The sequence below is a fragment of the Lipophrys pholis genome (genome assembly GCF_963383615.2).
Source record: "Lipophrys pholis genome assembly, chromosome: 22".
Classification (NCBI taxonomy): domain Eukaryota; kingdom Metazoa; phylum Chordata; class Actinopteri; order Blenniiformes; family Blenniidae; genus Lipophrys; species Lipophrys pholis.
This window is the reverse complement of record NC_137644.1, coordinates 10,830,919-10,898,711: the sequence shown is the minus strand read 5'-3', so window position 1 is coordinate 10,898,711 and position 67,793 is coordinate 10,830,919. Positions and strand designations below refer to the sequence as shown.

The 67,793-nt window shown below is 42.0% G+C and overlaps 1 protein-coding gene across 1 annotated transcript; it reads left to right on the top strand.

The window, feature by feature from the left end:
* The first annotated feature begins 14,493 nt into the window (after positions 1–14,493).
* LOC308127237 (monocarboxylate transporter 2) lies at positions 14,494–43,410 on the top strand. Its single transcript, XM_080492136.1, has 5 exons — positions 14,494–14,701; positions 27,944–28,189; positions 37,922–38,065; positions 38,879–39,676; positions 40,095–43,410. Exons 2-5 carry the CDS (start codon positions 27,973–27,975, stop codon positions 40,361–40,363), a joined length of 1,428 nt encoding a protein of 475 aa, XP_080348262.1. The 5' UTR covers positions 14,494–14,701; positions 27,944–27,972; the 3' UTR covers positions 40,364–43,410.
* The last annotated feature ends 24,383 nt before the right edge of the window (positions 43,411–67,793 follow it).

The window sequence follows — 67,793 nt, the reverse complement described above, 5'->3', positions numbered from 1 at the left end:
GAACCCGATGAGACAATTCTACCTCTACTTAAAATAAGTGCCGGTAATTTCAAGCAATTTCACTTTTCTCCTGATGTTTGCGACCCCCCCCCCCCCACCCTCCATTTTTCATTCAATCTCAAAGGGCAGAGCAGGGGATGCCAACTGAGACCCTCGGGCCTTTTCGCTTTGAGCCCTCACCAGCTGCAGCCCCTTCGAATCATCCCCGTCTTTTCCCATCATGCCTTGGTTTTTCCCCTCGGCTCACACCAGCCTTGAAGCAGTGCCTCGGCTCTCGCATTCCTCTCCTGGTGAAATCATATTTTCTAGCCGCCGCTGATTTGTTTGGTCACAGCGGCGCCTGCATGATAGATGTTTTTCTGGCTGTGAAACACCTCCTGTACCCCCCCACCCCCACCCCCACCCCCCACCCCCCCACCACCCTCACCCTTCAGACCCTGCGGAGGTATGCGGACCCGTAAAGAAGTCTGTCCATCAGTGGAGGGACTGTGCCAAGAGCCTCTGCGGGGTGAAGCACGTACAGATGTTGGCAGCGGGGCTCGCCGGGCCGCTAATGCCGCGCGTGGCCGGCAGCCAGACATTATACTCAGAATAGTAACGGCGCTGAAAAAAATGCCTACCCCAGCATGCTCAGCTCCAGGTACCGCTCTCTGCCAGCAACAACATACAGCTGAAGGGTGGAGTGGCTGCAAAAGGTACGACTGTGTGCGTGTATGTTTTGCAAGGGAATTGCTCAAATAAATTAGCAGAATAATGCAAAAAAAAAAAAAAAAAAACTTGTGGGATATTTATTTAAGGTTGAGATGAACAGTGGAATCTCTGCTGGACTTTTTCTTTTTATTAATCCAACAAATATAATGGGAGTTTTTTTTGTTTGTTTGTTTTTACTCTGCAGCTGTTTCTGTTACTTCAAAGTAAAGTGTTCTAGTTATCTTTGCTATTTTAAGTGTTTGGTGTTGATTCACAATATTTAAAGATGTCAATCAGTAAAGCTTTAAGTACCATTTTTAAGTATGAATGATAAAGTAGCACCTTGTGTGATCGATAAGAAATCCAGTATCTGCATCCACTCACTGAAATGGTCAGAAAAAACCCAACAGCGTATAAGTGCTATAAAAACAGAAGTGCTTATAATTGCGTGTAACATTTCTTGCATCCGCAATGATTCTTCGGTGGAGTACGCAAGTTCTAACCCACAGTTAACAGGTTGCTTATTTGTTCCATCGCCTAAATCTATGAAGCCAAAAGTTATTTCCTAAACCAGAATATGTTGATTTGTTGATTCTAACAACAGTATTTTTATATAAAAGGCTGATATTTAACATTAGGATCACTATTACAGTCACAACTCAGTGATTAATGCTGATTTGACAGAACAATGTATCAAGATGGTTAATTTGATTGACCTCAAGGGAAACGTCACAGTGACTTTTAGTCTATTGTTTTGTTGGACATGAAGAAAACATTAGATTTAGTTCTGTCTCACTTTAGATATTCGCAATTAATGGCTGCTAAAAACAGCAAATATTCTCTCAAGATGTATTGCAGATAGTTACAAGCTTTTGAAAAGTCACATACTTCTATCAACTATATCATCGGGCAAAGTTTTTCCAATTTATTTGCCTTTATTTCAAACTAGACACGTGTAAATAGTTAATTTTGGTGATGAATGTGTTGTTTTTCCAGTGGCGGCGTGTGGCCGCTACTTAACGGTTAACCACAAATATCAAACTCTGTTGTGTGCGGAGAGAAAAAACAAGACGTCAGTGAGGGCTTCTGGAGGACTCGGGGATGTCAACGCGCTGACAGCGATGAGTCATTTAACCTGCGGTATTACTCCGAGCTCATGATCACCGCGTGCGTGGCCCCGAGGATCTTTGCGCCGCGCCGCGCTAAGCCTCGCTCCAGGTGTCGGCCTGTATTCACGCTCCCCTGTCCAAACACAGGGGCATTGAGACGTCAGAACAGAGCATGTGCTGTCAGGGCGCCGGCCCCGTGTGAGGTTGATGTTGACGGGTGGCTGAGAGGCTCCAAAGTGGCCCGTGTTAAGGTCTGCGTTGTGTGGCCGCCGCCAATTACAAGTCTCGCGGCCCCAAAACAAAATGTCTGCTGTGCGAGCTGGTCGGCGGGGATAAATGAGGCAGTGTGCAGAAACTCGGTCGGGATGCCTGCCTCTTATAATTAATGGGACGACCGACTTCGGCTCGGAGCGTGGTGGCCCAGACTGATGGCCGTGTGATTTGTCAACATGCGTCCGTTCACCCCATAATTCCTGCTCCCCTGGAAACACACACCGCCTGAAAACCCAAGCAACAGCTTTGCCTTTAAGCGGACCGTTAGTCCTAAACTAAACTACCCTGCTCTTGACACTGGTGTGACGGGAAATCTCTCTCTTAATAAGGGAATCATTACTGATATCAATACCAGTTATCAAAATGCAACCGAATAGCAGAATAGATGCGTTCACCTTGGTGCAAGGTCAGAGCTTATAGGACTTCAGCCTGAGGTTAGTATTGATTGTAATTATCTTTCACCCTGAGGTAGAATTGTTGCTCATCTGCTCGCCAATTGTCGTGTATTTGTTCGCGCTTTTAGCCCGGCGCACTTTTTATCCAATAATCCAGCGCACAGACACACTGGCTGAAACGCAGGCGAGCCAGTTCAATATCTAATTTAACTTCCCAATCAACCTTTTGCACTCTTCCTCCGCTGACATTTATTTTGCAACATACTCTTGTGCTCAACTTAATTAGCGGGAAGGCGTGTTTCAAATGTTGAATAACACGCTCGAACACTGCGAAGCGCGGCGCCAGTGGACAGAGAATGCTCCCGACTCGGTTGTCCGGTAAATAAGACAAATCACTTTGTATTTTTACAAATTCAGCAGTGGGAATAGCTTTCTTTCTTTCTTTCTTTCTTTCTTTCTTTCTTTCTTTCTTTCTTTCTTTCTTTCTTCTCTTTGAGCGGCAAAAATAGTGTGGAATAGCTGGAACCAGCAGATGGCGGACGCAAACGGCCTTTCAACCCAAGTGAAGAAGAAGAAGGGAAAGAGTCATCAGGGACAAAAAAAGTGGCTGATAAGACAGATAGGGAAACAGTCATCAGGGATAAAAACAGCGGTGGAAAACCATGTAGATAGACAGAACCAGCAAATGGCGGTTATACGACTTTATGGATGCAAACTGCCGTTAAATACAAAAGAAGAAGAAGAAAGCTACTCAAGGACACTTTTTGCTCGTGAACAGGGCAAATTGAGGGATCGGACCTTTGGTCATGGATGACAACCCACTCCACCAAACAGCTATTGTCTTCTTCTTTGTAACCATCCATCTAGAGTTTCTGCCACTTTGTGGAAGGTGCATGACAGGACAAACACTGAGAGACAGACACACATTCACACGTGTAAACGGGCATCGTTTTCAAAACGTGGCCGTCTGAATGCGAAACTTTTCTGAAACAAAAGACGCAAAAGCAATGAGCTTCCCCAACATGAAAACCACATTGCTTTCAGCGTTTCTAGAGTTTCCGTGTAAACAGACGTTGTTTTCGAAGAAAAAAAATGCCTTCAAGTCAATGCGAAGCTTTTCTGGAAAGAAAACTGTAAAAACGATGCGTTTTCACTTTGTGTGTCGTGTAAATTGGGCCTGAAAGTGTGATCTGTCAGCCTGAGGTGGTTGCCTTCTCTCCCTCAGTTCCCTGGGACCTTGTTAAGAGTGAAGGGAATGGAGCAAAGTTGAAGAACCCCAGGTAACCTTTTAATTCATCACCAAAAGACTCTTCAAACGTCTCACAATCCTTTTTGACGCGGTTCCTCTTGAGGCATGGTTTTTATATATGCTAATCTCTATTGTCTGACCTGCAACAGTCCACTTCATGAGTTGTGTCAAATCACTTGCAACGGCTCTTGCAGGATTTCTTTCCTCTCTTTTCGCCGAGGCCTTGATCTGTTTCCCACTCGACTCTTCGTTTTGTTCGAGGACGATCTCCTCGGAGGGTTTTGATTGGCTGAAATGCTTTTAGAAGCTGCAACGGTATTCAGCCTCTACCTTTTTTGATCTGTTCCATTAGGATTTGATTCTCAAACTGAAGACGTGGCTCTTCTGTAATCAAGGCAAATTTCTTGGCCACGTCCCTCCTCCTCTCTCTCTCTCTCTCTCTCTCTCTCTCTCTCCTCTCTCTCTCTCTCTCTCTCTCTCTCTCTCTCTCTCTCTCTCTCTCTCTCTCTCTCTCTCTCTCTCTCTCTCTCGGTTCCAGCTGTGCTTTGCCAAACAGGGCGCCATAGGCGCAGACCTCCATCCTGCTGAGTGTGGACCCCCCACCTTCAGACACTCACCTCATTTACCCCTCCCACCAGGAGGAATCAGCGGTGGGTCCACAGCGATGATAAAGAAAGGCCAGCTGTTCAAACAGTTGGAAGGGAGTGCGGCGGGGGAGGACGGAGGGACACATCAGCCAGTCCTGTCCAGAGAAAAGAAACTCCATCACGTATCAGAAGACGCCAGAGGATCGGGAGATTCAGTTGTTGTTGTTGATTTTCTTTTATATTTGTTTGAACATGAAACACTTTTTGTTTTCTCTTGATCACGTATGTGCGCGAGGAATATCTCATTTTCAAAATAAGGCTAAAAAATGCAGAAAAACTTGTAAAAAGCCAGAAAAAAAAATAAAAACTTCTATCATGTGAATCACAGTCTTCTTGCCAGGAAGTTTACTTTGGTGCAATGGAGCATAAAAAAGTAATACAAATACAGAGAATACATCCATCCAAATGAAAATCTAGCTTCAGTGTGATGTTATCTGTTTTTCTTCCATTCATGCAGCTTTGTGTGACTGAAAAAAAAACTAAATTTATAACACGTCATAAGGTTATTGACTCAGGCTTTTTATATTTGTTTTATTTCATTCTTCTGTTTTGCAAAGAAATCCACAAGAAGAAAGTCTCATTTACAAATTCTAATCAAACCAAAGACATGAAAAGACCTTCTTTTATTAAACAACCAATTAAATGAAGTCGTGGGACCTATGGGCGGGTAGATTGACTTTATATAATTATAAAAAACAAACTTATTTTCAATGCAAATGCTTGAATCACATTTGGAACCCCGTTCAATGTTCACAGTACATGTTTTATCTCACGCCAAGTTGTAATTTATCGGTAAATACTTAATACAAAATTAACAAATGATTATTCGTTTTTTGTCTGAATTGCTTCACAAACAAACTGAAAGGAAAGAAATTTGCAAGGAAAAGTCATCGCTGCACCAGAGATTTAGGGGAACTAATTAATTGAATAATCCTCCTTTGTCTGAAGGAGTAAATCACTGCTTTTAAAAGGGCACAAAAACAGCCTGATTGGAGAAAACAAGTGAATTATTAATGCAGGTTTTGAAACCATGGAAATGAGTTGTGGTCTTTATAGCGCGTTTGGGCCTCGGGGCAAAACGGTGAATTCAAAATTGTTGGTTAGATATAGAAGGTGATGGTCAGAGTTTGTAACTTGAAGATGATTGTCTTAATGGGTTAAAAGGTGCATGTCAGAAAAAACAATGCACTGTTAATGGCTGACTCATTTGGAATACAATGCAGGAGGCAAACATATCTGATGGGAGATAACGGAGCCGGAGCCTGGAGGGGACTTGCGTTTTCAGCCGGGCGGATTGGACCCAACACCATCAGGTTGCTTATTATCCTCGGAGGCCCTGAGAGGAGCGGTAATATCTGAAATTTGGCAACAATCCCGGCAGATTATCACTTCTGATTGGATAACACCCCCTATAATTGCCATGTCAGCATAACTGTGAGCAGTGTATTCTCAGCCCTGTGGAGATAAGGAGAGAGTGGGGGGGGGGGGGGGGAGGGTTCCCGCTCCCAAAACAACAGGGACCCCGATGTCTCAATCCACCTCCCCCGACAATCAACATCCCCCCACTCCTCAGCAATCTCCCGCTGCTCTCCCTGTGAATGCGTGACCTCCTCCTCTCACCTCCTCTGTTTTCTCCATCCTGACCTATTGTGTGCTGACCGATGATGCAAAGCATTCAAGCTCTGTTTGAGCTTTTTGTTTCCTGAACAGCAGGAGAACCCCCCCCCCCCCCCCCCCCCCCCCCCCCCCGATCACCAAACCACTTTTTATATTAAAACTTCCAGGAGACAGAAGATGACTCTCATTAACAGAACAAAGTATAAACTCCTGACAAAGAACTAAATCAATATATTTCTGACACGTGTAGTTGTAGCATGGCCACACGGTGGTGTAGCGGTTGGTGCTCTGGCCCCGACTGGTTGAAGTCATGACAACGGTGCACAGAGGAACCGAAAACACAACTTTCCCAAAACGCTCCTCCTGCACATGCACACCATGGCCGTAGTAAATAGTTCTTCTGCCCACATACAAGTAGATGGACAATACCAACAAGTGTCGCCACTCCCAGCTCATACTCTCCCGGGACTTGGTAGTTTTATTGCTGAGAGGTCACTTTCTGTCCACACAAACGTCGGCGTGCTCGCCGTTGTTTACTGCGTATCGTTCTCTCCGTGCACATGTGTGTAGTTTCGCGACAAAAACAGGAGCCTTGCACGTTAACTGACCACGGAGCTTTTAGAGTTTCTGTTTGTTTCCGTGTAAACAGGCGTCATTTTCAAAACGTCGCCTTGCGAACGTGAAACTTTTCTGAAAAAATCTAAACCAAACACAAAACCGATGCATTTTCACTTGAAGTGTCGTGCCTCAGAGATCCAAAAAAAAAAGGATCTTGTACGGGTGACAATGATAATAAAGTTTCTATTCTATTCTATTCTTTTTTTTAATCTTAAAATCTGACAAAAATAGCCTTTAATAACACCCAAGGGAGGTAACCTTCAAATTAAAAGTATTTTAATTTCTATTCATTTGCCTTGAAAACTCGTCCTGACCTTTCCCGGCTGTACAGAGGAGAACATGAAGGACCTGCAGCTGGTGGTGAGGGTCGGCTGTACGATGAAGAACCTCGACAAAAGCTTGGTACTTTAACAATGAAGTGAACGAGCCGCGAGCCGGAAGGCTGCGATGGCGTATAGATGTGAGCGGCGTCATGAGACAGGTGGGGAGTGTTTGTGGCTACAGCTGTTTGGGTGTCTCCTTGCTCACTCCACCCCACCCCGGAGGGAGGTGTCGAGGTGAGAATGCAACCCTCCCTCCCTCCCTCCAGCTGCATCAACTCTGACCCAAACGGCCTCGGCCCTCGCCTGCCTTTTGTGGAAACAAGCTGACAGCAAAAGGTAAACATCAAGGTGTGGAAAGAGTCTCTTTCTTCGGTGGTCTCATCACTCACAAAGCCCCCACCCACACCATCACCGCCAGCACCACCCAGCCCAGAGGAGAGACGATGATGATGAGGGAGCGCAAGGCTGCTCTCGCGAGCAGAGCAGTCTGGTGTATGGCGACCTCTAGAGGTGGAGATGACAATGAGGGGAAAATAGCCTGACCGGTCAGTATCTTTATAAACTCCTGCATTCGGGACAAAGCTATGAGTTGCATGAGTCCATCAACAGAAAGGTGGCTCTAAATTATATAGTAGTTAATTTTTATTTATTTATTATAGTTTATCTTGAAGGGCGACAATGTGGTGCAGTGGTTTGCACTTTCGCCTCAGTAATCTCCATTTTATCATTTTAACAGTTGCATACTGTCAAATCTGTTTTTAATGTGATGATGTGACATGTGCTGCGGACCTCTTGTTCCGGTCACCCTCATAAAAGAGATCTCAACCTCAATGAGTCCTGGTTAAATAAAGCTGAAATAAAAAATAAATAACTACAACAAACACAATGAAAATCCACCTGTGACAATTGAGTAAAAGGTAGAAATAAAATTAAAATCAATCAAACGAAAAATAGCACATGTTTTGTTTTGATTTAATTTCATCTAGAAAGGAACACATTTATGGCCAAGTCCACATATAAAGTAGCATACATTTGAATATTTATAGTTTCTGCTCCAGCACAGGCACAGGGAAATCAATCAATCAACCAATCCAGCTCGCCAAACCAACAAGCGAATCATCCAATAAAATTCTAAGATAATCTAGATTAAAGAAAACCACATTTCTTATGAATAGCAGGCAGCAAACAACGCTGAGATCTGAGCTGAGATGTTGGCGATGCTGCCAAAATGGCTTCAGAGGGGTTTTGTGATTTTTGTCATTTCACTGTATTTTGCATTAAAAGGTATAATTAAAATAGGCTTTACGTTGAGAGTGTAGTCATTTAGGTATTGTTTGGCTTTTGTGAAAACTATATACGTGTTCATCCCGTCTGAGTATATAAAGAAAATGTAAAGGTTATTATGGCACTATTTTCCAGTCCAGCCCACACAAGATGAAATGTGGCTGAATACTTAATATTAATTAATTTAGACAACTGTGAACCAACATTTAGCAAGCATGTCTTTGGATTATGAGTGGAAACTCTTCCAGCCTCAATGAAAACATGCAAACCACACAGAAACTCCCCCAGTTCCCAATCCAACCTTTTATTTTTCTTTGTCAACCACCGTGAACCCTCAGCAGCCATCCAAGAACATTTACTCCTTTTGTTCAATCACAATCGTGACACTACAACAAGTTACCACGGCGCCCTCTGCTGGCAGGATGTATAACGTCCACACTTTGTTGAGAAGTGAATCATATTACGTGTCCTGTGTTGCGTTTGTAACATTCAAACACGTTTCTCATTGATAAAAAAATCACTTGAATCATTAGAAAAGTAGTAATTGTACTGACCGTCCCTCTTATAGGTATATTTCTTGCATGAAAAACACAAAAATATTTGTTATTGACACATTATTCAAGATGAAATTACAAATGTAGTTTAATATTTAATGAAATCTGTATTTATTCCTAAAGATGTGATCAATTCAATCATTCATAAGTCTGTTACTGTACATACTGTTTATTTGGATTTATCATGATATTGTCAGATTCTTTAAAAATAAACAATTATTACCAAGAATGAAAAAAAATATTTTTCCATGTATAGTTTGCATGTTTTACCTATTCAGGGTGATTTGTTGTGTTATTTTTTCCCAGGGGTGCACCGGCTTCTGCCTAGGTTAGGTGAGTGTCTCCTAGGATGTACCACAACAAAGTGTCAATGTCACAATAACTTGTCATGTGTCCTTGGGCATCAATTACAGAGTGACAACGTCGTCTCATGCTGCTCACAAGTCGACTTATTGTCCGTTGAGTCATGGCATCCATGAAGATGAGGTGAGTCTGGTGTTGTTCACGCAGGCTCACAATGACTGGATTAGTGATGTTCTTCAGATGTTATTGGCTTGTCACCGTACCATTCCCACTGGTCCCTCGTCCAGTGTAAACGCTCCCTGCTCCATCAAATCCATTCATGCATCAAAACACCTGATATAAATCTTTCCATTAGATTCTGTAGTAGATTGAGCAACCGAAGCTTGACCGTTGGATCCGAAAACACGATCCAGCTTTGGTTAAGTTCATTTGTTTTCCTTCACTTCTGATAGAAACTGACTGTGGACATCCCACAAGGGCTGAGTTTCACACATGCGCCGACTCAATAATCACAATCAGACCCTGGTCAAATCCTTATGCTTTCCTGTTTTTCCTGTTTGTCAGACATGAGTACGTGGAATAAATGTTCACCTGCTGCCTGCTCTGTCGCCCACACACTATCGAGTGGTTTAAAGATGAACAGAGTTATTGTTGTGGCAGGTTTCCACTTCTTCTTTGATAGATTTCTTGAATTATTTCACAAGAATCTCAGGAGATCCGGGTGAGAAAGGCAACACGGAGACTGTTTACCTTGGCCAACCCTCCTGGCCGCACCTTTGGCCCCACAGCGAGAGCTTGTTTTAGGTTTCTGTTTGGCTTCAAGGAGAGCCAAGCTCTGAGAATATGAGCTCCCATGTTTGTGTTTTTTACCCCCAAACCTGAAAGGTCATTGTTTACCGTCTCAAGCTGCGAGGATCATGTGAAGTTGCACAGAGCGTCGCGCACGGCTTTGTCGGGATGAAAGCTGCAAGAGGAATGTGGATTTCTCTTTTAATTTCTTGGTGCAATGGCCCCCCCCCCCGCCCCCCTCCCCCTCCCCTCCCCTCCCGCCTCATCCCGGGGGACCCGCTCCATCACACGTTTCACATGTTTCCCTGCTCCAGCACACTTGATTCAGATGAATGGCCTCCGCAGAGAATAGATTTCAGTTAGATATAGGACAAACACTTTAAAAATACATCTTTTTTTAAAGAGAACATAGATGATAGTATAATCAAATCCAACCGAAACATCAAAACCAACTCATACATCATTAAAAACATAACGTGTAATTATTATTCCGATCAAAAGTACAAAGATCCCACTGTGAACACCGCAAATAGCAATAAAAGTAGATGCGTGTTCACACAGTCATATTGTCTCGTGGCCACGGTGTGTCAAAGCTCTGCAGGAATCGGTTCTCATTTGAGGAGACAGTCCACAGCTTCTGGCTTCAAGCTCCGACAAAGAATTCCGGTCTGAGTCATAAACAGGACTTTAAACCTGAGCGGCACCGACACACAAATACAAGCAGGCACATGAATTCAAACACACTGAATTTGTCTTTTGCATGTGTTGCACGAGTTTTGCATAAACTTGGGCCGCAACCAGGCTGACATTTGCATATCTCATGGCATTCACTTGGAATTTGCAACATTTGACAGATAAGAATACACACTGATGCCAGTTCCACTGTGTTGCAGCAGATGTATGAAAGTTGTGCAGCCGTCGGCGTTGGTTTGTAGACCACAGATTAAAAACATATAAACATAATACCAAGAAGCTTTTACACTGGTAATTCAACCAATAAACCACTGTAACACGTGATGAAATGTTAAAGACGGGTACTCCTGTCTTAATGCACAAAAACATTGCCATGCACAATCTAAGTGTTATTGTGAATGTGGTGTTGCGAAGTACAAAATCTGATATCATCCCCCGATATCATGTTAACCACGACATGACAGTGTCGTCCCACAGACTCAGGTTAGATTTAAAAAACGCTCTGATAAAGCTAATTCTGAGTTCTTTATTCTTAGTTTCGAAGACATGTGCTAACCAGATGAATCCTTTTCAAAGCTATATGTTTGAAACAGGATTAATCTCATGGAATTATTAATCCATTGTGCCTATCGAACACTGTGAACATCCTGCACATAAACACAATGTTAAGGGACACCCACCAAATTAGTTTGGGAATTAAATGATCATCTTATATCATATGAGCTCATTTGATATGATTTTTTATTTTTTTTAACTTTAGTTTGTTTATTTTCCGTTTAAAAGTCGCAACATTTATAGACGGGCTCTCAATTACCAAAATATTATTGGCGAAGCTACAAAACGTGTTTGAAAAAGGTAAAACGGCCCAGAGGAGGAGGCTGGAAAAGCGTGTGCTCAAGCTTCAACAATCAGACAAGACCGATCACGTCAGCGTTGGTTCGATGTTGATACATGATTATGTGGGACGACTGAAAATTGGAAATCACTCAAACCGCGAAGCAATAAGACGAGTTCGCCATCCAAGTTGCCCTTACGACGAGAAGCAAACACGGTTAGAAGCATGTGACGGCCATCAGAGCGGACGTTTCGCCGCTCTGCAAACGGGAGTGTCAGTCAATGGCAAAAGTAAAGACGCACACGAGCCACAATCAATAATTTCACGTGTAATCTCGTTTCATTTCCACTGCTGCCAATGGAAATCCAAAACACAAAGAGCCCTTCTGTTTTCGCCACGTCAGTTCCTCACAGTTGGTGCTTCTTCACACTTTGTAAGTCAGTGTCAACGCGTGCAGAAGCTTCGCCGCGACACCTTCAAATATAATCCGGAGGGTCAAGCTCAGATGACCCAGATTGGGTCAGCCGTCGATGATGCCAGCGGATTTGGACACGCAAAGAGCATGAAGCAGAAACAACCGAACCGCACACAACTCTAAAGATGTAAAAGTTAATCTGACACACAGAGAAAATGTAATCTGTGGCTTTTTTTTGGGGGGGGGGTAAAACTTCAACTACTTTTCGTTAATCTCAAAGAAACAAATCTTTAACTCCCTCATTGGAGTTGTTGTTGTTTCTCTTTCAATGTGCCTTCAGAGGACTGCGTTGTATTTGGCGGTATAGGAATAATATTGATATGAACGGAATTGCTTTACATGTCCACTCGCGCACGCCAGCGTGAACAGATGCCAGGGCGCCACTGAGAGCAACTTGTGGGGTTCAGCGTCGTACCGGAGAAATCAGAGAAACATATAGACCTTGAGATCAGAAGACAAGCTCCATTTAAAAAAAATAAATAAATAAAGCATCATAACTTTCTGAAAGGACTTGGCAGAGGTGACCTGAGCAGTGCAATCTGTGCCGATGTGGAGGCATTCGTGAGCAAGGTTTTCAAAAATGGCTCATGCAGCGTCGTCAAACAACTGAAGCCTTGTAAGAGGGCACGGTATCCAGCAGCTGTGTGGCTCCGAACAAATCAACAATCGTCGGCGCATCGCCTGCACCGGAAACTCTCATTTGCCTTTTTTCACTTCCCTTCTCTCTGTTCCTCAAACTGTCATCGATTCAGTTACACGTGTCTGCGTCTCACTGTGTCAAAAGAAGAACTGCAAGTGCAGGAAGCAGCGTACTGCCGCATGTCGTCACCAACGCTTCCGGTGACGTCTGGAGAAACGGAGCCAAAGAAATACGTGGTGTACATCAACGTCCGAGTGTGGTGGGTTGAATTCTCAGGTGTTCCAGCACACCTATATTGACTAAATAAGACCGGTTGAACACTTTGTCCCTTTGTGCCTTTGTTTCCATTACGTTTGACGTAACTTTCTGGAGTATTTGGGTCAACATGAGCGCTGTTTCTAATTTGCCCGCAGTGGGTTTTCACTGTTTTAGTGACATCATTGAACAAGTTCGCTGAAAGCGGCAGCCTGAGAATCAACAGGCTATTTGCAACATAAGTCTGAAGAGAAATTTCAATATGGGTCATACATGAATCCTTTTGTTTCGGCTTTTAAAATTTTTTATTGTGTGTTCTTATGATGAATTTGAAGAATCTTAGAAAACAATTGTAGATAATATTCATCTGAAGTGAGTCGCTGAGGCAAAAAGGGAGTTTTGTTTTCCAAGATTACTGTTTCCACTTGACTTTTCCAGTCTAAATAATACATTTTTTTTTTTTTGCATTATTAGACTTCTCACATGCAGAAGCATCCGGGCAATTGGCCATAATGCAACCCCCTACTACTAGAGATATTAGGTTTTGTAGTGTCCCTCTTAATTTACAGACCGTATTTTAAAGCCTTTGTAGTTAAAGCTGAAGTTTAAATTTAGATTTTTTTCTTGCTATGGGTCAAGAGTGCCAACCACTACTCCACTGCAAAGTTTTCCTTCTGGCTTCAGTGCGTGTCGGTATTGATTTGTTTCCCCCCAGTAAAAGACTGCGGTGTTGCAGAATTGCACCCACATGTGGCTCTTTAATTGCAGAGTACAGCTTGACTTACTATTATCTATTGAACTGTGTTCACAGACAGTGATCTCAAGAGCTCCATGCAGAGTAATGTGTTGTTTTTTGTTTTTTTTTAATGTAGTGCCGCCGGAGGGCTTACACTCGTGGGTCATGCCTCGTCTAAAAGTTTTTCCAATTTCCTACTCGTTTCCCTCGTGTTTCGCTTACGCGTTATCTCCTCGTTGAGGCTCGTGTTCCTGCTCACATCGCCCTGCCTTACCGATGATACTCCTGAATTTATGTGTGGCCAGTGTTTTGTGAAGCCTTTGTTTGCTCACTTGTGGAGGAATGCGTCATGTCGCGTGCACTCGTGTTATCTGGGTTAATCCCAGAATAGAGTTATAGAGTGATGAATGTCACACCGTCGTCTGTCAATAAGAATCTCAGTGTACTCTAAAATTACATCGTTTTCAGCATTTCTGCAATTTTCCATGTCAGCGCACATCGTTTTCAAAACGCTGCAGTGCAAAGACAAAACTTTTTTGGAGATGAAAAGACAGAAACAATGCGATTTCACTTGAGACGTTGTAAGCGGGGCCTCAAATTCTCGCCTTTAACCTCTGGATCAGCGGGTCTCCAAACCTGATCCGGGAAATGATTTGTCCTGCATGCTTTAGTTATCTACCTGCTTCAGTGCGTCTGAATCAAACCATTACATCATCAACAAGCGTCTAAGAAACACCCAATAAAAGGCTTCTCATTTCAACAGGACGCAGGTTAAACCATCATCACCACCTATATGTCTTATTTAAGGTCAACAGGTGCCCCAATCTCCCAGAGGGGGGGCACGTCCCACACTTTGAAAAGCCATTGTGTGCACAACTTCTTGAATTTGTCAGTTGAGATAAGAAATAGTAGATCATTTCCCACAATAACTAAGTGATTAAAGATCTTTTTTTTTTATGTTCTTATCCCTCCTTCTCTGCTTGATGCTACCAGAGAGGCGGATGATTGAGAGCTGAATCGGAGCCGGAGGCAGGCGGCGCCGCCCTCCGCAGCGCGTCAGGCAGGCGGCTTCATTCGGGACATTTCAAACACACGACCGACCGCGGCGCGGACGCACACACGCATCTCCCCGCTCCAAGGTCACACCAGCCGGGCCGCCCGCGCGCAGGACGCACACGCACACATACACCCCGCCGTCCGTCCGCCTCCATCCAAGGTAAAGAAACCATGTTTACGGTCTTGTTTATCCGCGTTGAGACGAGCCGCGGCCGCCGGTGCTGATCCGGACGGTTTGACCGAGCTTCCGCCGCCGTGCTCAGGGATGAATGAGAGGGAGCCGCGCGTTCGTGATGCGTAACGGCAGCGAAATGATCGTGCCTATCGCTGCCTCGCAGGTCAGTTCCTGGAGCAATGAGTGGCTCGGATGAGCTTGTGAATTTCTTTACCATTTTTGGATGTACTTTGAGTGGCCGGTTTAGCTCGTGCAGGCCCTGGGTATTAAGACTGGCTTCATCCGGTCCCTGTCCTTACATCAGCAGCATCATATGATTAGGCTGCAGGACTCACTCTGCTGTTGCATCACATTCCTGCTCTCCTCTTTCTTTCTTTTTTTTAAAGGTTTCCCCCCCCTGAAAGATGCATTCTTTGGAGTTTATTACTCTCCAGTGATGTCTTTCAAATTGTGGATGTTACACTGTAAAAATAACTTAACATGCTTAACCATGAGACTCATACTGGCACTGAAATTATTCATCTAACAGAGGTCTGATTAACATACAATTACAAAATAGTAGATAATATTCAATAAATACACCCGCATCTCCTTCTTTAGCAGTTTATTGAAACAGAGTACAATCATTTTTAAATGCCTTGTCAATGTGTTTATACTGAATAGTGACCCCTGTGGCCAAAAGTAGTACTGCATACAAGCCAAAATAATTTCTAATTAAATATTTAAGTTATATCACACTGTTCAATGATGCATAAGCAGCAATGTACAACTTAAAGAAGATTTCATATGCAGAAGAAACCAAGCTGAAGTAGGGGTGGATGGTATTTTTGTACAGTTTGGGGCTACAAACTGCAGGGGGTCAGTGAGATGTAATACACTGAATGGAGATTAATTTATGTGATGCATGCAATACAATTCCTCCAAGTTATTGTTTTTGTACTTGTGGGCTATTTGGCCAACAAAAATTCTTACTTCACAAACATTTGGTTCACAGTGAAGGAAGGGAATGAAAGACACGATAGAAGATGTTTACTAAACGTTCTTGACGTCATAATAAGTTTTGAACAAGTTCATGGCGACGCTTTGAAAATGATGTCCATTTTCATGGAACCGGCAGAAATGCTGAAAACACACAGGCAGACAACACTACGGTGTAAACAATAACATTTGTAAGGACAAATGACGTTGGACCGTTATTATGGTGACTGTGAACAAATCCCAGGAGAATATAGACTTGGAGTCATGCCACTCTGGAGGCCGCCATTGTTATCATTGTCCATCAATTCGTGCATGGATGGAGTCTGAGCGTTTTCCAAAAGTTGTGTTTTCAGTGTCTCCGAGCAACGTTGTCATATAAACGGACACCTGAAATGTGACGAAAGTTTTCCATTTTCACTTTGAAAATGTATGCGGGGCTTTAATCTGCCCTGAATTTAAGACACTGATTTAAATCTATGGGGATGTTTTTTATTTAAACATAACCTTGTTGACATGTTTCGACCGGATTTTGATATTTATTCATCGAAAATGTCAAAAAGGCATATTGAACCTATTGAAGTGTGTGGGAATTGTTTTGCAATGATCCCTAGTTGTCAAAAAACCTCAGCAAAAAATTAAATATCAAAGGTGAAAAAAAAAAAAAAGTCAAATGTTAAAAAGCTGACGAATGGATGCATGTAAAGCTATTTTATTCTGGGTTCCCACATTTAAACTTAACTCACCTTTAAGAATAAATAGTTATTAGGATTTATAAATACTGACCCTCAATTTCTAAGTTTTCACTCAAACAGGAGGTGAACTGGTATTTTTTAAAGACACGTGAAAGCCTAAAAATAAAGACTTTTACCGGCGTGTTTTATCTCCGTTGTTCACAACTAATCAACAGCTGTACAGTCTTTCTCTTCTTTCAGAAGCAGTCCAGTTACTACACAGTTTCTCCTTCATTCATAGTGTAAATACAGTAAAGTGTAAAACCAACACGGTGCAGCTTTATCAGGGCTCGTGCCGGACTTTTCCAGGCCAGGTGCAGTTACTTCCCTGAGCTGAGCGAACTGGCTACAGACTTACCCTTCAGTCTTTAGAGTCAGAACAATCTTATATGCAGGCTGAGAAAAGGTTCTGTTTTTTTTTAAAAGGACGGTGCTGTTTAGAAGAATTACATGGCTTTTGTATCACAGCAGGATTGATAAATTCCCTTTCAGAAAAAAACCCCCACATTTTCCCCAGTGTCTCTTCGAATAAACATGCTTTTTATGCTTCTTTTGCTACTCGTGACCTCTGGTGTTTTGGAGGCCGGAGATTCCTTTGATATTTTGGTGGTCGTGCATGTCGGGTCACTCTGCAGGTTGAATAAACAACGTTTGGTTGACAATGTCCACACTGTTTGTTTGTCGGAAAAGCGGCCGAAACATGGGGGCTGTCACCTTACTCGGGTGACTGACATTGAACGCTTGTACCCGCTAATATGCAGCACCAATGACGCTTCAATATAATAAAGGTGAGTGGTAATCTATCCTCAGCGGGGGCTCGTCACCGCTCTAATCCCTGAATACGTCTCCTCACGCGTTTCCTCTGTCCCGGGCTCATTATCCAGCTGACTGATTAACTATTAGCAGAAGGAATATAAACGTCAGAGAGTGCTGAGCACCTGTGTGTGTTGAGTTGGATCAGGTTTCGAGATCAGGACCTCTTTCTGTGCGGGTGGACGGCGGGCTTGTTGTGAGCCAACACGGCCCGGCACGGGGGCAGGGCTTTGTGTTCACAGTGGCAACATGTGTTACTTACTATTAAACACACAGACACACCTTTTTACAGTACAACTACACTATTAACTCTGCTGGCTTGGTAAGAACCTTCCCTTCAAATCTGAGTCTTTAGCTAAGATGACAAACCTTTACCTCCATGTAACCATTAAGATTCCATCATTGGGATTTTTTTATTTTTTTTTACTTTCAGTCTCTGTACAAATACAGAATGAGAAATACTTTATTACTTCCTGGGTGAAATTCTTGTAACATAGCTCCACACAGAATGAATAGCATAGAAGTGGAAGTACCAATATATTAGTGTATAGTATATATACAGGGCTGAACTCAGTGGTGACTATGGTATAAGCATAGCAGAGTGAGATTAACAGGAAAATACAGCAAACCCTGTTTACATGGAGGACTTATAGAGTCTTATAGCCACAGGAATGCACACAAACATCCCTGTATGGTCTGACCTCTTTTCTCGTCGCAGCGTTTCAGAAAAGTTGCGTTTTCCCCAGTCGACACCGAGATAGAATTGGAGAGTTTTTAAAGTTCTATCTTGGAATTCAGAAGCTGCATTTGAGTGATACGTTTGCGGGATTTCTAGAATTTAAGAAAGTAATGAATAGTGTTCCAAAATTACTGAAAAAATGCTACGCTTCACCATTTTGTGAAAATGAGACTCGTGCCAAAATATCAGTTTTTATCATGTCGAATTCATCTAATCAATCACACACAGATCATGTTGTAGGACAGTGGAACTCAAAGCGGTTTCAGAAAGTCATTGAGAAATATAATGATGTTTACTGCTACTGTCTTACATACAGAAAGTTTTCAGACTTTTTTATTTTTGTCAGCAGAAGAGAAAAGTAACGGATACATTATATGTATCCGAGCAAATCCTGGAGAGTTAATGTCGGTACGATTGTGTCCAAGTAGCTCATTGATGTTATGCCTGCAATGGGAATCTCCAGCTCAAACCTATTTCTGGAATACGTGTACTGACTTTACAATTTGGAACGGTCGTGAGCTGACTTGCTGTTTGACCTTCATGACGTCGTCTGAGGTGTGAAGCGGAGAGCGAGCCTCTGGATTGGCTGATGAATATGGGCGCTGGCAGCCTGTATGGAAAAGTAAGGTGGTCTTCAAAGCTCGCTGTTGTGTCCAGACAGGTCTACTTACATGGATTGATTCATGCCCTCACTTCATGCCCTAACAAACAGAAGGCAGCGGTGCAGGCTGGGAGATTTAGTCCGTTTGGAGTTGGTTTTTTGCCGTCCAGCTTTCAGGGACGAGGTGTATTTGAAAATTTACTGGCGCGTGTAAAAGTTTTTCAATCCGAGTTAACCCCCTCGGGAATGAGCTCAAGGACTTCAAAGATTAGAGGCTGACAATTGGGTGGGGAGGGTATTATAGTTTAAGTATGTTTTATGGGAAGACCTCCTGCCTGGTGGCCTTTTTGAAAAGCAGCTTTCAGGGGTCGCCATTGTTTTTGTGGTATTTCTCCCGTTCGCAAGGCCACGGGCAACTGTGTTTACTGGATCTCTGCGTGAGATTAAGCCGCCGTGGTGTTGACAAAAGGATGAAACGTGTGCTTCGGTCTACCGTTCCAGAGCTGGCGATTGGGTTAATAATGAACTGCGTCTAAAACAAGGTGAGAGGTGTTACGTGGAGGTTACCTTAGTGCTAAGCTTGCGTTGCCATAATGTTTAAGTCCCGTGAGACTCCGAGGCAAGAGGGAGGGGGGGGGGGGGGTGAAGGTCACGCTGGTAGCAGCTGACTGTAGAGGTCAACTTTTCCTTTGTGGAGCTTTACGGCGCTTGTTTATCAGAATGAGAATGGCATTTACCTGAAGCGGTTGAATATTTCCGTCCTTCAAGGTCTCGTAGGTAGAACCTCCGTGTGCAGTTTATCTTTCACAGGTTAAACAGGAATGTCTCCGAGCCACTTAATTCGGATTTAGCTAACCTTCTGTTGTCCTTCATTACAATTCAAGTCTCACAGGGATCCACGTTCAAAAAACCCATTATTCAGTAACCACCGTCTGACCTTTCGGTATCAGTGAAAGACGAAAAAAAAAAAATGGAGCCACTTGGCAAATTTAAAGTCAAAGAAACTTTGATTTGTGGGGAACAGAGAAAGACGTCCTTCTTCTTGGCGTGTATTTCATAATTTGCATCTAACATGAATAACCCCAGTAGAAACTTATCTAAAATATTCAAAGTTGTGTCTTGGTGGTGTTTTTATTAAAAGATTTCAGGTTAAAAGTTGGTTTGTTAAACGTGGAATTCAATGATCGGGGTTGGATTTCCTGCAGTTCTGAGGAGCAATTAATTGTGTGAGAAAGTGTTGCAACAGGAAGGACATCTGGAGTAAAACCTTTTTGCAAAATCAAACATGTACAGTACATGTCATGAAACGCAGTTCCAACACCGGGAGGCAGAAATCGAAACACGCCCGTGGCTGAATTTTCCACGTTGACTATTTTCCCAAAAAAGTCCATAGTTAGAATCTGATCTCTGCACTTCGTGGCTCGGTTGTAGGAGTTGGTCGTCTCTCAACCGAAAGTTTGCGGGTTCGATTCCCCTTCTACCCCTGTCCACATGTCGAAGTGTCCCTGCGAAAGACGCGGAAAGTTGCGTCTTTCCCCGTTTCCATAGAGACGTAGTCTGAGCCTGTTTGGAAAGTTCCAATTTGGGAGCCGTTTTTTTAAAAAAAGTTGCATTTTTAGTGGCTCCGAGCCACGTCTGGTGAACGGACACCCAAAACAAAACAATTGTTTTTTTTCCCGTTTTCACTCTAAATAGTAAACTGGAGGTGGCAACCGACACTACAATATTAACAATATGACATGTCTGGATATGTGCCGCCATTGGATTCATCGTTAAGCTCACCGAGTGTTGAGTCATTGTCATGGAACGGAGAACATGGAAGGCGTCCAGCATGTTACCTCAATAGAGCTCAGGTTTGAAACAGGTTCTTCTTGCAGTAATATGAGAGTACAAACCATTGCACAATCATGCAGCGTTTGTTAATAATTACAGGATGGAAATGACTGTTTGTTTCTCATGTCACAATCGTATAGAAACGATTGAGGAATGCATCAGAGCTTAATACTCTGCACCCGCGATGTGTTTGATCGTTGACTCAACTTGTCCGAGACGGACTTCGTTGCAACATTTGCAATGCACACAGAAAACCGGGTATATCTTCTCATCCCAAGATTGGAGGTTCAATTCCCCCATCTTGCTTCTTCCATGTATGCTGAATGACTGGTATAATATAGTAAAAAAAAAAAATTTAATACATACTTCTTACTGTTCAGACTCTTTTTCAGCAAATGTGAATTTTGTGGCTTTTAGAAAAACACCAAGCTTTTTGGGTCCAAATTTCATAAACTTCTTTTTTTTCCACACTTTTACCAGCAAGATTTGAGCTTTGCTCTTGCCTCTCACCAGAGTAACTTGGCCACAGCCGTCTGTTTCTCCTGGATTGAACTGACCTGAAATACAACACCGGGGTCTCAGCCGTTCCCTTGTTGTAAATTAAACCTGAGATTGTCCGTCTGTCCATGCAACAAAGAATACAGTCTCAGGCTGTCTGCCAAGTTACTAAGTGGTATCCTTGGAGGACACACACACAGTTGGACTCTTATAGTATAGCACAATGTAACCCAACCTGATGAGCTTTTGCCAGTTGGATGATTTAATTACTGGAAAACTATTTTGGTTTGTGGCCTCCTGCCTTCTCTTCGCTCCTCGTGAGCTGAGCTCTGCTGTATGTCTAGATTCCTGTAAGTGAGCTCGGGCAGTCACCTCGAGAGCATTCAGGGGACACTGGATCAAATCAAACCGTACGCCTGATCTGAGAAAACTTGTGTCTGTCTTTTTTTTTTTTTCCCCCTGCTTCAGATGTTTGTAACTGTGTCCCTTTTGTTCCCAAAGAGTTTCCAGTTTCCAAGGATTTTCTCATGGTGTCTGTTTAGATAACAACCAAACAATCCAAGGAGTAATAAAGACGGTTACCATTGAAATATTTGTTCCTGTGAAACCTCAATCATTATACAAAATACATACATGATAAAAAGCAGATATACCATATGTGTGCAGATGTTTTCCAGAATTTCTATTGCGTCATAAGGCTCCTTTCTCAGGGCAGAGGGGAGTCATTTTATCTTGTTATTGCGGTGGGCAGGAATGGTTTCCTGTAGTGGTGCTTATTGCAGGGGCCTCAGACTGAAAACATTCTGCGGTCTAACCAGCTGGTCATGAAAGAGATGTTGAGGTGTTGTTCAATATGTTGAGGTGCTCCTTCTCAACAACCAGCTGTGAGGAGAACTGACTGCCTTCTTTACTGGCTTATTCTGTTTCCAGAACCCTATGTTATGCCCCTGGTCACGCTCTATGTTCACACTCTCTGTTGCATGGTTCAGAGACAACGGGAAGCTGCCAACATCCAACAACACGTGCTCGAGAAGAGTCTTGAAAATATCCTGGACAGACAGAGTAACAAATGAAGATTTTTGGAAACAAGCAGCCCAGGAACCCATTCAAATACAAATCAGATGATGCAAATGGGGATGGCTTGGCCACACCTTAAGGAAACATCAAGACAAGCTCTAAAATGGAATCCTCAGGGCAAATGGAAAAGAGGACGCCACAAGAACACCTGGAGGTGTGATATTGAGGCGTAGAAATAGTTGATGGCCTACGCTCTAGGACAGGGGTGTCCAGGGGGTGTCCAGTCCTGATCCTCAAGGGCCCCTGTCCTGCTTGTTTTAGCTCTCTCCCATTTGCAACACACCTGATTTCAATGAAGAGCTCATTACTGGGCTTTTTCACAACCTTGGCAATGACATCATTAGATTCAGGTACGCTGAAGCAGGGAGAGAACTAAAACATGCTGGACAGGGGCTCTCGAGGACTGGGATTGGACACCCCTGCTCTAGGAGGAGCGAAAGGCTTAAATAAGTAAGTAATTAAGTCACGTTCTATCTGGTTACGGTTCACCTCCAGATTTTCACCTGATATTGACATACTCCATTTGTGTTTCTTCGTGAGATGTGGGTAAGAACTTTGTTCACCTCAAAATTGCCATCCGTAAAACAGCAATACTGTATTATACTCTTTGTTGAGAAACCAAAAAGAAACACAAACAAGAATGCAGACGTATAAAGCTATGATCTGAGTCTTTTGTCTGGAATACTATATAGACATGGGAACACTGCTGAGACCCACGGGAGACGACTGTAATGTGAATACATATACAAAGGAAGTTGGGTACAAAAGCAGAAAACCTTTGGTTTTTTGGGGCGAGGCGATGGGGGGAGTTGTTCCTTTAACAAATGTCTTGAGAACTTTCTGGTCTAAGAATACTTGGTGTGCTGCGTTCCTTCTTACAGACATCCTCTGTGAAATAGGTTTTGCTTATATAGTGCTCTCCTTTAGAAGCCCCGAAGAACATTACATTGTTAGTCAAATTCACCCATTGATACACACCAATGGTGGCGGGTTCCTTGCAAGGTGCTCAATCCATCCATTGGACATTGGGAGATGATTTATCGAATATCTTGCTCTACCAACTGAACCACAGCCTATAATGATGTCTGGACTGGGTGGAAGTTATTCCTGAAGCCCCGTTGACACGACGGTATTTCAAGTTCAAATGCATCACTGTTGCATTTTTTCATTGTTGCATTGCAATGTTTTGAAAACGATGTTTGTTTACATGGAAAAAGCTGAAATGCTGAAAACAATGTCATTTTCATGTTGGGCCACCTCTGGGCGCAGTTGCTTGTTTTTTGGTTGTTTTTTTTTAAAGCGCATTCGCTTCAGAAAAGTAGCGTTTCCCTCCATTTCCATGGAGACAGTCGGAGCATTTTTGAAAAGTTCCACCTCGGGAGTCACTTTCAAAAAGCTGCATTTTCAGTGGCTCTGAGTACTGTTGTTATGTGAACCGACCAATAACACAGACACAGAGAGCAAGGCGGCTGAAAACGTGCGCCGGTGTGGAGTGCAGTGTGCTTTATAAGTGTTATTGCACGCTCTTTCCACTCAGGTGTTGCCACCTTCCCATTCCTCCCTGTGTTTTTGCTGCCTTTTTTTTTTTTTTTTCTCGGAGGAGCATTGCTGGTTGAAGGAGTACAATCCGAGTCATTGTCATACTCGAGTGTGAGTATGTGGTCAGCTCATTGCCTGATACGTGCTAATGGCTATCATGCTAGGGATGCAAACTCGATTCCGCTAACAATTGTGGCGTTGGCGAAGGGTATGCGCTCTACCGAGTGCTCATTCTAGTTTTATTTTGAAATCAGGTAACTAAAGTTGACGGGATAAACTTGTTACAAGTTATTCCAGCTGCTCATCTTACTAAAGTTTAAATCAATGTATCGTTGAGGGAAACACAGTGGTTGGTTGGATAAAGTTATGATTGTGAATTGACACTAATAAAGTTTGATTAGAAGCCACTTGACAATTGCGTACTACTGATTAGAGCTGTGGAATGTAATCTATATAAACTGGTGGAAAACAAAAAGGTTTTCTTGCTGGCCATACAGGAGTGTTTCTGACTTTCCGCGGACGGTACTGGACTGTGTAGCAGCTCTAAATGTCGCCTGCCAGTCACGCCCCTTTGTCAGCTGCTCCGCTCGTCATCGGTGTGACGTGAAGGGCACGAACAGAGGCGGCACACGATGAGGATATGAGTTTAGAAAGCAAGGAGGAAGTGTTGACATTGCAGTGACTGAACAGTGACTTTGCCTTTGTGTGACTTCTTGTGCACTTCTGCGGTTGATCATAAACCAGATCCGTCAGGCTTGTCATCGAGTCGTTTTCTCTTTCTGTTTTTTCGTTTTTCCACCCAAAGGCTGCTTCTTTTTTTTTTTTTATGGTCAGTCCATTTGACGCTTCATACTGGAACCCATCAGTTTAAGCTGCTTAAGGGTTGTGAGGAGGCTCGGTGCATTGTTGCCGCGTTCGATCAATCAAAACCAGTATCTCTAGGGAGAGCTGCAGCGGACAGCCTGTAATCTGATTAGCATGGATTAGACCCACTCTATGGAACTATGGGAAAAAAAAAAAAGCCATAATCTCTTACTTTGATTAAAGAGGCAACACACAGGATATATAGTCAGAGGATTATATTTCCATTCAGGCAGGCTGGGTTTAGTACAAGGTGGTTTGTTCACATGAAGTACAATCAGGTGTAATTTCCTAGCTAATGCAGTTAATTTCCGAGTGATGACCAGAATGAAATAAACAAAACAAAATAGTTGTTCTAGTCACGCTATTTTTTCCATGTTTTGGCTCATTTGCAAGCTATTTTTTATGCATAATCTCTTCAAATATTCTCCTTAGATTTTTGCTAATTAGGAGTTTAAAAGATTAGTAGAATATTTAACACGACTCAGCATGTGGAACATGCGATGCCTGTTTGAAAATGACTTGAGACAGTACGTCTGTTTTGGATCACATCATAATCCCAGATGTTTGTTTGTTTGTTTTTAGCAACCAGCTCATGAAAAGTCTTGTGTTTTTAATGAAATACTTTGCACAGATGGTTGGTGCGGTCGAAGAAGTGCCATGTGTTGTTTTTTTTTTTGATTGAATCAAACTTTAAAGTGAAGTTGAGGTCCGGTTTACATGGCAATGTTTGAGGTGTGGATAGGTAAGACTCACATTTGCGGGAAGAACTTCTTGTGAGGTTTTGCATGCACTTTGTCTTCCTCACCATTTTGGATGCATTTCTGTGGCAGTTACAGCACCATCTAAAGGCCTGGCATATGTACTACATCGTTTTGAGCCATGCTCATAGTGACTTGTGAACGGACATTTTGTTAAGAACAACAGTGAGAAGAAAGATTATTTTGGCTCGTGTGGACAGCGCTTTAGTGATTTAACTCTTAGCAGTGCATTAAAAAGAATGAATGTGAGTCTATGGCACAAAAACTGCAGAACACAGACTACTCTATTTACTTTATAATGAAGGTTAATATGTAATGTAAGAATGGATTTAAAAAAATTACTCTGAAATACAGAACTTGGGCAAATTTGATGTTATTTGCATAGAAATACCCAAGGTTATGCTGAAATCTCATATAAATAGTTGAAAACTGTTATATAAAGAAGTGAGCAATGTTCATTCAAACATGCATATCAGTATAGTATGAGAAGATATTGTATATGCTGTTACCCATATCAGCCGCAGCTTTTGTCAATTCAGTTATTATTTGTGGTGGAATTATTATTTACACAATATGATGATCGATACCATTATGTGGGTTTCTTTGATATCTCTCTGGAGCCTTCAGACAGCCCAGTGGATTTTCATTTTGAACACCTTCGTCACTGTTTCCTAAAATGTTCCAAAGGACAGTACAGAAATCAAATCATCCAGCTAATGGCTTCCTGTTGACAAGCGCAGTCGGGGACGTTCTCAGTAGGCATCCGAGTCTCCACAACACTGCAACCTGATCCTGTGAGAGCGACATCATTAATTGATGGTGATTTTTTTTTTTTTTAATGAGTTATTTACGCACTGGGAAGGATGAGGCATCCACTTCCTCGGTGCCACTTTTAGATAACGCTCGTTTTAAAAGCAGGGTTCGTATCGGCTGGTGCTGTAACGTTGCGGCTCTGCGAGAGGAACAGATGAGGTTTGCATGCTGCAGATAATGGCGCACAGAAGATAAGTCTGGAGAGGCCGGTTAACTGCCATGTGGGGGATTTTATCTGTAGGATTACTCAGTGCTCATTCTACACTCAGTGAAAACTTTTCTATGTGCCAAAAAATCAAACATTACACGGTAACGGCAAAATATGTGAAATTAATCAATGCATCAAAACATCTATGTTTAGAATGGATTTATTTTCAATGAATTATTTAAATGTATTTAGTACAAAGTCCACAGTTGCAAAGGTTTTGTGTACCAACCAAATATTTAAACGTTCCCGTATAGAGAAGGAAATAGTTGTAAGATAGTCAATGTGGGAGGACAGCAGTTGGCTTTAGAAACTTCAACATTGGAGCTTCACTCCCACGCGATAAACAGTTTTACGAAAGTGACTCTGCAAATCTGAATCTTTCTTGACCATATGCATATTTCGGGCTAGTGGCCATAGTATGGCTGCCCTGCATCCTAGAAATAGGATGTGTTGATGCAGAAAAAGGAATTTCCCCAAGTGGATTACTAAAGAATGATTAGTTTTAGTTTTTAGCTTAATCATTGATAACTGATATTTTTTTCATTCAAAAGAGCCAAACTTGAGAACTATTTACGATAAGGCATTTGACATTTGAACTAATTATTCATGAAAGCTTCAGCATTCAGGCATAATTAGAACTTAATTTTTCAGTCATCGCAACAGAAAACTTGTATTTCATGGTAAACTCAGTCTTGATCAGTGTGCATGTGTAGTCATAAGAGTTTTAGTGAAGAACATGAGGACAGAAACAGTTTTCCTAAACAAAAAGACAACCTCAGATGACCTTTGAACTCGCGCCGTGTATCAATGACAGGTGCTTCTTAGGTGTCAGGCTGTAACCGTGTCGCGTTAACTTGCCTCCGTTCGCCTCGCTGTCGCAACCCCTCGTCGCAATTACTTCACAGCCCGACCCCGTAAACCCCGTCTGGTTATGTTAATCTCCGGTAATTGCTCACCTGTCATCCCACTAAACAAACACGTGCAAACATGTCAAATCTTCCGCTGGCTGCTCATTAATGCGAAGCCAAACTGGCTGCCGTCACCTCGCCGCGCGCTGCGAGCTCATTATTCGGCTGTAAATAACTCCTGGCTGATTAGAAAAGGTGAAGCTGATGAGACTGGGCAGCTGGAAACAAAACTTGCGATGGTAGCCGCTGCAAACAGCTGTTTCTTTTCTTTTCTCTTCTTCTTTTTTTTTTTTACATGTAATCAGGGCGTGTTTGCTTTGCACACATCACCTGGTTTCAAACCGGCCCCGCGGCTCCCGCCGCCCTGTTTCCACCGAGCCCGAAGGCTCAAGGTGGACGCAGGGCGGGGAAGGTCTGAGCTCTCCGACGGGGTCAGTCTCTGGAATGGACAGTATCATGTGTGTGAGCGCATGTTTGCACACGTCCTCTCCAGGATATGGTCCTGTGGTATGTCCTTCTCTCTCATGTTTCCCATTACTGCCGGTGATTGTTCGTCTGGATGGGAATAAAGGACAATGCTTTTCTCCTCCTTTATAACCCCACAGCTGTGTGTTTATTGTCAATATAAGGCTTCGGGTTGATTTGCCTATCAGTGTCTTGTTACATTTTCCTATAAACAGCTTGTCTTTGTCGTTAATTTCTGTCCTTAAAGGCTTAAAGGACTTTAAAAAAGAAAAAAAAAAGCGCTGGAACTGATCAATAGTCAATGAAAGAACAAAATGGAGTCATATATTATGTAAGTTTTCTTCTCTGCAAGTTTTAATTTTCGATCCCATCTTCTCTCTCTCCCTTCTTCTGTCATGACAGCGAGTAGCCAGCAGTGAAGCGGGCCCGCGATGCCGCCCCCAGCCGCGAGTTCCCCCGCCGTGCCCCCACCAGATGGCGGGTGGGGGTGGGCTGTGGTGCTCGCATCTTTCATCTCCATCGGCTTCTCCTACGCCTTCCCCAAGGCCATCACGGTCTTCTTCAAAGACATCCAGATCATCTTCAACGCCTCCTACAGCCAGATCGCGTGGATCTCCTCCATCATGCTGGCCGTCATGTACGCTGCAGGTGAGTCATGGCGGTTCATCTCGTTTTAAAAGTCAAAAGTTAAATCTCATGACTAATGTAAAGTCACAGATGGGACTAAACATTTGCTTGGTAACAAACCCTGAGTTTTCTGTGGGTGCACTTGTGTGATACTCGACTACATTAAGATGCGTTTGATACATAGAATTTAGTAACTGATCAGCCAGTATGAAACAAACTCTAACTCATCTTTCTCACTCAACTTAAAAAGAACATTATGACATATACTGTTTTAGACCTTGAGTTGCATAGTGATTAGTATTCTCGCATCTCAGCAACTTCAGATCAGGTTTGTGGAGTTTTCTCTGGGTATTCAGGTTGATTAGCGACTTTAAATTGCGACATTTGTCTTTCTGGGTTGACCATGTGAGGGATGAGCAACGCTTCCAGGCTATTTTCGCTCACTGAATTGGCTCCAGTCCCCGAAAACCTGTGTATCACCTTGACTGGTCTTGACTGGTCTTCTCAATTACAATTGCAAAAATGTATGAGTTTAACCGAGTGGAACTTTGAGGTAAACCGAGGCTCTTCATCCAAGAGTTCAGTAGCTGTGGTTACATGGACCATAAATAATTACATTAACTACGAATCCAATTAAAATCCCATAATGTAAACATTTCTGTCTATCTGATTAGTTTCCAATTCAAATTACAAACTTGAGACTTTAAGACTTGAGAAATGATAATGTAAGAAACAAGGGGAAATGATTCTATCAGTCCCTAAAGAAAAGCAAAACACCGTATTAGTTGAGTTGACAATTCAGTATTGGCTGGTTTCCAGGTAAAGCTGGATGTGGGATCATGCGCACGCAGTGAAAAGCATTATGGGATTGATCCACTTATTTAATCGGTGCATTTAAATCTGCACATCAATCTAATCTCTTTCTTTAAAAATAGGACATTATTTTAATTGTAAAGAATCCCATTAGATTGACAAAAAAACTGAGCATGTAAATGCGGCTGTTAATGTAAACGAATCGAAGTAATGCATAAACAATGTAAAATCCGTTGTGTTACATCATTGAGGTTCACATTTCAGCCCAAACCTTATCTACCCTTTCCTGAATCTAAGCAGGTATAGTATACCAAATATGAACATAGAAGGGTTTTCTTTTTCCCAATTGTTTTTTGTGCAAAAAATTTATTTGAGTTCTTTTCAAGTTCTTGTGCAGTTCTTTTTTTTTTTCAACAGGCATGTCTTTCACCCTAGTAACTGTAATCCCGATCACCTAATCAGTGTTGACCTGCTTTCCTGGAAATGTCAGTTCAATTCTGTGTGTCATACATGCTGCTCTCACAGATTTCAGTCTGTAGCTGGTAGTTTAGTTCCCTCCATTTGAAAGGCTTTCAGAATATTTTTCAAAAGCCAACACGTTGAATTCCCCCTGTGCTAATTTTTTTCGAACAATTCCCCGACATGTCAGAGCTCCCACTGTGTCTCACACGTCTCGCATTGTGTAGTTTCGGGTTTTGCCCCTGAAGATAAAGACGGATGAGCAGAGATAGAAGTAGACTGTGACATCAGATCATGACCCAGATTTAAAGACAGCACAGCATCGCGGTACGCTGGCAGAGCGTCACGTGACGAGCCTCAAGGCAACCACAACAACACAAGATGAATCGTCTGTTAAAGTGAGCTCGTCTGTTGATTTGGAGGAATATCTCCGTCTCTAAATTAAGATGAATCGAGGGATTATGTGACCATTACTACAGCTAGTCTTTTTTTTTTTTCTCCAAACGGGAAAGCATAGAATGGTCACAATGTGTTTTCATCAGGTTGTCCTCAATCGCCACCATATTTCTCCCATCACCTGCCGCAGGCCGTCTGCTCTGGCAGCGCCACGAGCCGCCATCTGTCCACGCTGTAATCCTCCTGTCACTCTATCTTGTGCTGTTGTCACCATCTGTAACCGGACATCAGCGGGGGCCGTGAAAGCTCATTTCCGATGCCACGTAGTGCAGCTTGTAAGGACAGAGTCCGAAGCACTTCTTCATTCTGTACTGAAGGAGTAACAAGAAATATGGAAAAAGGTCCAAAATATGTACAACGGGTCCCAGGAAGGAGGACGCACCATCACACCGGTCTGTCAGCGGTTGTAATTCTAAGGTAGAAGGTCGAGTTTCCAACAGATTTCTGGAAGAAGAGTTTTTTCTCCAGCGCTGTGTATAACTGGCTTAGCTGTGTGCTAAAGGAAGTAGCCTCGGAGCTAGCTTTAGCTCCAGACACGGAGAGAAAGATGGAGTATTTCCTAAAAGTGTCATATATATCAGAGCTGTGGCAAGGACACAGCTGGAGGATTTTTAGGAGGTTGTATTTTTCTACTTGTCAGCTTTTCCTCAGCGATAGCCACTAGATTGTGGCCACGAGATATGGAGGAGAGTCTATTTTCCTCTTCTGAAGCCAATGCGGGCGACAGGGCTAACTGACTTCACCTTACTCAGCAATGTTCGTGGAGAAGTTTGAAATGATTCAGGGTTAATTTGTTGCAGCTATAATAGCATAATTGCTGTCTCGTCATGTCTCTTGCAGTAACCTTTAAGCCCCGGTTACACAACAAGGGAAAACTTTGCGTTTACGTTTCAGAAAGGTTTTGCGTTTACATGGCAACGTTTTGAAAACGATGTCAGTTTACACAAACGGCAGAGACCCTGAAGACAAAGTTGTTGGCATGCCAGGCCACAAGAGGGTGTTGTTGGTTCTTTTTTGTAATAATGAAGCCACACAGAGAAGAATATGCTATAAACATTAATAATGGCGAGTACAAGGACATTCGCATGGACAGACGACGAAGTGGGATTATTATTCCAGGTGACCCAACTATAAAACTACCAAGTCACAGGAGAACATGGACTGGGAGTCATGCCACTCTGGAGGTCGCCATTTGTTCTTCTTGACCATATACAAACTTTGTAAATGCATCCCTCTTATCAACAGGTGATCAGCAGAACATAGTAGTTTAACAACTTGTTTGTGCTGATCACAGCTGAACTCTCGCCTCATTGTCAAAGTCCGCTCTCTGACCAATCGCTGAGGGCTCCCACGCCGAGCCTATATGCCGCGGCGGCATCAATATGTGCAGTTACTAAGTGAGCAGCTCTTGTTCCTCATCCATTCACATTGATCGCACTCATCTGCTATTCATTAAACACCTGCTCTCGTGTTCTGCCTCTTACGCTGATGGTTCAATCACTGTTTGAATGTTTAACGCCGCTCTAATTCCCCACTGCTGCCCATCCCTGTGTGTGTGTGTTGGTGTTTACTCAGCCCTGTCATTACTAGGAAGCGGGCTGATAATGAGTTGACACCCAGAAATGATAATCCAATCCAATCCAATCCAAATGGCTGAAAAAAAACAACCTTATACCTGTTTACCACTGCCGTGTGTCTTCAACCTGCTCACCTTTTTATGAACACAGTGCCGATGAAAGAAGCTTGTTTTTCACTTTCATAAGCTGCAGAGGTCAGGTCTGTGAGCGTTCGCACAGCGTGAGGTCACAGAGCAGTTTATTATCATGCCGTCTGTCCTCCTCATTCAAGCCTTTTAATACAGTACAGTGTTTCCCTGCAGAAGAAGGGAGAGCCAACTCCTTTTATTAGTTTTAAAATGCAATATTATACTTGCAACATCATTCTGCAAAAAGTCAATTCTCAGAGATCTACTTGTCTTCAGCTTTCCTAGCTTGCGCAATAATTTTCTTCTCTTTATTACTGTGTTTTTTCCCCCCTCCCAAAACACAATCTACTGAATGCAGCAAGGTAAAATGTCACATCGAAGGGAAAAATATCCCCAACGTGATGGAACAAGCTAAATAAAAAGAGCTTATTTAAAGTGTTGCCAGAGGAGAAGTACGGTTGAAAAGTGAATCAGGTGACTCTGGCAGAGGAACTGAATCAGAACATGTACACACACTATTTAAATGAAATGTAAAGTCATTGGTTTAAAAGTATAATAACAATCAGAAGACATGTCTCTTTGGGGACTCGTATTTACTTTCCTACACTTCATGTTATATGTGTTATTTTTGTATTTGGGAAATCAAAAACAACAACTTCAAGAAGTTACTTTACTGTTTTCTGCAAAAAGAAGTCTGCTCCATTGTGGTTGTGTTTTTCTCAAGTGAAAACACATATAATCTAATCTCAGCCTTGTAGTCCCGACGGTTCATTCAAACAGAATTTCAACCTTCAGATGGTAGTCTTTTCCCATTTTTGCTCCTCGGTTTCAAAAAAAGGACTTGGATTATGAAAGTTGTGCAAAATAACTGGAACATTCTATAGAGATTTTAATGCCTCATCACATAGGATTCGTGCTAAATGTGTGGAATGGTGTGAGACAAACACAGGGGTTCAAATATCCAAAATTCAAGGTGTTTCATTTGCAGAATGAACAAACCATTCAGCAGTGACCTGGAGGTGAGCAGATCCTGAAAGCCTCAGGGGAAAACTGTAATCTGCAAAATAGACACAAGGATGTGTAAAGACTGCACATCATCACCTGGTTATCTGATTGGAAATCGGTGAGTCGTGACCGTCTGGGAGAAAAGTCAATCATGTGACCATAACGAGAACACAGGATCCACAGACACACAAATATTTCCACCTGTGCTTGTTAGAGTCTTACAATTTTGCAGAAAATAGTTGTGATACCTAAACAGCATCCCGCCTGTGACAGTGTTGGTGGGTCTGTATTCCATTCAGACGTTCATAAGGAGTCTTCCCATTTGCGGCAGTGAAAGAATAGTTTCTCTATAAAATGTAGTTTTTGCCTTCAAGCTTTCGCCTATTTAAATCACTTTCTGAAACCAGACATATCACATGCCAACAGAACGACATAATTATAATGTCGTTTTCTCTTTTATAGGACACACCAGCAGTTAAGCTTAAAGTATCAGGACACACCTCAGTGTCAAAGATACACTGCCGTTTTTACAAGTGACCCACATTTCCAAAGGAATATATAAATACCCATCCATTCATTTTCATTAATCACTTGAGTCTTATGCAGTAATATTTTTAATATACAGTATATAAGCCCTCGCCGCCGGATCCCTAAGAACTTCCAGCACTGCAGGACCGCGAGCCTTTCCCTGGTGGTCTGAGAAAAAATAATCCCTCCGCAGAGTCCTGGGTGACCCGGGGGCCTCATTCTAGTTACCGTGTCTGATCACCTTCAGCTGAAGCCAAGGGGTGGGGGTGGGGGTGGGGGTGGGGGTGGGGGTGGGGGTGGGGGTGGTGGTGGTGGTGGTGGTGGTGGTGTGGTAGCCTTGTCAGATGTCCAAAACACTTGAACTGGCTCATGTGGCTTAGCACCTCAAGGAGCAGCGTGATGGGCAGTCAGAGAGGGTGAAGAGCCCCCTCGCCTTCGTCAAGCCATGCGACAGAAACCTGCTGTTGGTAGAAAAACTGAACAGTGTAGACGGACTGTAGGGAGTGAATGCCGCTGTCAGACATGAGAAGAGACAAGAATGAAAAAATACAATGGAACTGTGCACACTTGGACTTAGTTTAACGTTCTTACGTTTTTGTTTCTGAAAAGTTTTGTGTTTGAGAACAACGTAACACGGAAACGGCAGAAACGCTGAAAACGATGTAGTTTTCCTGTAGGGCCACTAGTGGGTGCTGTTGTTTGTTTTTGTAATGAAACCACACACGTGCAGAGACAACAATACTCTATAGATATCAACAATGGCGAGTACAAGAACATTCGTATGGACAGACGATGACGTTGGATTGCTATCACGAGCTGTTTTCAAAAAGTTGCATTTTCAGTGGGTCCAAGCACCATTGTCACGCAAACGGGACGTAAGCTGTCCACGGTTATAAGGATAATGCATAAGGATTTGCAGTCAGTTGCACAACCAGGCATGTGAATGGCCTGTCAAACAACACGTTCTCCTTGAAACAGTGCCCATTATTAAAAGGCAGAACAGGTTCCCCTTTTTAGCAGCAGCGCCGAGCTTATCAGTAACTTCTTAGAAAAACGTACGGCATCAGTGCAGCCTCATCTATTCCGTCCTCGTACGAGTCTCAGCTCTGTACTCCTCCCGAACATCACAGTGGACAGCTGTGACGCAGCCGCTCCTCACACGTCTCGGCACCACAAGATGATGTTTTTAAGCTGCATGCTGAGTGTCTGCAGAGGATCAGTGTCACTAATCCAAAGGAGAAGAGTTGACCTTGGGCGTGGAAACACTACGCACACTTATATTCACTGTCAATCATATGGACAGGTGAAGGACCGGATGGAAAGTAAAGGGTGCCTCATTTGACAAAAAAATTTAAATAAATAGTAGGAACAACCCTTTTTTGTGCAACATTTTTTAACATACGTTCATAGATCTTTCTGAGGAAGGAACACTGTTTGTTTTTTTTCTTGTATTAATTGTTCCCATCATAATAACACCGTGGTTTTAAGCTACTTTTCTTGACTAAATACAGGCTTTCATGAGAATTGTATTCTTTGCTCGTCCTTGGAGTCACTAGAAAACTTTTTTTCTGATCTTGGAAAGTCCTTTCCACTTGGTTTGTCCATGTGAGAGGTGTTTTCATGCATCTGTCCCACTGTATAATCCAAGAAAGCTCATCAATAGACTTTCTCTCAAGAGAATAAAAGCTGTTGTTGGTGAGGTTTGTGCCTAATCTGTAGAAGTGGGGACCTTGTAAAGCGCATGTAAGGGTTGTCATATCTCTGCGGCGATGCACCAAGCAGCTCCACCCCATTCACATTGATTCTCGCAGGTGAAAGAAACCTCTGCTGTCACAAGCCTTAAAACCATGATAGTAACATCATCCAGTGTTTGCTGTTCCTTATTATCCCGCTCTAAACTTTATCTCAAAGCCTCATGTCAACCTGAAAATGTGGATAAACCTTTATCTCATAAATAAACTGGGCTTAGGTTGGGTTATTCTCCATTATTTCCATAAAAATGTCTGCATCCAGACACGCAGTCGTCCCAGAAAAGCCTGTTTTCTCGGATCCGAGCAGCATTTAAAAGTAGCCTGCTTCCATTTCTGTTGACTTTATCCTATATTGAAGTGTGATGGATAGGCGCCGTCTCCTTGCTGCGTGTATTAAAGGCTCGTGGAGAATGGAGGAGAAATTTTTTATTTAATTTTTTTTAAAAACAGCCGCGTGTGTCATTGCCTTTTGGGACCGAGGTAGTTATATTTAGTTTGGGGTTTTGTCCACTGTGTAATGAAGTCCACGCCGCGTCTGGCCAGGAGATGATAAGCCTTTTTCAAGGGAGTAATGTGCCGGCTCTGGGCCTCCCTCATCTCGGCCCCCGATTCGTTCCCGCCGAGCCCCCGAGAATACCGATCACTGCTGCGGATGCAAATGAGGGGAACTCTCCTCAAGGTCGCAAAAAGATTCATGCAGAGCAAATTAAGTGGGATGACTCCTTGCCCGTTGTGGCTTTTTAAATTGCACTGGGCCCGGAAGAAATATGATCCAGCTTCTTGCTGGTAATGAGAGCGTTATTTAAAAAAAAAAAAAAAAAACTTTTTCTCTCCCACTGTTCGATTCACACATCCTGTAGTTTAAATTCAACAAAATCTTTAGAGACGGTGTCAATTATAAGATGCAAAGATTCCCCCCCAAAAAGCACTTTGAGCAATGTAATTATGCATGGGATGTTATTGAGAGAGAAACCAATCAAGATGTTGTCTCATAACTCCAATGCAAAAAAAAAAAAAGAGACAAGAAATTAAGTGACACCAGTTCAATGTTGAGTTGATGTTAATGAAAATTGAAGGAACATACATTGAAAGAATAGAAACAAAACTTTAGTTTAGGAATGAAACTAACCTTACAGAAGCAAGTAACATAGTATACTTGTTTAAGATATGTATGGTGAGGAAATACCGATCATCCATATTATTATAACCACTTGTAAGTAAAGCAAATAACAGTGATTATCTGTTTGTCGTGGCCACTGTTAGTAGACGGGGTCTGTCACACACTAAGTGAACATTTTGTCCATGAAGTTGATGAGTTGGAAGCAGGAAAAATTGGCAAGCCCATGTTTAAGTTTAAAAAGACATATTATATAAGAGCAAAACTGATCAGAATCCATCAACACTGGTTCAACAAAGTTAAAGCATTAAGGCTCAAACTGGTGCAAAACGTATTACTGCTTCTGATAACTGCAGCATGTTTAGACATCTAGATTAGTCCATATTGTGACGCGTCTGTGCTGTTATAGCAGCAAAATAGAGGCGATAATGTAATTTCTGATGGGTGGTGACTGGTTAATGCCTTCCTATTGGAGTTTTCATTCTGTCTGGTTTTAATGCTGGCAATATTGAGTTTGTTACCCAATGATGGTTCTTGTCACTGTCAAAATAACTTAAAGTTTCCTAAGAGTTTGTGGAAAACCTACAGCTGCCAATTGCATTGATCTCACTAAAAAGAATGCAATAGAAAGGAGGTAAAATGGCAAATATATACTTGGTTGTATTAAAATCACAGAAAAGACCCGAGTATTATTGTTTACTTACCACAGCATTATGAGATATGATAGTTGGCCTACTTGATGCCATAAATCATAAAGATTCCAGTGGAGGTCATTCATGACCAAACAAAATCAATACCAGAGCTACAGTAAACCGTATAAAACAATCCACATTAATATTTAGTGTTTACACAGAGTGCCGGATCTGTGCTTTCAAAGCTTCCTGGATGGGTTTTTTTTTCTCTCCAGTGTTTTCGATTTCTGTGCCACTTTCAAAGCTCCCATAAGCTTTAGTTTTCAGTGTGATGAGCCCGCTGCACACTACAAAATAAAATCCTTATGAAGTCAGCAACTGACTTTGTCTCTAAACACTTGCTGGAGGCCATAAACGAGCTCAAGGGAAGGTGAATTTAGTTACACAGTCATCCCTCTATTTGCTACATCAATATTCGTAGATGATTATATTACGGTCGAGTTTAATGTGAGCTGCATCGCTCCCAAGTGGACACGAAAGTAATTATTACAGCGCGGCTCTTAACATTTTTATAAAGTGTGCTTTTTGAAAATGGAAGGGATATAATTTCACGCCTAATGCCTGTTGACATACAGATGAATAAAGTTTATTGCATAACAAAAGTGTGGGCGCACTTAATTGCATTTTGGTTCGGAAAGTACTTCAGCAAGATTTAATGACGGTTTACAATGAGAATGAGCTTAATGGTATTCACAGTGACCTCTGATTCTTTCTTCCTCTTTTTTAAATCGGGCAAATTTTAGATAAGATGGTTGAAGTGGGAATTCAGTTGCAACCTAATTAACCTGGTTCCAGTGTTTCACGTGCAGAAATAGCACAGCAGGTGTCCGCGCACCTTATATAATCGCACAGCATTGCAAATGCCAGAAGCCGCTTTGTGAAATATGTTTGTAGGCCCCGGCTGAGTGCAAAAACAAAAATGACATGCTGCGCTGTCCTGCCTTCCGTGCATACATCTTCAGCCGCGTTGTATAGAATAGAGAACGACAGTCCTGTATGCAAGTCCTCTCTAATTCATCACTCTGTCACTCCATTCAAATTGATCTGACACGAGATTCTGGGAGCGCCACGTCGAAAAAATTGAAGCGGCTCAGCCGCTGCTATTAATAGCAGCTGGGCCCTCGCAGGCGTGCAACGCTAACCAGATTAAATCGTTACGCGCTCACTTTCAGCAGTGCTGACGGTAAACATGCAACATGTGTGGTTCCATATCCCCGTTTCTCGCAGGTCCCATCAGCAGCATCCTCGTCAACACGTATGGCTGCAGGCCCATCGTCATGATGGGGGGGTGCCTCTGCGCCACTGGCATGATCGCCGCTTCCTTTTGCAACAATGTGATGCAGCTCTACTTCTGCATCGGGGTTATCGGCGGTAAGTCCAGCCAAATCCACTTAGGTCCATTTTCAGTTAACTGGATTAGCCCCTAACTGAAAGAGCTTGGTTAAAAATAGACCCGAGTGGAGCATCAAGCTTGAGGCTTTTGTGTGAGTAAACTAGTGTGGGTTTAATGACCCCCGTATCAACGCCTCTGAATTTATGGATTTATAATGCATTGATCACATAAGAGAAGAGCAAACTGCAGTACTGTCCTCATCTACACCAAATCTGTCTACGCATGGTCTGTGGGCCAAACCTGGCCTATTCCAGCCTGTGGGAAGATCTTGTTAAAAACTACAAAGAAATATTCACTATAAATCTTTAAAATAGGAAAGTGTAGTCATTTGATGCTTTTCACACAGTATTTTTTACTTTTCAATGTATTTTGCATCAGATGATATTGAATTTTTCCTGCTCAAACTTCGACTCATTAATTATTTTTAAATGAAACTAAAGGAAAACATTCAAAGCTGTGGTTATTAACAGATTTTTTTATAGACTGTTATAATTTTACTGGCTGCCTCCAGATAAAATTGGGCTTTATTGAAATTACTTAGTACCCCTGATTTAACAGCTTGTTTTTATGAGCTTCTCTCATATTTTTTTTTTAGCTCCTTCTGACAGGCACAGGCCTTTCTTTGGAAATAGGATGCATTTATCAATGAATATGTATACGTGCGATAACACAATCTTATCAGTGTGAAATAGGGCTGCAATATCAGAAGTCTTTAAATCTTTTGGTTGTTGGACCTGTTGGGGCTCGTGCAGCATTGTTGTCATGACTCTCATATACTTTTGTCATTACAGGACTTGGACTGGCTTTCAACCTGCAGCCGGCGTTGACCATGATAGGCAAATACTTCTACGTGAAGCGTCCCATTGCTAATGGGCTGGCGATGGCAGGCAGTCCGGTCTTCCTCAGCACCCTGGCTCCTCTCAACCAGTACCTCTTCAATAACTTTGGCTGGAGGGGCAGCTTCCTCATCCTGGGTGGGCTGCTGCTGAATTGCTGTGTGGCCGGTTCTCTCATGAGGCCTCTCGGACCGCCGCCTGGCAAAGCCATAAAGGAAGAGGCCGTCGTTGCCACCACGACGAAAGAAAAGCGCACTTTCTGCCAAATAATCAACAAGTATCTGGACTTGTCGCTCTTCAAGCACCGTGGTTTTCTCATCTACCTGTCGGGCAATGTCATCATGTTTGTGGGTTTCTTTGCGCCGATTGTCTTCCTCGCCGCCTACGCCAAGGACATGGGCGTGGACGAGTACTCCGCCGCCTTCCTTCTCTCCATCCTCGCTTTCGTCGACATGTTCGCCCGGCCTACCATGGGGCTGCTGGCCAACTCGCGCTGGGTCCGGCCCCACATCCAATACTTCTTCAGTTTTGCGGTGCTGTACAACGGGGTGTGCCACATCCTGTGTCCGCTGGCTGAAGACTACAAGGGCTTAGTGGTGTACGCCGTGTTCTTTGGCTTTGCCTTTGGCATGGTCAGCTCGGTACTCTTTGAGACACTGATGGACCTGGTTGGAGCTCAGAGGTTCTCCAGCGCGGTTGGACTTACGACCATTGTGGAGTGCTGCCCAGTTCTCATTGGTCCACCGTTAGCAGGTACAGTTTCTTTACATTTCATTTGTGTACATTTTTCAACTAAACTTCAAATCGGCCTGTCGAACAATGAACGTCGTCAAGGTCAAATCACAAATGTTTACCGTCACTTTGAAGGATTAATTCCACAACAAAGTACTTTCTTATAGGTGTGGTCGGGATCTGAGGCACCATTTAAACGTTTTCAAGTGAAAATGGAAAAGTGCAGTTTTCACTCATTGTTTTCAAAACGTTGTCACGTTAATGTGAAGCTTTTCTGACACGAAAACGCAAAAGCAATACGTTTTCTCTTGAAGCGTTGTAAACGGCTCCTTGGTCACATAAAAATAAAGGCCATCCCTTTAAGAAATGTTGATGATGCAGGTACCTAAAGATTTCGAAATGGTTGATACCTGAACATTGTTTTTATTCTGTCTTACAGGAAAACTGGTGGACGTCACAAAAAATTACAAGTACATGTATTTTTGCTGTGGAGCTGTAGTGATCCTGGCTAGTATTTGGCTCTTCATCGGGAACTTCATCAACTACAGACTCTTGGCGCGCGAGCGCAAGCAGGCCGAGATGTATAAACCGGCTGAGACCGAAGATCCAGACCAGAAGGAGGCTGATGGCAAAGCCCAGGCCTCCGACGAACTGGCTAACAAATGTGAGAAAGGTGAGCAACCTATGCAGAGGGAAACCAACTTCTAAATCGTTATGCTTTATCAGCCGTTCACCTGCTGCCACTTCGCGTCAGCGTCACCTACGATCAATCTGAGCTCCAAGCCGATAGGGAGCTTCACGGAGTTCCACCAGGCTCTAATCGCGGTCCTTTGTACTTCTCTAAAACTAACTGCCAAAGTAACAACTGTGTTGCACGAGACTGTGAGGCATATTATCTGTTTGTCTAAGAAGATTAGCTGTGACTGTAAAAGACATATTAACCAGAGAGTATAGTGTAAGATACTGTATGCATGTCGAGAGGCTACAAGTCAGAAATTGTTTGTGGAAAACACTGTCCTACAAACTGTATTTTTTTTCTTCCTTTGGTCACGTTCACCTCACGTCAGATAACCTGCAAACACTGCAATTGTTTCTGTCTTGCTGAATTAACTGCCAGCAAACCGAACGGCGACAAATATTGGCTGAAAATTTGGGAAAATAGTCCGACAATCAGTCTCAGAGAAAAATATTATACCTGCCCTAGTTTCTTTAGGGTTGATTTTATTCATTTTCCAAATTGTCATATGAACAACCGTGGTTTCAACATTACTGCTGTATCTTCCGATATGAGGTGGATGCAAATTCAGTGTTGCCACTGTTCAACAGCACCAGCAAAAACTTTACGTCCGCCTTCAGAATGAGAGAAGTCCACGGCATGTCATACTGTGTTGATGGGGATAGGATATATTTCGAAGTGGAAGCATTAAAGGAGCTTATTAATGGTTAGAATAACTTTTCAGTCACTGGCTTACAGATAGCCAGTGAAACACTGATCTTAAAGCCCGCGTTTCCACAAAAAGGCGATTGTTTTTTTGTTTTGTTTTTTAATATATATTGTACAACCATATCAGACCTGCTACATATCGGGGTGCTATGGTGGTCTTGGCACTGACAACTAACCTTTGAAAGTAATTTCAAAACATTTTGATTGTTTTATTAATGAATTCATCCATTCTCCAGGTGTCAACTTTTAAAATATAAGTATTTGGAATCTCATGTCAATTGTGATCACACTGGTGCCCGTGTATTATGCTGCCCACCTGAGCACGGGGTCGTCGTGTGGTTAAGTCACAATACGTTGCGTTAAATGTCTTGGGTTTTCCGATACGTACAGTATGCTGCACTCCAAAAGGGTCTCGTCACCCCCCCCCCCCAGCATCTTCATTAAACTTCTGCAATTCAGTGGATTTAATTATAGTTGAATGTAATTTCCTCTGCGGGCCTTAATAAGGTATTAATGACCAAAAACCATCTGCATAATAGTGGTTTTCTACACTTAGAGCCCATGAGCAATATACGTTACCACATTTTAATGCAGATATACAGGGAAATGTGTTTCCAGTGGCCAGTGTCAGTCCATTCTGTAATGCATTGCCTTAAATATCATGTAGTAGAACGATTGCAGGGGAGTTGTACATCAAATACTTGATAGTATATGTGAAGCTGATAAACCTTTGTAATAAATGTGACCCTTTTAATTTTTTGCTGTGACTAACTTTCAAACTGCATTATTTTTTTGTTTTTTTTCCCTCTCTGTATTGGAATGTCAAAGCTTTAAGTGATTGTGTTCTGCCTACTGTAAAGTCGACTAATTCACTAACAACACGCACATCAGTGTGTAGAAGCATCAGAAGGGACACGTTACTAACTATTGAATGCTAATCAAGTGTACCTGTGTAATCGTGCACTGGAAAAAAAAAACTAAAACTGAATAGCCATAACTTGTAACTGTCTGTTTGTATAAATGTCAGTGCTGTTCGATATTCTAACCATTCCATGTGTTAATTTTTGTGAATGTCACCCCTCCGTGCTATTGATCAGTTTTTGTCTGAGCGATAAAAAACCGACCAAACGGTGTCCTATCTGCGATGTCCATACAAAGCCTTTTCATTCGCATTTTTATTATATTCTTTCAAGAACAAAACAACGTTCCATCCTCAATTTAGTACCAGCGCCATAAACGGGATAATAGTATTTAAACACAGGCAACTGCAAATTGTAAGAAGTGTGATTACATTGAAAAGAAGTTGATCTTTAAGAAAAAAGCTTCTCACAATGCCTCAGAGTGTAAAATACAGTGAAATATCCACAACAATTAAGCATCGCAACTTCATGCTTTTGCAAATGTGATAAATGTGAAACGTTGTCGTCTCTCAGGCTGCACGATTCCTGCAGCCTTCAGCAAACATGGTAAGGCTCTGATGTTAATGCTACTGAGGGTGTCACACTGATCTCTCACCCTCTGGAAATACTGCCCCTTCTTGGCCAGATTGGACTCTCTGACCAGCCCGTCGTCCCAAAGGAAAAGTGTTCAGAGTAGCTGTGTAGCAGAGGGAAAGATTCAATCATCGGTAATGATGGGTACACAGATGCATCTCAAGCTTCACGTTTTACATTTTAATTGTCAAGTCTTCACCTTGGGTGTGGGGGGACCTGGGTTCGAATCCCAGTTGCAGCGGTAATCGGAAGCTGTCAGCTATGATAATCATGGCCTCTGGTTAAAAATTGCTGGAGCCAATCCCAGCTAACTATGGGCGAGGGCAGCACGCACCCTGGACAAGTCGCCAGCCACAAACATGTTTTAATAAAATATTTGACTTTTTCATGGTTTCACTTAAGACATGTGGAAAAATGTATTTCCCACAATAGTATTCTGGGATGCACCTGTAAATAAATCAGAAAAAAACCCTGTAAATATGATCATATGAGATGATTTGCACACAGGAGTTTATTTTTGGACTTGGTGTCACTCTATCTTGATTCAAGTGTCATCTTGCAGACTTTGACTCCCTCTCCCAGAATGCACTTCTTTCACCAGCATTCCACGCCGTCATCCGTTTGTCATAACATCGCTTGCATACACACACTTTTGTCCTGCCTGCACTTTGACACTGGGAGAAAAAAGAAGGAAGCCATGCCCTTGACGTTCCTCATTCCACATGCTTCTGAATTAAGGAAATAAGACTGCTGTACAATCACTTCCGACCAAGTAACACTGCCCCCTGCTGGTTTCAAACCACTTAGACCAATAGGTTAAAAAAAAAAGAAAAAAAAAAGCCAGGTTTCCCATTTCACAGATTTCATACATTACGTTTTGTAATATCCAAAAGACATTAATTTCATTGAGTAAATATATCTACACTTTTTCTTTTCTTTTGGTAGATCTTATATAATTTCCAAGTCATTAGGTATAGAAAGAGGGGAAAAAACACACTAGTGTTGCATAAAACAAAAGGAGAATACTAAAAATATAATTTCCCCCCATGCTTTGGATGAATCGTACAATTGTTTCTGGACCATGACGTTTTTGTTTCATCAGCGTTCGCAAAGAGGTCAAAGAAAGGCTGCATTTTCTTTACATTTGTTGTAATATGTTTGAAATTTGATGGTATTCTCCTTGTATAACATTGCGCTGCCTGAAGAGAAAATACTTAGAATTTTCACTCTACACAGAAAATAGATATTACATATAATGTAAAAAAACTGATTAAACGATATGCACCAGTAGCCTTATTATTACACTGCTTAGCATCGCATAAATGAAATTTTCTTAGGCGTGTGTTTGTAGAAAGGAGATTTATTTTAAGGTTTGCAAATATATCAGAGAAATTGCATTTATTTAAATGGAAATTCAACACTATTTTTCCCCCTTAGATTATTTTTATATGAACACACAGACTTTGTTGGTAAGAAATTAAATGTGGTGTCGTCAAATCTAGTGTCCTGTGTGTAAACTAATAGAAGAAATGTCACTTTACTGTTCAACACATGCAGTTGTATGATTTAGATTTTTCAGATATGATTGTTCGCTTCCTGAAATAAGAGCTGATTAAAAATTGTTGTCATTAATTTGTTGCAATGAGGAGGCAGAAATGTTGAAATTGCTAAAATATTTGTATTCGACTTGTATTCTGGGTCTGCATGTATCACAAATGTTTGGGTTCTTTAAATTGAATGCAAACCTTCACTCACACAGCCAACAAAATAACTGCAGTCTAACTCTTTCGTCAAACTCTTTCCTTTATATGGATGTGTTGATCCTCGCGTGTTTGTGTTGACTGTAAACAAAGTGGTTTGTTGCTTGGGAGGCTGAGGGATTGTTACGTCTCCGGCGGTTAAGCTAACTGTGCCTTATTGTGTTTTAATCACCGTTTTGAACGATGGCGCTTCACCCCCGACGCTTTGGGTCCACTTTTGTCTTTGCTTGTGCTCCTTGTATGTTTACACGTCATTGCCGTTGCTTCGTTTCCTGTAAATACTCAAGTCGTGTCGCCACAACCCTGAGAAGTCTCGCCATCTTTAAATTACGCTGTTGATGTTTATGTAAGCGCCGAAACAAATCTAAATATTGAATGCTTGTTCAATTCTACAGTATTTGTGCAGAAACTCGATGATGCAAACGTTTGTCTGTGACCACATTTAAAGGTACAATATGTAGTATTTTTAACTTGAAATGTTGAAAAAGCAAGCGGAAAGTGTTAGAGTGGTATGTATTGTTTGGCGAGTACAGCTAACAAGTATTTAGCCCATTTACAGGCGCGTTGGTTTTTAAAACATCAACCTTTGACATGTCTCGATGGTGCTCTTCCATTAGAAATGCCATCTGGTGGTGGTGAATGACGCCTCATTTTATCAGCTGGTGTTACTGAGGCGAAACGTGTCATGGGTATGTTTTAAAAACCTACATGCCTAAAAAGAGGAAAGCAAAATACCTATGAAGAAATTAAAGGTGTATTGAATTTAATTCAACCTATAGGTAACAGAGTCTGCCTTGCCTGCTCAATCTTGTACAGATTGCAAAATGCGCTAGCCATGTAGCTTGATGTCGTTAAAGTCGCCGCATTCTTTGCGAGAATTGAGAGATATCCTCTCTATCCCAGGGCTGCAAGAGAAGAAAGATGTTTGGACGTTTTTGTAGCTTCCTCTCAATTGATCATATCGGCCAAACTCAGAAATTCAAATGCAGAAAAGTGAACACGCTAGCTACTTTCACAAAACAGGTGAGATGGAGAAAAAGTATGAAATGGATAAAGCGATCTGCTTTAAAAAAAAAAAAGTATGTGTCCACTTTTAGTTCCAAAAGGAAACGCAAGCTTGACATGAGCCCTTAGCAACAACGAGCGACGGAGCTACTCGCTAGCAGCAAACCGCGATTTCTCCAAGAGCTTGACAGGGCAGACGGAACCAAAGTGAAATCTTACATAATGTACCTTTAAGCATAGTTGTGTTGGTGTGCCTGGGCCTTTGTTCCGTGTTCCCAGCAGTGACTTCAGTCCCCACCATGTCCTTCCAGTAGCAGACGATTCGCGCGCTTTCTCATCAGGGCAACGTCACTGTGTTACGACACTGCACCGTCTTTTTCCTGAGCGTGTGTGTCAGTCTGTCCACTACCTCTGCAAAACGTCACGTCAGAGCGAGATTAAAGAACCACACGGGTAAAGAAAACTGACTTTATGTTTTTGTAAACTCTAACATGAAGAGATTACTGTTACACGAGCTGAATAAAGAGTATATCTGAACGGATCCCTGTTTGTGTTTTGTGTTTTATTGCCTAAATTTTAACTGTGAACTAAATACACCACGACTTCACTGGCAAATGGGAATATACTCTTGGAATTACTGGTACATAGTCATATTACCCTATGGGCCTTGTAGTGTTCTTTCTTGTGAAATGTAATTGTCTACCACACTAGCAAACACAGACACGCAAAACAATATATACGTACATATATATATTTTTTTTTATTAACATTTAAAATTTTTGAGGGGGTTCAATCAAACAAACATGCCAGGTACTTTTCAATTTTCAACATCAACCAAGTCTTTGTAGTCTGCAACTCTCATAACTGTTACTTGTATTTAATGATAATTTCAGACATAACATTTACATATGTACATATATGCAACTATGTACACAATTCATGTGTAGATAAATATACCCATATATCAGTTGCATTGTATATAAACTCATATGTACATGCACACAAACTGTAATAATATCTAAAAAGGAGGAGGAAGAGGCAAAGCTGGATGAAAACTACCCGTGTGTTGTCACATTCACAATAGATTAAAACAATTTTTTTCAGAGATACCTGCTGTCATAAACATTGGGCTCAAAGATATGAAACTGCTCCTCAGAGAGGAACTGTATAATTCAGTGATATATCTTAATTCCGGCCAAAGATAACATCATATTAATAATAATTCAAATCCAGCAACATTTCTCTGTAACTGCAATGAAACAAAATCAGCCAAATTCACAAAATATTTGAATCTAATTGTAGTTTCTGTGCAGGTAATTGCACACATTTAGAATAAATGCACGCCAAGAGAGAAAAGGTTGTTTTTCAAGCGTTACTGTTGAAAATCTGGTTATGAATTCTCAAAGTTTAACAATGCAAGTGCAGAACTACATGTGAGTTAAATCGTCTTGATCCATGATGCAGTTCCTGTACTTCTCCTGTCCAGATGTGGCTGGAGCATGAATTTTGATCTAACTTGAGGTGAGAGTGCTAACCATTATATCGCTGAGCTGCATCACCTGTTAATATCTTTGACATCATTTACTAATTGTATTTTGTAAAGTTGTTAAAAATGACAAAATTTTAATTTGATAAAATGTGTAAAATTTGGCTTGCATAGAATGGAACAGGACTACGAATTGCACACAAGTGCTTTATTTGTTCAAGATGTCTGTAATATTGTTAATTCTGCCTATTTTAAGGAAATATGCAATATACGTTTGGATATTTAATTTAATCTGAGCACATTCTCTTTGAGGTAAACCACATTAAACGGACTGACACTGGACATTAATGTAACTTACAAACTTCTTGAGAGATAAAACCACACACATTCACACCAATTTACATGAAAGGCACGATTTTTGGACTGTGGGAAGAAAACCCGGAGAAAACACACACGTGTACCATGTCCATGGGCACAGACAGCCGGTACCAGGTTCGTAATTTGTTTATATTAAAAGTGGACAGACTACCATGGTGCACATTTTCTGTCTCACAGTTTTTCATTTCATTGGCTTCCCCTCCTCGTGTCTGATTGCCGTTTCCTGCTCTGGTGCGTTTCACCTGTGCCCGAGTGTGTGATCGTCTGCACCTGCTGACGGCAGTATATACTGGGCTTCTGTTGTGTGTGTGTGTCTTGTTTGCCAGTTCGCCTGTGTTCCTGTCAATCTCACGTTTCTTCGGAGGTTTCGTGTTTCGACACTGGATTTTTAGGATGTTGTTTTGTGTCTGCGGGCTGCTTGCTCCACCTTCCCTTTTCCCTACAACTCGCACCCCGTTTGCGTGACGAAGTTTTCAAGTGAAAGCTTTCGTTGCGTTTTGGGTGTCCGTTTACACGACGGTACTGATCACCTCGGCCATAGTAAATAGTTCTTCTGTACATTCACAAGTCGATGGACAATGAGAACAATGTTTGCCTACAGAGTGTCATGACACCCAGATCATATTCTCCTGGGACTTGGTGGTTTTATAGTTGAATGACCCTAATGGTAATCCAACTTTTGTCCATACAAATGTCTATGTACTCACCATTGTTAATGTACGTATTGTTCTCTGTGTGTGCTTTCAACACAAAAACAACCAACAGCACTCACTAAGGGCCCTACATGAGAGCTGCATCATTTTCAAAGTTTCTGCCCTTTCCATGTTAAGGGACATCGTTTTCAAAGTGACCATTTACCGTGTCAACAGAACTTTTCTAAAACCAAAACGACGTGTTTTCACAAAACTCAACTGTCGTGTCTGGCCTATTGAGTGTTGATCCACTGGTGATGCAGACAACAATGGTAACACAGGAATGTGTGTGTACAGTTTTTGTGAAAGCCGTGAGCTATTTATTATGAAACTTAGATTCTTTCAACTATGGCTTTCTTTTTATTATGTCAGAATTTTAATGTTATTTAATTGATGCTTTTAAAGAAAAATCCTCATTTAAACTGAAAAGAGTGAAAACTAATACTACAAGAGAAAGTAAGACCCAAATATGTGTTTTTGAGCAGATAATACAGCGGTGCCTTATTTGCACTTCAAACTTTATTTGATTTGGTCTCCAACTGTGAAGTCCTGCGAGTTTTTCGGATCTGCTGCTGACACAGACAAACCTCCACTGTGGTGGGAAATAATCCTCCAGCAAGTCGGCACAGTCATGAATAATATCCGTGTTTGTCTTTTCATTAACTGACAGTGCACAGAATCACCTGGACGGGTCCGATGGCTCTCATTAGTCCGGCCCCTCCTACATGGAACCCACCGACAAACTGCCTCATAATGGTGCATCAGTCTGTCATTGAATCTGCCAGGAGACCAATTCCAACCCACACCAGATAGCCCCCCCCCCCCCCCCTCCGCCAACTGCTGTCTCATTACTATGCGGCGCTCTGGCGAGCCCCCACATGCCAATGATGGCTGGAGACCCTCAGGCGGAGATTCAGGCTAGATTTTAATAGGCCGGTAAGGGTCACCACGTAAATAGAGAACAATTCCCACATCCCTCCATTTTCCCTGTGATCGGGGCATCTCCACTGAAGGATGAGGGACAGGTGGAGGAGAGGACGGACCTGTTTGGTGTGTATGTGTGTGTGTGTGTGTGGGGGGGCACAAAAGAACTGACCTTCAAAACAGATTCAAACACAATTCCCTGTAAAGCTGCTGGAGTCTCAGGTCAGCTGGCTTTGAACGCAGGCGGTTGGCAATTAGCCGTCACACAGGCCAACCACACTTTACTAACTGTGTTGGGATAATAGGTTAAATACTGAAGGGACGCAGGCGGCTCAGTGGCGATGTTACCATTCTTTTGATGTCGCGTTGAGCCGGTAATTGCATTACATCCACCTGCTCCCATTACCTTCTATTCCCTCTAATTTTCTTCGCGTGCTCATTTTCGCCTGCGTGGCTTCAGAATGTATAAACACAGTCAGATCATTTATTTTAGTATTTTTATACTGGTGGGGAGAGGTTTGAGGACGGAAATGATCAATAGAACAAATTGCTTGGGGAAAAACAAGTTTGGGAACAATATTGATTGAAATTAAGGCCAACATGTGAGCGAACACAACTGCTTCTAATAAGTTGAACCTTGTGCGTATGTTTTTGCTTAATCGGCCACTGGAGGAAATCTTAAATGAAAGGTGACCTTTGTGTCGTCTGACTTTCTCTCCTTGTAACTCTTTGTTTGGTTCAGGATTCAGTTCTTTTACTTTTGGTCGCTGCATCATTTCTGCCGACTTTGCTTCGCTCTCACCACCATATTGAGCTTTTGATTGGACCTTCTTCATCTAAGTATTGGTATTTTTCTGAGTTGGTAGGAAACTGGAGATGTTCCACTTCGCAGCACAAATGGGAAATTCCCAATTCGCCATACAAATGCACCATAATGTAATTTTCCATTTTGACTCCACTGGCATTGTGATAGAAACTGTATTGAGAAACAATGTCGAGTTATTTTAGAATATAGCGTTTGTGTTCCCTGTTGCCACAGGATAAATACTTGAACCGAACGTGTTGTGAAATCAACTCGTCTATCTCGGGCGATCTAACATTTTCAAGTGCAAATGGAAAATTTCCTTTTGCGTTTTGGGGGGGGGGGTCTGTTTACACGACAACAGCGCTGAAAATGCAACTTTTTGAAAACTGCTCCCAAGGTGGAGCTTGTTGAACGCCACCATGGGCGTATTAAATTCTCCTGCACATGCTCATTAGGTGGACATTGACAACAATGGCAGGTCACCTGTTTAATTATAGTTCATCTTAATTGTTGGACTTCATCAAGCTGATATGAATACATCCAGTTATTAGGTTAAAAAAGCGACGCTGTAGCGTTGCAGTAAATTTCTGCTGCCTTGTCTAACCTACAAAAGGATTTTGAGATGTTAAAAGGAAACGATTGCTAAAATCCTTTTTTCAGTTCGTGTAATCTTTCACAACTGACTCCTCAACAAACAGCAAAATGTTTATCTATGACCTTGCATTTGTCAAATTTGTTGGGTTTTTTTTGTACAGTAAAGCACCTTGCTTGTGCAACAAATGTGGTGCCCATGAAAGATTCAGGAGGAAAAGACTCTCCGGCAGCATTACCAGCCTCTTTCTTTGCTTACATCATATCAAAGGTGGGAGACATCCAAACTCGGCATTGTCCGCCCCAGTCTTGTATCACACTATATGAACTGAAGCTATGACAGAAAACAAAAAAAAAAAAAAAAGGAACTCCTCTCAAAGCATCGGTTTGAAGCCGTGTTAACGCGCTGCACGCGCCCGACTGTGTGAAACCAATAAACGGCGGCCCGGAGGCGTTCTGACCCGAACCGGACCTCAAACTGATATGGCCAAAAGCTACAAGCTGCTCTGGTGTCTCAACAAGACACACATTAACCTTTCCGCCGTTATTTTTCTGTGGAGATCTCCCACTTTGAAGTGCTTCCATTTAACCTTCATTTAACTTTTGTGTCATGCACTCCCAGGCGCCCCATTTTGACAGCGGAAGCCTTTAGAAGTCAGAAAAGGCCCGCGGCTATAGATGGCATATCAGCGCATCTGTCTGCTCCAACGCCAGGTTGTGGGGGAAAAGAACTGGCAGTTCGTTCTTCTGCGAGCGCTCTGCCATTTACCGACTGGATCCCACTATAGCTGGGTGTCAGAAAGGCACTTTAAAAAAGGCATAATCCAGATCTTACAGGGGCAAGAGGCATGGGTTTTTCTGGAGATTATTCAGGCGGCAAAGGGAAATCCAGGAGGGTCTGAGCAAAAGTCGACATTCCCCTCAATGTGTCTTATTTTACCTTGAAAGTAAACTTCAAAAAGACAACTTTTCATTCAAATCTGCTGCGGACAAAGTCAGTGGAAGTAGAACACTACAATCATAATAGCCTCCTTTTCGCTGTATTCTACATTTCAGGAGAAAAAAATACTTTACATTTTTTTAATGTGAGTAAACATTTAACTGGTTTTACTGTTTCCCGACAATTAGGATTCTCAAAACTTTCTTTTGTTTATTATTAATGAACGTGAATAAATCTCATCGTATTATATACGAATATGCACTTTATTTACCAATTTTTACAATGTAAGATACTATAAAAACTAAAGTAAACAAACACAGCATGTGAGACATAAATATCAGGTAAATGATATCGGATAATGTATAATATATATGGCGACTTTAAGGCAGTGGTTACAATAATGTATAGAGTATGTGTAACGCTTACTTTATATTACTATTGCAAATATACTCAATAGTCTATTTTTGGAGCAACTATGTCTGAAGCTAAAAGCACTATTGGCAGAAGATTTGTTTAGCTAGAACTGATTGTAAAACTCACTTATTGAATCAAAATACTTCTCAGAATGACTTAAGAACTTATTTAAACTTTATTCAGTCATAACAACAACAAAAAAAAAAAACAATTCCACTCTGCACTCTTGTATCTCTTATTCATGTTAACTTAAACAACTTCACCTGGATTTTGTGGCAAAAAGAAAATAATTAAAAATGAAACCCAGTGAATCACTTTGACTAACATAAAAACTATAAAAAAAACTACAACATAAACAGTATTCAGTAAAACCAATCAGAAAAACCCAATTCCACTTCAAAGTGTCTTTGGCTGGTTGGGTTGAAAATAAGTCCTTAAAAAAGTGCAAATACAATAATATAAATAAATAAATCTTAAACATAAATGCTCTTAGGCTCTAATGTAACTTCTTTGTGTATTAAACTTCAGTTTAACTTAAAGCAGTATAAGAGGTTTGACCTGAATTGTCACAAAACATTTACATTTCAATGTGAATTATAAACACTTAATTCCGCTTCAAAGTGGTAAAACCTGTTTGAAAAAAGTAGTCTGAACATAGTTCTCTCAAAAACTTAATCAGAATATGATCTTTTTTCTCTCTGGCCTTCTCCCAAAAAACTCCCGTCCACACCTCACTATGAACACGACTCAACACGAGGCTTCAGGGCATGTAGTACACATGCCTCACCTTTAGGGGCGCTATAACTCACCAAACACAACAACCTGATCGTCAAATCTCGTGAATTGTCGTGAAGTGGTTCCCAAGTTATCGTAACTTTTTCGAAGGGTTGTTTGTAAGTCTTGTCAATACGCGGTCACAGTGGAAGCGTTGACTTGCCGAGCGGAAGTGACGGCTGTCGGCCATTTTTACACCAGCGCCGCTTGTGGCGCAGGTTCTGTGGTACATCGGCAGTTTTTAGAAGACATGGGTTACATATGCAATTTGATATAAACAGAACACGGGTAATATATGAACAATATAGACTTAGTAGATTCTACAATGCATACTCTATCGATCTATTGTTGTATTATACATACTGTTGTTTGTGTGTATGTATGTATGTAAATATATGAGTTGCTGTAGAACTCTTACCAAGAACGTTTTCACCAACTGGAATATTATCAATGAAGAATCTGTTGTGACGATATGATGCAGAAGCCGTTAGAAGTTATTGATCATTTAGTCTTTTTAATTTTTTTTCCCAATATCAGGACAGTCTCGTATCTGCTCGGTGGTGCACATCAGGATTAGTGTGGCAGCTTCATACGTCCACAAATAAACAGACTGAGTTTTGAAATGTCTAAAACGGGGGCTCTTCCCACACTCCCTTCTTTAGAAGCTATTTTACGCGCTCTTGACGCATTTTCCACCAATAGCCTCATCTATTATCCGTCTATAAATACTGTGCAAACATGTGAATCAAAGTGGGATTTATGCAGGATCAAAAACTTTCCGGTTTGTTTACTCTCTCACATCTGCACATGATTAGGCACATGGAAGTGTTGCTTAATGGCCGGTATTTATAGCTGCATTCCCGTCGACTGCTAATTGATGCCGTGTATCGGTATGAATCACTGCAGGTGACAAAGCCTGCGTTTTGCATAATCTGGGCTGGAGAAAATTAGCGGGGATTTCGACACTGACTCCACATTTTCCGTCTAATTGCAGTTTTTACGGCTGTGTAATAGACTTATTAACCAAACGAGTCTTCAAACGGAGAGCTTTGATTTGGGTTACACAAGCGTGACTGGTGTGTGTGGTGGGGGTGTGTGGGTGTGTGTGTACCATCATCCGGCTGGGGATGGGGAATAATGAGTCCAGAAGGAAAATCGTTTTTTTGAGCATCTGAGGTTGTGACAGGGTTTCTCGGGCTTTCGCCGAGATAAACTCAGACAGTGAAGATCTGCCTCGCCGCTTTGATCTGGCCTGCCTCCCCACTTAACTTGTGATGACACTGCACTAAAGTGAGGGCACCGTGCAGCTTTCCCCTCTGACTTTCACCTCAGGTGCTCTACATATGGAGCCCATTTTCCCCTTTGAAAAAAAGACAAAACAAAAAAAAGATAAAATAAAAAGTGCAGCGTCTCAGCTGCTTAAGAGTCGGCACTCGGGGGGGGGGGGGGGGGGTTTCAGAATTAGAGCCGAGTCATGCCGTGCAGAAACGGCTCCATCTCCCTGCCTGATCCTGTACATTCGCAAAGAGCCGTCCACTTTTTGCACGGCTGTTTGGCACAAAGCTTCAGTCTGCACATAGAGGGCAGTCTTAGCTCAGATTTCTCTGCAGTGCCTGCATGTAATACCACCAGGAAGTTATTTATAGATTCTGGCTTCAAAGGAGAAGAGAGCAACTTTTTTTTTTTATTGAGGTGATTTATTTATTTTTCTCCTTTCATTTGAGGTGGAAAGGACAGCTGGGTGTCTTCTGTCTTCAGCGCTGTGGCCTTGCGTTTCCTAATCTGATAAGCAGAGTTGTTCCATGTTTAATGATTTTGATAACGTGTTTTGGAGGCGTCGCCGATTCAGCAAATGAGGTGAAGTTTATTGACTCTGGTCGGTGCCGAGGGAGAGGATTTCTGGTTCATGAGCAAATCTTGTGCCGCAGATCCATCGGCGTGTGGGACGCGCCGCTGTCTTCTGATCGCCGATTTAAATTACCGTCTTTTATCAATTCAGCTTGAGCTTCCCCCGTGAAGGCGCCACGTGCGGTTTCAGGTGGAACCTCGGGACGTCGGAGAAGGCCCGTCGGCACGAACACTGGCAACTTTTACAGGCGCCGCGCCAAAATCCGTCTCGGGCGAACGGCGTCTCTCCTTGGCAGCAGGTCTTTGTTTTCCTCCACACATTGTGTGGTTGTTCTGGTTGTGAAAGGAGATTTTGAAGTTTAATGACTAACGAACAGATTGTACGGCGCTGACGTACTTTTCCTGAAGCCATCATTTTCGGCGCTGTTTAAAGTGTAAGATTAGAAATGTGTTTGATTTCCAAAAGGAAGCAATTACCCCTATTGATGTTCTGTTGAGTTTATCTTGTTTATCAGTGCACAACAAGCACTCAAAATGTTTTAGACCACTTTAATTTTTACCTGTCTTTATGTGTGGAGTTTGCATGATCTACCTGTGCGCGCGTGGATTCTCCAAAAACCTGCATTCGAGAAGATTCCAGCAGACAGGGTCAACAGACGGCCCCCATCTGCCTTCTGTTGTTTCCGGAATTGAAGCTCTATTAACCACATTTGAACTCGATATCAATTAGAACCAAGATTGACATTTCTTTAAATGGTCAGGGTGGAATTTATCAAATGTTTGCTGTTTGACTGAATTATCCATTCCCATTATGTGAGTAGCACAAGTTTTCCTATATCAAGAAATGCTGTGTCACAATTTGGTCGAGAGGACGGCATTCTTGTGGACTTCACCGTGATTAAAGTCGCATGTGCTGAAATGCTGTTAATTTTTTGTCTTTTATGATATTAACACAAAAAAAAACCCACTCATAACAGGGCCCAGAGCAAATGATCTAATTACATTTCCACTGCCTGGTGTGGAAGATTTGAGCTTTGGCCATAAAAAATACGACAGAAAAATAATAACGATAATAATGGTAAGAGAATCATCTGAAACCAAAGAACACAAGTAAGCGTTGCTGACAATATAATAAAACAATCATAATATTGAAGGCGACTGCAAAGTGGGACACACACACACACACACACACACACACACACACACACACACACACACACACACACACACACACACACACACACACACACACACACACACACACACACACACACACGGAAACTGCAGAGAGCAAACAGCATAGTAAATAAGTCCAGAAACAACAAAGACGCCTCAAACACACCATTAGGCGTGAAAACCTCACTATCTGCTGACACTAAAAACACACAACAGTTTCTGCAGGTTTAGCAGCAGAGAGGATTTTTTTTATTTTTTTATTTTAAAGCAGAAAGTCATTTCTGGTTTTCATTAAACTCATTACTGCCTCGTATAGGTAGGTTAAATAAAAATGATGGATGCCGCTGAGTCTGGGACGATTATGTTGGAGCCAATGAAGATGAGTCGATAGAAACCTTTTTTTTTTTCTTTTCTTTCTTAAATCTGCTGCTTCCTATTATCATCCAGGATGAGAACTGTGAAGGAGTATGGTGATATTCTCCAGCATGCCTTATTTGTTCTCATTATTGACAGAAGAAAGATATGATTTAATAGGCAGAGTTTAACACTAATAAGTTTATCATAATGTCCATTTTTAGAATGTGGACCTCGTATAAAAGGTGTATTGGGTGTCCGTTTACAAGACAAGGGTGCTCAGAGCCGATGAAATGTAAAGTTTTGATAACGGCTCTTACAGCAGATATAACAGCAAAGACTTGTACTTATAGACCCATAGCCAACTATATCCAAATGAAAAACACAGTTGAAATTATTCACACACGTTTAGCATGTCAGTTCGCCCACTTTCTTTCCTATTTGGGGAAAAAATATGTCAAAGTTTCTGATTTAAAGAAAAAAAAAGTGAGGAGATATACTGCTCAATGAGTCATTTTTTTTAATTTTTTTTTAAATAAGTGGTTAAAAATGAGTAATTGAAATTGATTCACATAATTAAATATTTTAATAAAAACATTTTTATTACTTTAAAATACGAGAGAATCAATCGACTTAAATATGTTTACACAACAAAATTACAATTATTGTTCTTTTTATTTCAGTTTCATTTAATTTCCACTATTTTTTAAATTTATTTTTTTACAGTCAACAATAGCCCTACCCTTCGTCCAGTCTACTAAATAATCATCTTGACCCAGTTCAGCCTCTGTAAACAACCAGTCACTGTCATATTAGTGATCAACGGGATGTAAAATTGAACACGGTGAAAATTAGGGTCGGTACAGTACGAGCAACATGCTGGGAACTGAAAGGAACTTCCTCAGGTGCAGTTAGAAATGTCCCATGTAGTTTTTCATTGAACGCATTAAAGTCCTGAATCTTGTTTCAAATGAACGTCAGGGATCTGCCAACAATGAATTGGGTATATATTTGATCTGCGCAGGCCACAGAAGTTAACAGCTATACTTCTATTTATTTTTTTTTTTTATCCCCACCCTTGTAATGAATTTCAGCCCATCCTATGAAAGACACACACACACACAACTGAGAGATAAATCACAGTCGTCTGTGTTTGGAAAAAAGACCAAAAACTGCCTCCGCCTCAGACCCACAGAGGAGGAGGAGAGAAAATCAACAAACAAACCAAAAAAAAAACAAAAAAAACAACTCTAGATGACACAGACTTTCCTGTTCCTTTCACCCGCCGGTGTCATTAATCACGTCCTTCAGCCCGGCCGTGCCTGGATTATGTCCTCGGCAGCCAAAGTTGGACAAAACTGGGGCGCCTTTATCTTTTCTCTTTGCTCCTTTGGTATTTAATTACAATCAAACTGCTGACGTTGAAATGAATATGCTGCAAGTCACAGCAGTTTCTCTGACGCTCGTCTCTGTCTCACCGGCTGCAGAAAACACCTCGCCCGTTTCGGCTATAATTTATTACCCTCCTGCTTTACGTAACCGCCGAAAGACTGCCGTGATCCGGCTCGCGTCAAGAAACGGCGATTACAACGGGGAGGAAATCTGCCAACATCCGAGCTGAATTCTGATCCTTTGTATCGTGACATGTCCTGGGAGGAGTTCACTTCGGGTGCCAGCACGTCTTCCCATATTGCTCTTTTCCACCTCTCGGCATGCTAAAAACCCATCCAGCTGCACTTAACGTCACTTCACATCATCATATAGTGACTCCTGACCGTACACTTTGCATGAATTCAAGATGGAGTTCTCCTCCCGCGCTCTGCCTCCTCCCAAAATGCAAACACGGGTGGAGTTGCTTTTCTTTTTCTTTTTTTTCTTTTTGGGTTGGAGGCAGGCCGCTTTCTGACCTCTCTCACTGCAGGCTGCTATACTTAGGCATGTCCTGCCTATGGGCCAAGGTTACCTAGAATTCATGGAGCAGCAGGTTGCATCTTTCATGCCATGACGTGAGGTAAAAAGGTCACCTGTCTGGGCGCCCGGTCGGACTGCCGATGAACAAACACGGGTTTTCTCCCTCCTCCATGAAGTGAAACTGCACCAGATACTAATAGACCTCTGCAGTTGCAATTCATCACATGCCTCAAATCCAGTTTTTTTTGTTTTTTTGTATTTTTTTTATTCTTCCTCTTTGTCGTGTGAGGCAGCTGGAGTTCTTTCAGTCAGTTGCAGGATACACAGGAAACGACTCGTCTCTCTGGGTCCTTCCAAAAAAAATGCACATTCAAAATGAGAAAGCTTAAATTATATGGATGAAACCATCAACCGTTCTTAATTATAGAATTACATTTTCATTAATGCAACAAAAACTACACATTTAGCACAACTTGAGCTCTGTTAATAAGTTCTAATTTCTTGTATTTAAAGTTGAACATGTTTTGCAAACATGATAATTTCACAGGAAAACTAGAAAAATTGCCTTTTTTTTGACTATTGGGTGCATTTAAACTTCAGTCTGTAGGATCTTTTTGTACCTGCTTTTTTTTTGATTGTGGTATTATTATTATTGATTCACTTTACCAGTTTTTTGGACTTTGTTACTCCTGTTGAAAATCATTGATTGCTTCTGGTTACTGATACTCCTCCATGAGTCCTTGACACACGAAATGGGGATGAAACTAAAGAAAATGAACTGGAATAAAGTCGTATTGCAGCATCGCACTCAATAAAGACACGAACGTACGGATTTAGAGGCTCACTAAGGTTCAGAGACGGTTTCGGAGACAGAAAGCCACCGGAGGTTGATGTAACAGTTTTTATATTCACAGTTCACCGGGCATTGCGGCAGTATTGGCAATCATTTGGAGACATTTCTGTGTCCACCTTCAGGCTGAAATGTCACTTTTATAACCTTATTTTGGCCTCCATCAGTTTTTTTTGTAATACTCGCAAAGAGGCAAAAGTTACTGACCACAAAACCAAACACTGAACTGAACGACACTGAGGGAAAACATCCTAAATGGGAGATACTTTTAGACGAACATTGTAGATTTCAGTTTTTATTTACAATTTTTGTCTTTTAGACACTCCTTGAAATACCTGTCAATTGTGGGGGGGGGGGGGGGGGTTACCCTTGGGTGTTGTTGAATGAATACCAATTCTGTATATGCCATTTATTTTGAAAACAATCTTGTGAAATGGAGCAAAAATTTATTTTACAGTTTACCAATCTCTAAATAGGATAGAAAATGTGAGTGGGTGGCCTAAAAATGCCTTCACAAGCTGGCGGTTTCATCAAAAGAACTACATGTTGAAAGGATCTCGCAAAATATGTCGTGTTTCATTTTCAGCAAATTAATGCATTTTGTAATTGTCAGTCATTTAAAATGGGCTTGAAGGAACAAGAAAAAAAACATGGAAATGACCATATATGGTCACTGGTCTTATGATAAAGGGATTAAGTCACTAATAATTAGTACTACCTCAAAACTATTGCAAATATGCATCGAATTGTATACATTGGATGTGAGTTGATCAGATTTTATTGACCACATAAGCAACCAATGAAAAGTAATAAAATAAAGTAGCCCTCGTTGCTCTGGACAAAGTGTGTGTTCACGTGGGGCTACATTACTTAAAAAAAGAAAACAACTTTCATGACCTTTAAAAATCCACTGCGAAGTCACAAATAATAGTAAAATTCATCGACGTCTCACTCCCGAACCAGCGAAATGAACAACCGGAGTGTGATTTGTAGTGATTCCAGCAGAAATACCAGCAAAGCCAAAGCTTCAGGGACGGCGATTCAGCTCCACCTTTGGGAGGAATGACTTCAAGGACAAATGTTGGCGCGGGACTCATACGGCGCCGGCCATCAATACACTTCCCGTCGCAAAGAGAATTGGATTTGCAATTTCAGCGTATCTCTTTGCTAATCATCTCGCCCTAATTGGCAGAAGTGGAAGCCATTTCAGCGTAATGAACACCTCTCTGCTCGTTATGTGAAGAACAATAGAGCATAAAAATGAATCACGTTCAATGTGCCGCCCAAATTACCCCGCAGGCGGAGCGTTCCTCCCGCTGTTGCACTGAATCTTCCGGCCTTCATGCAGGAGAGCGCTGGTTCCTGATGGCAAAGCCGTCAAGTCACGGCAGCGCTTCACGGACGTCAGATGTTATCAATGTCTTCTTGTCCCGAAGTTTACTCGAGTGGAGGAACGCCGGTACGCCTTCGGTTAGCTCACTCTTTCCTCTCACGGCTCTGATGACGCTCTTTGTCACCCGTCGGCTCGCCTGATGTTCGTGTTGTGTCCCCGCTGATCGATCCGAGCCCGGAACATCTGAGAGAGGCCATCGGTGGAGTTCAGTGCAGGCGGGACGTCTCAAAACTTTCTGTTCACCTGCAGTCTGCTGCACCAGCAGGACCGGGATGAGAGGAGAAGTGACTTTTTTTTAAGTCCTCATCCATCGAGTGTTGAGAAAACGTTACTAGAACTATTCTGGGTTAGAATCCATGTTAACATTGGCCGGTGTTATTCTTCTTTCTGAAGAACGAACGGTAGCAGGTTGAAATGTTTTATAAGTTCATATATTTTCACTACTTTGTCAGTTATTTTTGTCATTTAGATCCCAAACATCATCAACTAAAGCTTCTTTTCCTGATTTGTAGGGATCGTGTTTTATGATGCTTTGTGAATGTACAGATGCAGACATTATCAGTCTGGGTTTGGGCTCGAGGCAGGTCAACTTTTTGAAGACGGAGGAAAACGCAACTCCCTGAAAATGCTGCTCCTGCTCACGAGCACCACGGCTGTAGGAAATAGTTCTTCTGCACATGCTCAGTAGATGGACAATGGCGGCCTCCAGAGCGTCATGAGTCCCAGTCTATGTTCTCCTGGGAATCAGTAGTTTTATAGTTGAGAACAGGAATCCAACTTCGTCTTCTGTCCATACTAATGTTGAACGTTTATAGCGTATTGTTCTCTGCATAAACGTGCAATTTCATTACAAAATCAACAAACAGCACCCACTGGTGGCCCTACATTAAAACTACCTCGGCGGTTCTGCCTTCTCCGTGTGATGTTACCATCTAAACGTGAAAATAGTTTATATTTACCTAATTCTTATCAAAAGTTGCAACTAGCCGAGACGAGTAGTTCCCCGGAAGCGAACTATTGTAATAGTTCTGGGAGCGATTTGAGCGGAGCGGTACATATGATCAATGGCTCTTTGAAGTGACTCACTCGGCTGGTGCTTTTTAGCTCCGTCTGAATTGCTGACATAGACTTCCTGGGAGTCACAGTGGTATTTGATCCATTTTCGTCTTGAAACCTCTATCCCGGTTTGTGGCTCGGCTTGCACGCTCGTGTGCAGAGTAACTCAAACTATCTCTCCAACTGGAATGTGGGTAAAATCTTAGGCATACAGCCGGCGCTTTGCTACCGTGACCGCTGTGTTTACCTGACTGTTTGACAGCGCGGTAAATACAGTATGACCGGAGACCATAGCAGGGAGCCTTGTTAGCGCCGTAGCCCGGGGACGCGGGACAAACTCAAAGACCAGCCGGCACAGAAGGTGCAAGCAGTGAAAGAAGACATTTAATATATGCTGTTTGAAAGGCGTCTTTCTCTTCCCCTCCGTTGAGTCTCCTTTTGTTGTGGCAGAGCTCAACATGTCCACGGGCCAGAATAACATTACACTACAAACAGGTTCCCTGAAGCGAGCCAAAGCCGAGGTCTCGCTATTACTCAGAAAATCTTTCTCTGCTCTGAAAGGCTTCAGCTCCGAGTGCAATGTGGAAACACACTTTCGTGACTCTTTAGCTGCCAATTTCCATCTCACTGAAAGATGCTCACTTTGTCCAATATCGTTCCCTCTTCTCAGCTCTATTTACCCCCCCCCCCTTACTCCGGTATAGCAACTATCTTCCTATTATGTCTCATGAATATTTAAGAGTAAACTGCTTTGTTTCCAACACACAACTGTAGTGGTGCAGCTGGGCCATAAATCATCTTTCAGAGCTGATTCATGCTAATGTTATGCTGTTGTCGAACGGGCGAGATTTGTTTCAACACATGTCTTAAAGTCTTTATGTCTGATCCGGTACATGGATTACTTTATAGCACAAACCAGTCACTTTTAATGTATTCTTTATTCCTTGCAGTGACTTTTTATTTGCGCCGCATTTAAAGTGCCTTTCTCCTACTTGCATACTTTAAATAAACGCTGTACTTTAAGGCATCAATTAAGTTTAATGTTGAAGGTGCGCCGGGAGTATTTTCAGTAAATATAGAAATAAACTACATAGTCCATTTCATTTCCAGGAAAATGCATTTGCTCCTTGATTTTTGGGGGGGGAAGAAATTCAATAGAATATTTGATCTCATTCATCCGTCCATCTTCTGTGACTTAGATGAAACTGGAGGGCACAAGGAAAACCCGGCACACACAGGAAGAACATGCAAGAGGGCCCCAACGTGACTCAAACCAGAAATATTGTCTTTTTCGATCATCCGTCCATCTTGGATACCACTCGTTCCTGTTCAGGATCTGAAATCGTCATCTCATGTGAAGCATCTTTGAGTGTATAAAAAAGCACTGTAGAAGTTGGATGTGTTATTGTTATAAGGCAAACACACTCTTTTAGACGAATGCCTTGGAGATGTCACGCAAACTATCTGCATTTTTTTGTTTTGTTTACTTTTGTAGCACTTTGACATTGCTTAAATATAAAGCACAGGCAGGTAAATAATTAGCTACAGAGACACAAAATAAGGTATAACCCCTTTTCTAAAACAGGTGCTTTCCCCTCTACATTTGACCATATCTGCCAGGAATTGCCAGTCCCACTTTGTCTGTGGCAGAAGGAATTAGATATATAACACAGCTCCTCAAAACATGGATGTCAAGAGAAAATACAGAAATAGCATAATTATGAAACTGATCAGTTTGTCATTACTGGACACATTTGATGTAGTAGGAATCCTGCTTTACTTTTAGCCACACTCCATATTGGCTGTAGTAAAGCTGCGTAATTCGTTACTTGGAAGGTTGCTGCATTACTTACAAAATGCTGTCAAGTTGTAAACAAGGTGGCAATTTAATCTCATTAGCTGCTGCCTCATTCAGAGATAAAAAAAAAAAAAAAGAAGAAGAATTGGAGCACCTGTTGCTACCACTGGTGTGTAGACTGTGGAAACATGGAAGAGGCCCATCAATGAAGTTCAGGATTTGTTTTAATGTGCTTGCACCTCTTTGTCACCTACAATAGTTTCATACCCTGCAGCCACTTCGAGAACAATTATGACTCGTGTTCATGAAGAAAGTATTAAACGCCTTAATGCACCAGATGCAGTGCCAGGATCACTTTTACGGAAAGTGTCCGACACGTACGCAAAAATGCGCATGTGCACACACTCACACAACCACAGACATCTTTTAATAACATTACCTCGGGCAAAACTTAATTCCCTATTTTGCTTTGTCTGCTCCACTCGATATCTTTCATGCCGCCTTGCTGCTGTTTCCCTCCACCCATCGCTAAAGGAGACATCAATCAGTGCGGCGTAATGGGCGCCGATACAATGGAGGGAGGCTCCTCTTCATTAAGGGATCCAATTTAAAGCCCGAAAATTGATTTCAGCCAAAACGAGGTGACATATTTATGTAATCACAATTAGTTGGGTTAGTGTGTAATAAAATTCTACTGCCACAGAAGACGTCATCCGGGCACCAGAGGTTTGAGTTCTGTTTGGTCGTGCGTTTTTAAAGCTTCTTTCAACAGATGTTGGTATTTGCGACATGTGTAAAAAGGAGCTGGGTTTAAAGAGGTATGTGGAGCAGCGTAGCAGGGAGCAGTGATGTCCTTGACGAGCTTCAGGCGACAGATTTCCACACAACTGGAGCGGGTCGCCGAGGGCAGCGCTATCACAGGGAGCCCGGACCCCTGAACTACAAGGACAGCTGGCAATAACACACTACATGCATACATTAGTCAGATGGGTACTTCCAACACAAGCAGGGATTATGTGTTAAAAGTGTGTTATTTCTTTTGTTTTTTACCCAAATTTGACTCAAATTTAAATTTATTCAAGTTGACTCTGAACGTGGCACACTTGTCCTACTAAAGTCCAAAAACATTTGAGGTGACCTGCCTGCACCCATCTTCATCCGTGATGATAATTAGTGTTCAAGTGAAAGCTGAAACCTTTTGCTGCGTTTCCGTGTAAACGGGTAAAACGCAACTTTGTGAAAACACTCCAGCTCCATCTGCATGTAGACACTCCGACAATAACAACAATGGCTGAGTGTCATGGCTCCCAGTCCATATCCTCCTGGGACTTGTTGTTTTATTGATATTACAAGTGACTCAACTATAAAACTACCGTCATCTGTCCATACGAATGTCTGTGTACTCGTCATTGCCAGTGTTTATAGCGCATTTGTTCTCTGTGTGTATGTGGTTTCATTACAAAAACAAGCCGTCTCCAGTAGCCCTACATGCTATATACTGTACATCATTGCCATGTAAACGTGAAACTTTTCTGAAACGCTATTTCACATCGTAAATGGTGTGTGAGTCAGATTTCTAGCACCTGCGGTTGTTCCAGACCAAATATGAGGAGTTGTAAACAACAAGTCACAATGGGGTCTTATTAAGGAGGCAAGTTTAAGTGTGTGAGTTCATGTGAGTACGTGGAAAAATACTGAGTTCAACTATTTCCTCCATCAGTGGTGTAGCGGTTAGCTTGCCTCACAGTGAGAAGACTCAAACATACCTCCTTTTTTATGTAGATCTTGCATTTCTTCTGTGTCTCCCTGCAGTTTGAGTACTCCGATGTTGATCAATCGATGACCTGGAAAATAAAAGGTAACCTGAAAAGAGAAAAACAATGTCTGCAGCTTTTCAAATGCATGTTTTCATTGACTCGCCCCTAATGGTACGGTTTCAGTGCTATTCCATTGGCAGTTAAATAACATTGGTGTATTACCAATATCTTGGCTATGAACACTTCTGCCATGTGCGGCTCATTTCTGAGTGTCAGATGTTCATGTGGCAATAAAGTCTTGATGGGTTGAAGAAGAATTATTTGTTAAAATCCAAGATCGGCAGTATTGTGGTTAGTTCACGATTAACAGACAGCCACAGCAGACTTTACTTGGAAAGCAGTCCGACCTTTCTTTATAACTGGCTGCACTCTGGTTGTTTTTGATCGACAGCTTTCACCTGCACAATAAAGCGTCTTCGTGTGAAGAGTGAGCTAACGCACCAGCGTCCATCTGAAGCAAATCAAGAGTTAAATGTGAAAAATACCAGAAGCATTCTCGTCATCGAGGGCAAAAGGACTCGCGGAGGGTGAGGCTGAACGATCCCTCGGTTAATAGTCAGCTGATGTTTGACTGAAATCTCGCAATGATCCTGTCAATCTTCTCCAGAGTGATGGACAAGGTCACAGACTTCCCCCCGGTAACCAAATCCGGTTGGAAAGACGAACACTCAGCTCATCCATTAATGGCGCCGCGTTTTGAAATCCGATCGAGTCACAGCTTAACATGTCAGGAGTAATTTCCGTTCCGGCGCCTACTGTGATGTCTATGCTGTACAGGTAGCAGGAATCTAAGAAGGTGATGAAAATTGCTTTGATTTCCAGAGCAGCCCGGTTGTTGTGTTCCTGGGCGAGTTCTCCGTCTCTTTTGAAGCGAGAGGTTTCGGTCCTTTCCATGTTTTCTTTTTTTTTCTCTTAAATTTCTCTCGCACGTCGCATCTGGTGTCGTTGTAAACGTTCTCATTGGTCTCATAGAAGGTTTTCAAAGACAAAGGCGGAAATTGAAAAGACTGATTTTGTGAGGTTTCCATGACGTTCTGACAAGAGACAACCAAATCAACAGTGTCCTACTTTTATTGGGTGAAATAGAGACAAATGTGACTTTGATGAATATTATTATCCTTATTATATACATTGCTTGAAGGAGACTAGTAAGTGCCTCAGCAAGAAGGTCGGGGGGGTTTGTCTCTGGACCTTTGTTTGTGGACTTGTGCATGTTGTTCCTTTTCAAGGATGAATGTCCTCTGAGTACTACGGTTTATGCCTGAAAGTCCTGTGATGGACTGGTGAGCTGTCTGGCATTATTACATTTTATCATCTCCAGTCCAATACAATAAAGTGATACAGAAGATGGATGGATGGATGGATGGATGGATGGATGAAACTCGTAAAACTCTTCAGGGCTAATAATTTAGGGCCCCGTTTACTTTAATTGTATTTTGAGGGTCTGTTTCCATAACACAGATATTGGGAGCCACTGAAAATTAAAAACTCTTTGAAAACTTTGACTATTGTTTCCATGGAAACTGGGGAAAACGCAGCTTGCTGCTCCTGCACATACGCAGCACGGTCGTGGTGAATTGTTCTTCGGCGCATGTGTGAGTAGATGAACAATGTTTCCTCCAGAGTGTCATGACGCCCAGTCCATATTCTCCTGGGACTTGGTAGTTTTTAGAGTTGAGTGACTGTAATAACAATCCAACTTGGTCATACTTAATGTCTGTGTACTGCCATTGTTTATGTTTATAATGTATTGTTCTCAGCGCGTGTGTGTGTGTGTGTGTGTGTGTGTGTGTGTGTGTGTGTGTGTGTGTGTGTGTGTGTGTGTGTGTGTGTGTGTGTGTGTGTGTGTGTGTGTGTGGTTTCAATATAAAAACAACCCACAGAACCAACTCGTGGCCTGGCATGGTACCGACATCGTTTTCTGTGTTTCTGCTGTTTCTAGATAAGCAGACATTGTCGTTAAAAGCAGAATAGGATAAGATGTTACAGGTGGAAATTATAAAATCTGTGTTTTCATGTTTTAGGACTGAAATGATCCACAAAGTACTAGGAAGAGAGTGACGGCAGCTCTTCAACTTCTGAGGCGTTGAAGAGCTGATGGAAACTTTAGTTATTGTATCTTGTTAATAATATCATTAAAGTAACCAGTTATTGCCAAAAGTGGTGACATTACAATAGCATGTTGTTTACTTCATATGCATTATTCCTAAAACTGCTTTGCATGTGCAACTTCTAATCAATCAAGTATTATGTCAGTGATCAGAAAATTAAGGTATTCATTGATTTTGTTAGTTTTGCTGAGCATGTATTCATGCTTTGAGACCCGCAAAAGCAATTTTTCCAGAGTTGGAGATTAATGTCTTTTTTCAAAAATGTTTTACTTTCTTTACATTTAAAAAATCATGCATCTCAAACTGTCCTACCTATGAGAGCCATGAAAGTACTCAGGTTGAATTACAGAACCAAACAAACTATGGGAAAGGTAAAATGTATTGTGTTGAAAGCATGAGCGTAATTATTCCTATATCCAGCTGAGACTAAATGCAGTGTGCCGTGATGTGCTGCAACAAGTCGCAGAGAGAGACAGAACAAAAGTATTGGCATGAAATGCCACTGATTATTACTTTCAGATAAAAGGCAGTGCACATCCTCCTCGCTGCGATATTACTTGTAATATTAGAAAGGAAGAAGCTGTCCCCTGCAGTGTGGCTGAAGAATGAGGACAGCGTTGCCAAGTAATCTGCCATCCTCCCCCAGTATCTGCTGTCCACTTCAGAAGATAACCTCCCTCTCTCGGGCAGGCGGGGGTTAGATCTTCATTATCTCTGTGTCACATTAAAGCTCATACACTGGAGCCTTTCCAGGGCCCCCGGGGCGCGTCGCTTCGTGCATTTTCACCTGCCACAGACAGATGAGCGCACACCGGTCCGAGTGCGCGCGCGCACACATACACACACACACACACACACACACGTAGGCAGCTATAAACAAACCTGGCATGCTGAAGTTTACAGTCAGTGCAAATACACGGCATAAATGGACTCTGAAGCAGCAGCTGCCAACAACATAAACACAAAGTTGTGCAAACACGCTGTGACATAAAGTGAAGACATGCTCGAGTCGTTACCTGTCCTGTTTGTCCTCTCTCGTTCCTCCCTTTCACGTACTGTACCATCACTCTCTCTATGTGCACACACACACACACACACACACACACACACACACACAC

Coding starts and splice junctions, on each gene's coding strand:
- LOC308127237 (XM_080492136.1), top strand. CDS start 27,973: ATGCCGCCCCCAGCCGCGAGTTCCCCCGCCGTGCCCCCACCAGATGGC. Junction 28,190..37,921: donor GGCCGTCATGTACGCTGCAG/GTGAGTCATGGC, acceptor CGTTTCTCGCAG/GTCCCATCAGCAGCATCCTC. Junction 38,066..38,878: donor CTGCATCGGGGTTATCGGCG/GTAAGTCCAGCC, acceptor TTGTCATTACAG/GACTTGGACTGGCTTTCAAC.